This window comes from Manis javanica, chromosome 14 (genome assembly GCF_040802235.1).
Source record: "Manis javanica isolate MJ-LG chromosome 14, MJ_LKY, whole genome shotgun sequence".
Taxonomy (NCBI): domain Eukaryota; kingdom Metazoa; phylum Chordata; class Mammalia; order Pholidota; family Manidae; genus Manis; species Manis javanica.
The window spans coordinates 77644459-77716547 of NC_133169.1; the positions used below are offsets into that span (position 1 = coordinate 77644459).

Below are 72089 nucleotides of genomic sequence, written 5' to 3' on the forward strand. Positions count from 1 at the left end.
TAATAATAGACGAGGACTGACTTTGTTCGGCCGAGTTTGCTTTTCAAGAGAAGCAAAGATTGTCAGATATGAATGAAGCAGGGCGAAGGCTGAGAGACCATTACAGCGGCAGCCCCCTAGGGGAGCTGCTATTTTAAAAAGAAGTATAAAATGTGAGAAGCATGCCCTGCATGTCTAACTCAGTTAATGAAACGAATCATCATTGGGCAAATGAGTCAGCCGTAACTAAGGGTGAGCGTGTTTGTGCAGCAACCTTGCTGGAAGGAATGTTTTCTTTTCTTTTTTTTTTTTAACTAAGGGAAAGTTGAGTATCAAGAGGATACAGAGATACAATCGAACTCACGCGCTTAGGGTGTTTGGAATACAGTCCTAGTATTTGTTCTCATCACGAAGCGCTAGGCTTGGTCTTTGTTACCTATTGGATTTCAGGAAGGCGCCTCGAGATGCGGCGCTGCCATTTCCCGGGCCCCGCTGGCTTTCCGGCGCTGGCGGCCCCATCCTTTGTTGCCGCCTTGCCCGGGCTCCGCGCTCCGCCCTCGCACCCCGGCACAGGACGGCGGGGAACCTCCCCAGTGCTCGAGCCGAGGGCCCGGCGTCCGGGGCTGGTCTCGGCAGCCTGCGACCCCGCGGGGTGGGGCCTGGGCGGGCCGCCGCCGCCGTTTGTTCCCCTACGGCGCCCGGCCGCGCCGCTGCGCGGAGCCCTCCGTGCGACCACCACCCTCCGCGCTCTGTGCTCCCCCGCCCGCGCGCTCACTTGTCCTGGTTCACAGCAGCTGGAGCGGCGCTGGGCGAAACTCGGACTAAACAGCAGGAGAGGGGCGGGGGAAAGCAGGACAAATTCGAAGCACCCGCCCCGGGCCCCCGGAGTTTGTGGAAGGGCGTAACCATGTCCGAGTCGGGGGACGTCAGTGAATTTGGCTACATCATGGACTTGCTAGCCAGAGGCAAGGTAAGCGCAGGGGCGCGGGGCGCGGCCTGGGCCCCGCTCCGGGCGCTACCTGGCCTGGGCTGAGGGCGTCCGGGCTGGTCCAGCGCCCGGGACGCAGGGGCTGCAATCCCGGGGCCGCGCTCTCAGCCCCGGGGTCCCGGCCGCTGCAGAATGCAAAGCAGCCGTCTTTTCTGTTCTGCGTGGCGTGTCTGAAATGAGCCGTGGTGGATCGGCCAGCCAGGAGACGGCGGGGGCTCCGGGACGGCGAGGGCCAGCGCTCGGCGAGCGAACATGGGTTGGAGGGTCGGGCTCTGGCGGAGGGGCGCCCCTGCACCCACCCAGGGCTGCCCAAGCGTGGTGACTTCCAGCGGGCGACCTCGCTGCCCAGACCAGCGTGTGAATAGGGGTCGTGGGATCGCGATCTGAGCGCAGTCGGACCGTGTGGCGAGTAAACCGGGCAGCACCCGGTTTGCCGGCGCTGTTGTTTTCAGCCCTCCCCCCAGGTCGCTTAGCTTCGCCCCAGCCTGGGGACTTTTCAAGCAGCCGTCTTCGGTGGGAAGGGGCAGATGCTGAGGAACCGGATTTCAGCGCCGCACCTGTCCGGGAGCCCTTTGGAAACTCAGACTGGCGCTGTCGGTGGCGCCTGGCAACCACGCCCTTGGCCGGGCCCGTGGCTCTGCGCCCCGGCAGAAAGCCTGGCGGGGAGGCTGGCCTCCGCGCTGCATCCGAGAAACTGCCCGTTGAGGATCCCCAGTGGTTTGCAGGCGGAAGGTGCCGGGAATGCAAAGGGTGCGCGGTGCGCAGTGGGCCCGGATTTGCGAGCGGGTTCCGGCACCTGCATTTGCTCTCTGCACCTGGACTTCCGAGATAAGGCGTTGGCACCGCAGAGAAAATGACTTCCTGCGCGGGGCCGTCAGAAAGAAGGGTGGCTCTGCACCTGTATGCGAGACTTTGCACCTCGCATAATCCCGCGAATATGGAGCATGGCAAGGCTTTAGCTTCAGGCCAGGCAGTCCTACGGCTCCTGGCGCTGGGATGCGGGTCAGTGCTCTCCAGACTAAAGCTCCCCAAGCGAACCCTGCTCCACCCTGAATTCTCTCTCCTGTTCTGCGAACACGGAATACGCACATCCGAAACAGAATCTTTATGAACTTTTTGAAAGTAGGGGCTGGGCTTCCCATTATACCCCGGGACCAGAAATAACAACGGAGCTCCTTGTCGCCCCAAGCATCTTCCCCTCGGCCACTTCCGGGCTTAGGGAGCGCACCACAGCCCCTTCCACTCTCCAGAGGGCCGACCCTGGTGGGGGAAGTTCAGAAGGTTCTGGCCCAGGGAGGAGAGCAGGCTGGCTGCTCAAAGCACACAGCGGGGAGTCTGGCTGCCCGGGACCTCTGAGGGAGCGGGGAGGAGGAGGAAGGTTGGTTACAAACGAAATGGACCACTTCTGATGGGATCCAGAATTGGGGGATTGATTACCAGATGAGTTTAGGCCGGTGGCAAACATTCTTCAAAGTAAGCCACAAGTGTATTAGTTGGCCAGTAAGTACTTCCTTCAATAGCAGGCAAAAGTGAAATTGGAGAGAATGGCTCTGGGGTGGGCCCCAGGGATCTGCATGCTGACACCCCAGGCGATTATGAAGCAGACACCTGTATTTCCCATAAACCTACTTCCCACTAAGTGGTCAAGTAGGGGCAAACCCTTACTGAACCCTTAAAGCTTCTTATAATAAAGTCGGGTAAGCAAAACCGAAAACAAACCTGGCAGAATGAGCAATGTGTTGGCAATGTGCTCAACTGTAGTGAAACAGCAAAACCAAAATAACCTTATGGCTTTCTCCACTGAATTTCTCTGGACTAGGGAGACCTTTTTCACTAGGCTTCAGCCATGGATGGGCCTGCAGCCCACACGTGAGCATTCTCAGCTGACTTCCAAAGTAAGAGAGGCAGGTATGCCTATGAAATCTGGTTGGAAAGCAGGCTGTCCCAGTAAGAACTTAAAACAGTTCCTTCCTCTGCCATTTTATGATGGGGGTGGAGGGGTGGAGGTCAGGAGCAGCCTCCTAACCAGTTCAGCTCAAGCTTATTCCCTTCCTTCCCGCTCTCCTCCTTCCCCGTCCTAACTGCATTTAAACCCCTCCTTCTGCATGTGATTATACAGGATTTAAACACAGAAAAGCTCTCTGAGTTAGTCATGGACTAGCAGACCTTTGATACCCACTTGCTTTATTTTCCTTTGAGCAGTTAGGTTCCACTTTGCAGTCCAGGTTTGTAATGTAAAGAATAATGTGAAACTGGGTCTAATTATGCCACGTTTGCTGAGTGAAAGGGGAGCAGAGGCCCTTGGTTTCCCTGCCCCTGCCCTTCCTTCAGAGTTGAGACCAGTGGGTTGACCATCATCATAATTTCTTTCACTTTTCTCTGAGACTTCAAAATTTTACAAAATTAATATATGCTTCTTGCAAAATATTAAAATTTCACAGAAAGTTTTATAGAGTGAAAAGTGGAACTTCATCCTCTAAGCCACAGCTTCCCCATTTGCGCAGCAGTTTGTGGCATGGCATGTCTATTTCAAATTAAATTAGTTTATTGTGTGCTCTGAATGTGGAGATGAGCTTTCATCAGGGTAACTGAAAACCCACATGACAGACTTGATCAGCTTTTTTTGCTCTGTTGTGATGAGTACTTTCATATTTAAAGTGCACAGTGATCTCTACCACTGTGGTCTGTCTGTCCGTCAAACAATACCCTACAAGCATAGTTGATATCTATGATAATTCTTGAGAGGTTTCAAAATCCATGTAAAGGACTTCCACATATTTCACTCTGGAAGATGCTTTTTGCTTTTTTGTTTCTTTCATAACTTGTTTCTTTGGACTAAAAGACTTTTCCATATCTGTGGTCTATATCAGGGATTACTCAAAGCAGTATTTTCAAACTGTTTGGGTCTCTATAAGGATTTTCCCCATTATTATTATTATTATTTTTATCTTCTTTGTACACCTTTTCCCTTTACACTCTTCTGGAATCATATAATGAAGATCTGATGACAAGGAATACAGAAGAATTTAAATTTAGTACACCTCTTTATATTTAGACTGTTTGACATATTTATATTTTTGTATATATAGTAGCGAGAAAATATTACTTATTTCCCATAGTTCAATAATTACTGTTCATACACTTCTAAGGAGTACAATAATTTGAGCAAAATAAAAGAGTCTTCAGAGGGCTTACCATTTAAATTTAATAGAGAATAGGCAATGATTCTATTACCTGGCAAGTTATAACAGCTAACTTTGAACATCCTTTTTGAGGCACAAAAAATACAAGAACTTTAGTAAACACAAAATTTCCTTTAGAACAAGAAGATACTTATACTCTGAAAGAATTGAGTTCAGTATGTCCTCACATCTAGACATCTCCTGGAACCCAAACAAGAATACCACCCAACGATTTGTTTCAGAAGGCTCGATAGATAGTTGTTCACACAGCTGAGATCTAAACTGGGTGATACTATGAAGGTTGGGTCCACCATAAAGTATTCTTTGACATATTTTTTTTATGTCTTGGGGTTGGGTGAAGTGTGTGTGTTGGGGGTGGTAGAGAAAGGAATCAGAAGATTTAGATTAGCGATATCATTTGAAAATAGGTAATTTCATAAATATTATACTTTTCCTCTGATGTTTTACTACACTGTCCAAAAGTTATTTGGGGGAGAAAAAAGTATCTCCTACTACTTTTTGAAGACTGTTGAAATCATACTTTTTATGAAATAGTAAATTATACATTTTATACTTATGTGTGTTTGGTGCAGTAGGGACTCTGGATGAGACCCAGGTTTGAATTCTGGCTCCTTGGAGTCCAGCCATGTGGCCTGGAGGGTATTCCTAATCTCTGGGTGGAGGTGGGGAGCAGTTGTAATTGTTACATGTCCCTTCTGTAAAGAATTATAGCTATTTCACAGGATTATTAAAAGGATTAAATGAATATTTTATGCAATATTCCTAGTACTGTTACAGCACATAGTAGGCCCTCAGCAAATGCCAGCTATTACATCTAGCTACTGTGACACAGAGTTGAGTTTTGAAACACCGTCTTTCTAAATAATGATCATTAAGTGGAGGTAGAGTTGCCAGATCAAATACAGGATGTAGGGTTATATTTGAATCTCAGATAAACAACAAATACATTTTTTTAGTATAAACATGTCCCATGTAATATTTGGGACATACTTACACTAAAAAAATTTCACTGTGAATCTGAAATTCAAACTTAACAGGGTTTTTTAATTTGCTAAATTTAGTAACCCTACAAGTAGCATTGATAAGATGCAGTCAAAGGGAACCTGCTAACAACCTCTAGAAATTACCAATGTTGTTCACTTCGAGTTGGCCAAGAGACCTTTTGCCCACCAGTTATGCAGCCAGTATACTCTGCCGTTAGTGGGGAAATGTCTGCCAGAGCAGCCCTGTGTTCCTCTCATCAAATCTCAAGTTGTCAGTCTGGTGCCACCATTTAGTAGGTAAATGTCTACCATTTAGTAGGTAAATGTTTCTCTCCAAACAAACAAAAGCTTAAATGGTTGGGGAGATAAGGCTTATAAAACATCAAATGTTAGTGTGCAAAATTAGAGTGTGCAATTGTGTTAAACCGAGGGGCAAGACTCTAAGTGGTCAAGGAGTTGAGAGCCAGGTGACCTGATCAGTGAAGAGTAGGCCAGTGAGGAAGGAGGCCTTGGCTCCACAGCTTGAAAGACCGGCAGGCTCTGGTGAGGCAATGGAAATCTGACCTTCCTGGCTAGCTGGGCCCTTACCCCTGAGGATGCTCCCATAGAAACACTATAAGACAGGGAGGCCTGGCCTGTCAGAGGCTTGGGTCCACAACTGATATATGCTGCTCACTGCCCCGTCAGCTGGACTCTCTTGATATCCAGCAGCACGTACAGGGTGGTGCCCCTCCACGTGCAGCCCTGTGATTTACTGCATTGCCATTTTCTTTGTTTCGCCCGAGTCCAGGGGCTCTGTTTTGTCTCCAGATTGTTCAGTGACTAGGGATTCCCGACAAGGGGCAAAGGTTAGGAGTCTGTGGCCGTATCACCTTGTTGCTACTTCTTGTTCAGGACATACTGACAGAATTGTACCTGGTTCTTTGATCTCAGACCAGACAAAGAGCCAGTAGTGTCTCACAGCACTGGCTGAAATATGCACCGTGGTCATTAGTACCTGACTTGGCCAGGAATTTTACCTCTTGTCAGGTATTAGAAGTCAGCATGGGAACAGACCAGGTCATTTTAGTGAGTAGTGTACAGCCTAAAGGGTAACAAGTTTATATTTTAAATGTCATATAATAAACCTTTTTTGAACCTCTATTTTACGAAACCTGAATGGAGTGTGTTTGGGGAGTAGTGGTAAAGTGACATCCTTCCACGACCGTTCAGATTGCATGAAGTAGATTTGGATTCCAGGCAGCGTATGCCCCTGTGATAGAAGAGCAATTAAGCCACACTAACAAGTGCCCAACAAGATACCATAATGCGGGGAAAAGTGTGCAAGGCCTGTGGACCTTGGGGGGTAGGGTCAGGTAGAATAGGCTTCCTTGTATTGAATTTTGACCCATATTTTAAAAGAAACTATTGGATGTTATGGTTAAATTGTGTCCCCTCAAAAAAGATATGTTTAAAAATAAGGAGAGATGTTGAAGTTGTAAAGCAAAGAAAAAGAGAGAGAAACTACTGGAAAAGGAAGTGTTAGGATATTCCAAACTGAGGGGTGGTGGGCACCAAGGGGTAGCGTATGCAATGTAAATCAGGGGAAGGATGACTTAAAAACAAAACAGTATAGATCTTTCATGTCATCCCTACTTAAAAGCCTTAAGATCTTCCTTTCTATAGAAAGGAAACATGGTATTCCAGGCCCTCCATACTATACTAGACTAATTTTTTATGTTGTTGCACATTTACCACCCCTCCTATAAATGCTGCCCCCCCAACACAGCCGTGCAATACATTCCCGTGCACTTACACCCCTCCCCATTTACAGTCCCACACTGAGCTGCTTGGGGTCCAGGGACTGCAGCTCATTCTGCCTTTGTGCGGAACGAGTGTAAGGACGTGATCCACATATGGAAAGTCACCCGCAAGTACGTGTCAGGTGGTTGCTGTAATCCAGGCATGGGAGGAGCAGCTCAGGGTGGGCAGAGGAATTAGCAGTGAGACATGTAAGGACAGAATCTGAGAAGAAACTAGAGATTTTGAAGCTGACCAGAGAGGTACAGGGGCAGGGGTGAGAAGGATTAAAAAAATGAAAAAATCCCACAGGATTTTAACTTGAGGAATTGGGAAGGATCTTGGTATGTTTGATAAGTGGGAAGCTGGAATGTAATAGGGGTGGAGAGAAATTGATGAGATGACCCAAAGCTTGGCAGCCAAGTGCAGAGAAATGACTCAGGAAATGGGAGAATGAGGCTCAGAACAGGTGGTTTTCATATTTTCTGTCTTCTTACCAATGTTCCCCCTCCTCGTTTTTGCTTCTGAAAGCTTATGGGTTACATCATTTCAATGAATATGAATTAAAAAGTTTATGGGATAAATTACATAAAGTTTGTAGAAGTGAAACATGCACATACATGCACACACTATAAAGTGCAAACAATACAGTGAGTGAAAAGTGTCATCCACACCTTATTTTTCCATAACTGTTACCATTTTTGTACTCTATTTCAGAGACTTATTTTCATTTACTTATTTGCATATATGTCTGTCTTGTCATTTTTTGCCAAAATGGCAGTACACAGTATCTGTGGGGTTTTATACTTTAACAGTGTGTTTTAGAAATCCTTTCTAATCAGTACGTTCATTTTAACTGCTGCATAGTATTCCATGGCATGGATGTACATTATGGATGATGAATATTTAGTTTCTATAGATCAGACCCAAATAAGATCTTTGTACGTGTTAGTTTTTCAGTGTGCAAATAAGATCTTTGTACACATGCTAGTCTTTCAGTAGGAAAATGCTTAGGAGTTGCTTAGTTCACAGAATAAGCACTTAATTTCCCTTTAATTAAGCTATACTAATCTACACTGTCACAAAAACTTTGAAAGTGCCTAATTTCCCACATTGTTGCCAAGTGCATTAACATATCTTTTGAACTTTGAGAGTCAGGTGGAAAAATGTTATCTCATGGAAGTTTGATTTGCATAATGGAAGGACCTTTAAAATTTTCAGCCAAATAACAGCCAAAAATTTGTATAAGTTTTAGTTCATGTTAATGAAGGCTTCTATCTCTACTCTGTTAACTAATTTTTCATCAAAATGCTATTTACGTGTGCTGAGGTGAGATTACAGCCAGAAGGGAATTATTTAACACAAAGACCAGTATTGAAAACAGAAAGTAACTTAATAATGCTCTTTATTGGTTGAGTCCTTTAAAATCTATATGGGAGCATGGTGTCCTACATGATATAGGTAACTACATTACTGCAGGTGTTTGTTATTTTTACTTCCCTCCTGGTTAGGATGCATCAGAACCTGTAGGAAGGAAGCAGCCTCAACTCCAGCACGTGGGGCCACAGAACCGGCCTTAATCCGGATCAGAACAGTCCAGTTATTCCTAGGCCAGCTGTTCATGCTCTCCGCATCTCATCTGTAAACTAGGGGTGTTCCATTAAGCACAAAAGCTACGGTCCCTTGCTGTTAATGCCCCACTGCCCCACCGTGGCTTAATTGCTGGGTTGGAGAAGAAGCTACCACCTCTGACAGCGGAGTGGGAAGACGGCGGAACGTTCCACAGCAAGAGACTTCTACAAATAGGAAATAAAAGTGGGAAGGATTTCAAAACCTAACGGGGACACCTCGCTACAGCTCTGTGGTCTCTTTAGCCAGCTGTTGAGAACGCCTAATTTCTCAGTCTGACGTAAGGATGGATATTTAGCCAGCTGGGAAGGCAGAGGCGTGATCTAATAATACGGCTTCCAACGTCCCAGGTTAATTTGTTATCCGTTAGTCTTGAAATCAAGTTAGAAGAAACGTCCTCAAGTTGTGGCAGGTGCACTTTACACGGCTAGTCCCGAAGCTGGGGAAGCCACACCTCAACACCGGGCAGGCGTCCCGCGCCTCGGTGCGCGGGTGCCCCGGCAGCTCGGTCTCCGGCTGCGATGTCCCCGCGCCCGCCGTCCGCAGCGGGGGAGGGCGCTTCCCGGACCCCGTCTCTTGAATTCCATTCGCGGCCAGCCTCCAGGAGAGGGACCCCTGCTCCGCGCCACTGGGCAAGTGCTTGTCCTGCGTGACAGCGCCGCGCCGTGAGTGTGAAGGCAGAAGCAGAAAGCAGAAGGAGTGGCTGGAAGAAGCAGGGAAAAGCCAAGTTCCCCCCACCGGTTGGGCCGCTCGAGGAGGAAGAGCCAGGCACAGGGACCCACCGGGGGAACCCCCGGTCCCGGAAGGCGTGCGGCAGGCGGGGTCTCGCTCTGCCGCCTCCACGGCGGGCGGCTCTGCGGCGCCCAGCGCAGCTGCGCAGCGCAGGCGGCCCGGGCCCGCCCCGTCTAGGGCGCGGACACCCGGCTGGTCTGCGAGGTGCGCACCGCGCGTTCCCCGGGCGCAGAGAGACGGCACCGAAGGGCGGAGGAGCCGCGCCCCACTGCACTGCGGCGGCTGCACAGCGGACCTCTCGGAGGCTGCCCAGCCCGGCAGGGGGAGACGGCGGCGGGCGGGCAGACGGCTTTGTGCGGTGGGCGCTGTTGCCCGGGCGACGGTGCAGCCCCTCCCCGCCCGGCCCGGCTCCGCCCCTCGCGCCACCGCGCCCCGGTCTCCGCGCCGCCGCCCGCCCAGCCGCAGTTTGCAGGAGCCGCCGCCGCAGCCGGCCGCCGGGCGGCAGTGCGAGGCAGTCGCCGGCCGCGAAGCTCGGCCCTCCCCGCCGGTGCGCCTCGCCGCCTCGGTCCGGGGGCCGGGGCCCGCTGACCAGCCCGCCCTCCGGCTTCCAGCCGACGCTCCCCGGCCGCCGCAGGGACCCTCCCACCGGACGCGGCCGGGCCGCCCGTCCGCCTGTTCGACCGCTGCCGCTGATGCCAGCTGGCGGAAGGCTGGTATGGAAGGCGATGGCTCAGCCCCGCTGGTGAGGGCACGGCGGCGCCGCTCTAGCCGGCCGCGGTGTGTGCGTCCCCCTCGCAGCCGGGAGGGAAGCTCTCCGCGGAAGAGAGCCTCCCCGCCGGGGCTGGGTTCTGCAACCGGGAGCCCCCTTTCTGCCTCTCGGGGGCTCCAACTCCGGGTCCCCGTGCCCGGAAGAGGGCACCTCTCGAGCGTGGACGTAGCCCACCTGAGCACCCCCGGGAGGCCGCGCAGAGCTCTTTCCTGGGGTTTGGGCTGTGGCGTTGCTTCACTTTGGGGAATTGTGGCTAGTGCCCTGCGCGTGTCCAGCGCCCTTTGTCGGGGAGTCGGTGGGACCGGACCGGCGTCGCCAAGAGCAGAGGCCCCTCCGGCCTCGGTGCTCGCGGGAAGCGGGCTCGCTCAGGCAGCTGTCGGGGTGCAGATGTTTTTGTTGGAAGAGGAAGGCTGTGCAGTTCTTTCGAACTTAGTAGTATCCCACTGATCCCCATTTCTTTCAAAACAGCTTTATTGTGGGAGCCGCCGCATCCTGTTTCTCTTAATCAGATTGTTTCCCCTCGATGAATGTAAAGTGAACACTTGTTTTTCTTTTGGGTAATGGTTACTTTATATCCGTCATGATTAAAAAGCTCATGTACTGTTTTATGGAAAAGAAAAATGCAAATAATTTTAGATTTTCTAGTGGGAGGTAGACCTCTCACATAAAAGAAGGTGTGAGAACCTATTTTAGACGGACAACAGTTTCCTTTGAATTAGGTGTCAAATCCTTTGTGAAATGAGATAGAATATGAATATTCTGTATTTTTTGATGTGAATTTTGAGGCGTGGCTGTCTTCTAGACTTACTAAACTTGTGACATGTGGGCTTTCATAAAATATTTATTGAATGATGCAGCAAGAAACGCTGCAAAGACCCGTTGGTAAGCGGTAAAGCCAGTTGGCTGTAGGCCTCTGGTCAAACGTGCTTCGCGTCACTTTAGAGGGAATAGAACAGCATACATTTTTATTTAATTAAAATAAGTGAATTAATTTTAATGTGTATTTCCAGTGGTTGAAATGATTGTACAAGGTTATGAGCACTTTAAGATTGCAGGGATGCTGGATATAGATTCATAGCACCCGAAGTTTGGGATACATGAGGAAAAACTGCATAGGGAAAGGATGGGAAAACTGATTATGAGGTTATCAGACCTTTTAGTTGAGATAGAGTCTAAATGTTTCTCAATGAAAATAACCAAGCTTTAGTACCTGAGAGCACTTCACAATGCTTTCAAATCATCTACACGCTTTCCATACTCGTTTTGCTTCTAAGATGACTGCTTCGATAAGCAGCATGTGAACCTCCAGCATTTTAACCTCCAGCTACATTGCCAATGCAGCATCTGAGAAATGGCCACATTTAATGTAGAAAATTTCTGATAATAAAGCTGGTAAATAAATTTCAACTTGGCTTTATGCACATACTGGCTAACCCAATTTTTCACAGTCTTGTTGTTTGCCAGTCACAGACTTACTGTGCCAAATGGGAATACAGTCTCATTGTTAGGGCCGTCTTCTTATTGATGTAGTCTACTTTTAGGATTTCACTGAAGTAGATGATTTGACTAATTTCATAACTGGTGAAATTATGTCTCCCTGACATTTTATGCTAATTTTTGTTAATACTTAAGTTTTTACAGTGTCCTGTCCCTTCAATTGTAGGTTATGGATGTTGAGGGGGGATTGATGGTATAGAATGTCAAAGCCAAAAAGGATCTTCAGATTTAAAAAAATCTGTGTCTTAATTTTTTTCAGAAAGGAAAACTCATGTATTTATACAAACATGTTAATATATTTATGCACAAAGAGCCTTTGATCCTGGTTTCTTTTTCTCACTTTAAGGTTGCCATTAAGAATATCGAAAGAGAGCTCATTTGTCCTGCATGCAAGGAGCTGTTTACCCATCCGTTGATTCTCCCTTGTCAACATAGTATCTGTCATAAATGTGTAAAAGAACTCTTACTGACACTTGATGACTCATTCAATGACGTGGGATCAGACAACTCCAATCAGAGCAGTCCTCGACTTTGGCTGCCCTCCCCTAGCATGGATAAAATTGACAGAATTAACAGACCAGGTAGGTATGTGGTGGAACCTTGGGGTCAGGGTGTTGCAGTGCTTACTGGGGAAGGGAAGTTAGTTTTGTCATTTTGAGGGTTAATCTTTCCAGATGAATAGATTAAACTGTATTATAAAGGGATGCCTCACCTTTTTAAAATGTCAAAATTAGCTCTGTCTTTTGATATGTCCTTAGAGGCAGCTATTGAACACCAACTTTGTGTTAAACTCCTTAGTAGCTGCGTCTGTATTTTGGGATGTTCTGACCAGGTGATGTCATTTATATGAGGGATGAAATAATGGACTACTGAAGTACTTCCTAGGGGAACATCTATGTATGGTAGCATGTGAATAAATATGCAGAATTATTTATTAAATAATCCTATTCATAGTCATAGGACATACCGAATGACTAGTCCTAAGAAGCTTTTTGGATGAATTATTTGGCATCATTTTGTTCCACCTGAGGATTTTATTTTATCCACCCATTTTAAATCCATTTGCTAAAATAAGGACTTTGAACATTAAGTAAGTAGTAGTGGAATTCTATAGAAATGATAGAAATAGATCAAATTAGATGTATAGCACGTTCGTTTGTACTTTTCCTCTGTAGCCAATGTTTAAATTATTTTCTATTTGGGATAGTGTGACTTTCTTCTGGTTATCAATGCTTGATTAAAATGTTTCAATATTAATTTGAAATCACTGAGAACAGGGTCACTGGGAAATTAAGAGCCAAAAGTCAGCACTGAGGACTGAGTGTGGTCAGGTTTGGGTAGAAAAACCACAATATCATGTTAGGCACATTCTTCGTAAGTGGAGAGTGGCCCTTAGCACCAGCCCAGGGCTTCGCCTCTGCCCAGTGTGGGCTTTGAGGTTTTCAATTTAATCCTTTGGTCCACTTTGTCCATTTCTCCCTTTTGCTCTATAGGAATAACTTCTTAATCTTGTAAAAATACCTTTCTTATTAGGAAATAATCTATCTGCACTTTTGGGAACATGGTCCGTTTTGGTCCCCACTGTCATAGGGTGATGTTCCTGTCTTTCTGTGCCCCCTCAGGACGTGGAGGAGAGGATATTTGCTCTGAGAGTAGTGATGTGCCATTTAGAGACATGTAGTTTTCTTTAAATGGTAATCACTCCTTAAAAGTTATTTTGGACACATAAAAATTGTACATATATACAAAAAAGGAGCATTAGGTAACTGGGAGTGCAGGGGGCATGAGGTGGGAGGGGGTCATGCTCATTGTGAAGTCATCCCTTCAAGATTCCCTCTTTGCTAGGAAACTGGCTCAGTGAGCAGGAAGGAAAGACAGTGATAGCTAAAATCATCCTGCCGGATAAAACTGGAGATTTTGTTTGGAGACCCTCATTGGCTAAGTAGGAACCCCTGCTTTATTGACCCAGGAAAATATGCTTTTTGTGTATTAATGTTTAGCACAGACCATTGAAAGGAGTTTTTGTTATGTTCTAGGATTTCTACTTAAAATTAAATTGAGCTTTTATAAAGTCCTGCATTTTATGTAGGCTTCTAATCTTAAGATTTGGTTAGTTTTTATATGTGTATGTGCAGTATGAATGAAACATAGATGAAATATATTTAACTAGATACAGTTAACTGTTGCTGTTTGTAGGAACTTACTGAACACAGTACTTGGTAGATGTTTAATAAATATTTGCTGAGGAGATAATGAATGGCAGACCTTTGCTGCAAGATTTGTACAAAGCAGGCCACAATGGCTTATATTCAATAACAATGGCATTTTTTCCCCCAGAACAAGAGTTCCATTCCCCACCCTACTTGATGCTGTGCCAGTCAGAAAATAGAATTACTGAGATGTTCCTCCCTCTTTAGTGAGGAACCCCACTAAAGTTAGATTTTGTCTGAGGAGCAAAGTTAGAAAACCTTGCTGTGAAAAGGAAATAAGAATATTTAAGCTGGAGAAGGGACGGTTGCAGAACGTGCTGCCTGTCTTGTGGGAGAAAGAACACACTGGGTGTCTTCTTGACAGAGGTTCCAGATCAATGAGTAGATGAAACAGGAAGTCAGATTTCAATTTAGTATGAGAGAAGATCACCTGTCCAGAAATGAAATGTGCTACGAAATTTGTCCGATTCTTGTCATTAGAAGTAGTTAAATTAGGGGTCAAATTTAGATGCTATAGGGGCCAAATAGGTACATTAATGAAACAGGTCCTGGGCATCACAAATAAAGGACCCTCTTTTCATTTTACTTCTTTGATATAAAGACAGTAAATATTTCATTTTCCCTTTAATGCAACTGCTATAAAAAGACCAGCAGTCCAAGAGTCAGCAGCCAGCTGACTCCGGGCCTCTGCTGTTGGAGACAGTGGGGCATGATTTGGGACTGGACACTAGAATGAACGCCTTGTGTAAAGGGGCTACTGCCACTTGGCACTAGGGCATTATTATGTGGCTTTGGGTGTACTACATTGTCGGACTTACCGTTTTGCACCCCCTCCACCCAAAACCTGATAGTGGTTTTGAGTTTTTTAAACGTTAGCAGTTACTTCCATTTGAATTTAAAAAGACCATGCTAGCTCAGCATAGGGCACGGCAGCCCAAATACATCTTTGACTCTGACCTAACCTGAGTTTGGACTGTCAGTGTTCGGAGTCTTTGTTTTAAACAATGGATAAGTGACCATGGTTTACAGATATTGTGGAGGGGATTTCAGTCTTGGGTGGTATGTTGGGCTGGTTGATATGTGAGTTGCTGTTATCTTCTCCAGCCCTGAAGTTCTGTGCCTTTTTGAGAACTATTTGCATTCGTTCTTTCAAAAAATTACTGAAGTTACCAAACATGACTGAAGAGTACTTAACAAGATAGACCCACCCCTCCTCTTTTTAAGAGGCGTTTAGTCTCCCATTGTTCAGAGCTTCATAAAAGATGAACACACACAGTCCTTCATCTAGAAGAACACACAGAGCAAGATAACAAATAAGGTAAAACAGTGAGAGGGTAAGAATGCTGCTTGTAGGGCAATCACTCCTGCAGGTTTTTACCAAATGCATTTAACTTTTAGTGGGGATCTCCTTCTCCTGACAATTTTCAAGTAGTAGAATTCATTGTATTACAAATACAATGCTACTTACCCTCCATTCATGGGTCACTTGCCTATAATTTTCCTTTGGGTAGATTCAGAAATAAATTTATAGAGAAGTAATGTTTGCTTTTCTTTCTGGCAGACTTTTTTATTTTTGTTTTTCTTCATTTAGACATACTTGAGCAGGAAGCCAGAAACTATTCTGAGCCTTTGGTGTGGGAGGAATAGGATTCTAAAAATTAGTCTTGCCGGTGGTTTAATAAAGGGACTAATTAGACCTGGACTGTCCAGTACAGTAGCCACTAGCCACGTGGCTACTGAGGGCTTGAAATGTGCCAGTGTTGAGATGTGCTGTACATGTAAAATACACATTGGATTTTGAACACTTAGATTGAAGAAGATAGCTCTTTAATAATTCTTACACTGATTACATTTTGAAGTGATAGTATTTTGAATATATTGTTTTAAATAACATGTATTACTAAAATTTCACTTGTTTTTTTTTTGTTTTAATCTGGCCGCTGGAAAATTTTAAACGGCATATGTGGCTTACACTTTCTGGCTCACATGTTCCTTTTGGATGGTATGACATTGACCATTTGACAGATTTTTAAAAATGAGAGGGTGCCTTGAAAGAATAGGGTTTGTCTGTATAACACAGTAGCATTTAAATTATGTAAAAATAAAGAGCTCTATTGTGCATTTTTGTTCACTATATGCAAGCTTTGCTCCTATTTTGTATTTCCTTTTGTCAGGAAGATGGTTTTAGTAATGTTTGTATACAGTGTTGGTTTACATCAGTAAAAAAAATGAAAAGATGCTTTCCTGTGTTTTTTCAAGTCACCAATAATTTGATGTTTAAAGATACAAACCTATAAGGTATAGTGTAGGTCTCATAAGTGCTACACCAACAGTGATTAATTCTCAGTGCCAAGCTTGATGAGTGTTTCACAGTGATGGCTTCATAAATACCGTGTGTACCAGGACAACCCCTTTTTTTACTGTTAATTCAATAATTGTGTTATGTGCAAGACACAGTTACAGCTTTATCTTTTGTTAACAAGTTGTGAATCTTCTCTTTGAAATGAAATTCTAAATCCAACTTTCTGTTCATTGTTCACAGCATCCCAGCGGAGGTCTTTGGGGTGGAGAGGTAGAAAATGCTTTATTGCTTGTGTGGCTGCAGGCAGTGCAGTGTTAGATGTAAACAACCCTGTCTAAATGAGGTTTTTAAAACATCAGTGGTCAAGTCTTCACAATTTTGTACAAAGTGAACAAATTGGGCTGAAATGACTTAAAGGTCAACAGGATTAAATTACCGAGGAAGTTCTGAGACTTTTAAAGGGAACACTGATTATTAGTGCTTGTATTTTGTCAATTATGATACACAATGTATAATACAATATACAGTGTGATACACAGTATGCAATATGACAAACTATTTTTGAAGAAAATGACATATCCCAATTGTTAGCTCTTGTATGTAAGTATCCTTAAAAGTCCTTTACATTTACTTAATGGAACAAAGCTCACGTTACAGCCATATCGCTACTTTGAGAGGGTTAAATAAGCCAGTACTTTCTTCTGGATTTAAAATTTTGCTTAAAGGTATTGATAATTTTTGTAGTTAATAATTTTGTTTTATGCTCTATGGTGTCTTGTCTTTGTTACTGGTTTTCAAGTATTTGAGTTTTAACATCGAGGTCCTTCCCATTTGTGGGTAAATAATGTGCACTGCTCTTTTAGGCTTTCTGAAATATTTGATTCTGTGTGAAAGATGGGCCAACCTATCATACTAATTTATTTATTTTTTTACTCCAGTTGACCTTTAAAGTAAAATTGGCTACTTGTTTTTGTGGAATGCTGGTGGTACCTTATACTTTATTGGAGGAAATGAATGCCAGAAATGTTATCCCTTTTCTGTCTTCCTCACCTTTCTCTGCATGCTCCCTTATACAAACCTTAAGAGTCACTTCTAGAAGCCACCTGTAGTCCTTTGTCTTACAGGCTTTAGTGAGTCTGAGAATTTCAAGTGTTGAAACTTAGGAGGAAAGGTAGGAGTAGTTTGCTTAAAAAAGTGAATTGCATATCACCTGGTTTTGATTCAGATAGTAGTTGAGGAAAAGATTTTTCAGGTTTTATAGTAATACTCAAAGGGTAAATTTAACTCAGGGGCATTAGGAGGTTAGAATGTGCTGAAGGAAACTCAAAGGTGGCCATATGCATCAGCCCATCGCCAAACACCTAGAAGCCCCAGTGTGAGTGCCCAGCATGGGGAGAGGTGGTGCACTAACTGGCCAGGTGGGGTGGGGACAGGAGAGAAGTTGTTTGCAGAATATGGGAACGGATGCAAGTAGCAGAGGTTTTGAACCTGTTATGAATTGACTGACTTCTACTTATTTTTAAGGTTTTCTCTTTGATGTTTATTTTACAATACTTGATCTTTTTGATATTTAAATGGTAAAACATATGACTGAAAGCTGACTTTTTTGGGAGGATTTGCTCTAAACCAATATGAAGATTATTTGGAGTCTTCATTTTAAAATTGTGTCATGATTTATACTTGTTTAACTTGTCTTTGGTTTATGGAGAGTAAAGCAAATAAAGGTATATGGGGAAAAGAATGGATTCTGCAAGGTGACTGTATTCAAATAATTTGCACATATTATTGGCTCCACAAATGCAGCTCCACATATAATATCGCATTGCTTGGCTTACATTGCTTCCTTCCCTTTCTGAGCCATCATTACTTTCTGTTTCTTAGTGCCATGTTGAGCACTGTTTTCCGAAGGAACTTTCTCTGGTCATGGACATGTTTGACCCTGTGCTGTACGGTATGTTAGCTGCTAGCCACATGTGGCTCTTGAGAATTTGAAATGGAGCTGGTACAACCAAGGAACTGACTTTTAAATTTAATTTTAATTAAATTTCAGTAGTCAAATTTGGCTGGTGGTTATTGTGTCAGCCAGCACGGCTATAGAGAATATGAAGTTGACTGTTTTATTCTTAGTTCTGGTATCTTGACTTTTTTCCATTATATTTACCTCCCGAGAATATCCTTAGATCTGGCCTACTTTATTGTCTTGAACATGTATTCTCGTTTGCTTTTATGAAAACAGTTGTTGAGTATAAGACACATGAAATAAAATGTAAATTCTTTAGCACTCTGTTTAGAAAAACAGCTAAGTTGTATTGACACCTTTTTTAGTGTGATGTTTTACCCCTTATTTTTGTTGTAAAAATAAGGTAAGCAAGGTTTACAGAAAAGGGATGAAACAGCTTAAGATTTCTAAACATGAAGACCAAAATTTGGGTTTCACCAGCATACATGTTGAAGTGTGATTTTGTTGTCATGGTTTAATTTTGCTTTGTCCTATTACTTAATTGGCCACACCTTTCAATTCATAAATACATTTTTAAAAACATTGACTGTTGACATCAGTTATCCATTTTAATTTCTATCACGTAGGTCACGTGTGGAAGCATGCAATTAAATGTGAATTTCCATTTGTTTAAACTTGACCACTGCACTTTAGCACTTCCAGAATTACCTAACTTGGTTTTTCCCTAAACAACGTTTTCATTTGCATGTGTTCTGGAAGTAGCTTTGCTGCTGATTCATTATATGCCTGCTGTGTTGTGGAATTGTGGAACATCTTGGACTGTGTTGCATGTTTTTTGAAATATAAGAATCTGTCTTATGCAAGATTTTCAAATTTTTATGGGGCTTTTTTTGGTATGCATTTTCTGTATGTTGAAAAATATAAGAGTTAAAAATATCATTAAATGAAGATACTGAAAATATTCTGCATGTATGTTGATAAGGAGCTTTCAGGACCTAATGCTGTTTAGCATGCTGTGAAGTCACTTCAAGTAAATAATGTTGGGGGCTGCTGTAGTGATATCATGCCAGGTATCTTAAAATAGTCTTTTCACTGATGATGGTAATGTGCCAGGGCAATATTAGTACAGCTGCTTGAAGACCTTTTCTAAATATGCTATCCTGAATTTAACCATTTGTTTTTGGTACTGGATACATGGCAGTCTGAAAGAAGGCCATAGGTTAAGAAGTTTATGATGATATATAGCTGATTCTTCTGTGTGCAACCAAAACTAAATAGGTTTATAAATGAAGGGAGGGAAGATGGTATGCATGCCCTTGTGTTAAACGGACACCCGGGATTCTTGTAAGCCTGTGGGTAAGGGCTGCCATGGTTTGATTTTTTGATTGGTTGATGTATAAACCAAGGAAGATGCTGAACAAAAGTGTAGTGTTCAAGGTCATTTATTGTATTATGTATATATTGTAAAATTATTTGTAATGCTTTGTAGCTTTTGGCTTATTGAATTAAATAACCTTAATGATTCTTTTTTCCAGGTCATAAGAAGATACTAAATGGTTGATTCCTCTTTAAAGTCACTAGGTTCTAGGTCTTTGAATGAGTTTTTCACTCTTATAGATTACACTCCACTAACTAATGATTTTGCTTACTGTATTTTCCAGATAAAACAATACTACATTGGGAAGCCTTCTATACAGTAGTTCTTAACAAGTTTGTGGTCACATATTCCTTTGACAATCTCATAAAACCTGTGGATTGTTTAACCTGAATGTATACAGATGTAAAATTTTGCATATGATTTCAAATATTTAGCAAAACTGTTTGGATCTTTCTGGAGCCTATCCATGGAGTCTGGGTTAAGGGCTCTTGTGCTTTTTATGTATGAACTCATTTCCTATCAGTCAGCCAAAGCTGTGTTCATTTAAATGGAAGCCACATTCCTTTGGATATTATATATATATAACTATAAGTGTTAATTATATAATTTCAAAAGATCCTGACCCTGTGTAGTCTTGTACTGTATGTTTTGTCCATATATCTGTTTGATTTAATATGGTTTAAATGGGATTCCCTTTAGAATAATTTTCCTTTCCTCTTTGATTTGTTTAATAACTTGGGTTTGTCTTTTTTATACCATGGAAAAGCAGTTTTTAAAAAAGCATTTTCAGAATACAAATTGATTCAAATGGAATCACTTTGAGTATTACATTTTTGGAATATACTTTTAGATACATATCTTTCCAAAGCATCATTCCTTTTTCCTTCATCCTATTCATTTTCCTACTGATGTAACTAACAAGGGCTTATTGATTACACAGGCTGGAAACGCAATTCCTTGACCCCTAGAACAACTGTTTTTCCTTGCCCTGGCTGTGAGCACGGTGTGGATCTTGGAGAGCGAGGAATCAATGGCCTATTCCGAAATTTCACTTTGGAAACTATCGTTGAAAGATATCGGCAGGCAGCCAGGGCAGCCACGGCCATTATGTGTGATCTTTGTAAACCGCCACCTCAAGAATCCACAAAAAGTTGCATGGACTGTAGTGCAAGCTATTGCAATGAGTGCTTCAAAATTTATCATCCCTGGGGAACTATAAAAGCTCAGCATGAGTATGTGGGCCCAACCACTAATTTTAGACCCAAGGTAAGTGAAGTTTTAAGTTAGAGTATTAAACTTAATATTGTAAAAGGAATTATTACAAGTCTTGAACTTGATGGTGGTGTGGCAGGAAATAGCTTCAGAAGCCTGTATAAGATATTAAGGACCAGTAGTTGGAGCGATTTAGTATGTTGCTAGAGCTCCCCACAGCTTAGGAGGCAGCAGTATGGTTCACTCGTTACAGCACAAGTACATAGCACATGAATGTTTGTAATGATAACCGAGTAACAAGAAAGGTTGGATTATGGCAGACAGAACTCTCTGAGATTGAAATAGTTACAGTTATAAAGTTTTTATGCTTTAGTGTGATGAACCCATAATTGTCTAAAAGATTTGATTGGGAAACATTTCTCTGACATGTGTGATTCTAGAATTCTATTATGAATAAGTAAGAGTAATGGCAGCCTAATACTTTGAAGCTTGTGATATACTGTTACATAATATCTGAAGTAAAACTTGCATTTCTTAAATATTCTGGGTAATTTATATAATTGTGCTCAAAAGAACCTTATATATTGTTTTTGATGTGACCAAAAAGCTGAGTGGTTTTTGGATGTCTTCACTTAGACTACTTTCTGATTAATAGAGGTTTTTAAAAACTAATTCTTTTAATTAAATAAGATTATAACTTAGTAACTTGTGTATGAAAATCTATTTTTAGCATAAAACCTCCAATTTTTAATAGAAAAATGGAAAAAAATGTCCCAAAGTTACCTTGAAACTATGAACTATTTCTTGTATCATATTAAATAGTGTAAGACGAGTAGATTAAAACAAAAACAATCTACACCTCCACATTTTGAATGACTCTTTCTTTAAATTATGCAGTGTGGCAGCAAATAGTCTGTAATCCGTTTTTATGGTTCCTGTCTCCTTTTAAATGTTCAAGGTCACAGATTTTTTAAAATTTATAACTTCAACCTGGTTGCTTTAATGTTTCTTTTAAAAGATTAATCAAATTGACTAATAGTGTTCCATCATGAAAGAATCTATTATTAAATGAATATGTTAGGCTTGGGTTTTTGTGAGTTAAGAATTCATGAAATTGTGCGTAAAACTTCTGAGTGTTTAGCAGTCCCATTATTTTTATTTACAATACAATTAAAAAGATGGATAAAGGAGAACCAAAAAAATGGGACTAAGTTACGCTGAGAAAAAAACATGTTTTTCCTTCAGTTCATTAGTGTTATTCAATATAGTAAAATCCTGAAAGGGTGTCCCTTATCCTTTAGAACATTTGCCTCTAATTTTGAGTTCTTGTGATCATTACATGCAGAGAACTAAACTTTGTATTTTATTTTATGTCATGGCTTTGAGAATCTAGGAACTTGGGCATGCTGAAAAAAATTGAAATCTTTTCCACTTGTTTTACTCTGGACCTGCACACTGGTATTAGAACTTTTCATACCAGACTTCTTTACTTATTTATTTACTTGTTTATTGATTGACTGTCTCTAAATTACCAGACCAGTTATACTTGCTTAAAATCTAAACTGTTGAAATCATGGATAACTTCTTGATTTCATTAACACCTAGTCTAAAAGAATCTCCCTTTTCTTCCAAATGAAAAGGGTTATTTTACACAAAATATCAAATGTACTTATGATAGTCTAGAGAGTTAAATAAAAAGGTACAAACTTAAATCAGCAAAATAGTTCTAAATACGGTCAGTCTGTGTGCAGTTAATATGTAAAAGCAAACATCTGGAATCTTTTGTCATAAAGTGTACCAAGATTCTCTTAACAGCAATTTTTTTGTGAGGATAATGAGGCCATGGGTGCTCATAAGTTATTGTTATCTGGTGTCTTATAAGAATATTCATCAGGATCATTAAGAACTGCCTAGTCCATGTGAGCAGGAGGCCTTTCTAGGCTTAGGTAAGCATTCCCCTTAAGTCTGCTAGGAATGAGGTTTTCACCTTCTTATCACCAAGTTTAGGAAAATTAATATTGACATACTTTAATTAATCATTTGAACCCTCAAACTGAAAAATAGTAATTTTACTATAGAGAATTTTCATATGCTAGGCCAAATGCTTTTATTTCTTTTTATACTCATATTCATTTAAGTGGCTTTAATGCTTTTATAAAGGGAATTTTTGTATTTTGGGACCTTGAATACTCAGCAGCCATGGTAATTCTTAATCACACTTTTATTTTTCACTCAATAGGTTTTAATGTGCCCAGAACATGAGACAGAGAGAATAAACATGTACTGTGAATTATGTAGGAGACCGGTTTGTCATCTCTGTAAGTTGGGTGGTAATCATGCCAATCACCGTGTGACCACTATGAGCAGTGCCTACAAAACCTTAAAGGTAGGACTTGTTCATTTTTGGAGGTAAATTTTGATTCTCTCTACCTTTATTTTACTTTATGCCTTTAACTTTATAAAATTGTGGCTTGTTGTTGTATTGAGATGAGTTAACAATGTAAAGTGTCAGTCTGATCTACAAATACTGGGTTGCCAGTATTTCTGACCAGGCACTGCTTTGTCATACTGATGTGCTAGTCAGAGATGCGAGGAAAGAGGGATGAAGGACACTTCCTTACGGTCCCTGAGTGAGCCCAATGCCTGTGATGTTGCTTGTGTGTTTGGGAGTGACCCACTTTGAAGGACAGTGGCTATTTTAAAACACTTGATTCTTGTTGCTCACCTGTGGAATTAGATCAACTTTTTAGTGTATTCTGGTGGGACTCTTACCAAATACAATGAGTTGTTTCCTTTTAAAACTTTCAAACTTGATTGATAATCTGCAAAGTAGGCAGTGGTATAATGGCATTTTTTTGCTTTTAAAAGTTATTTAAAAAATGAATTAATTCATCCATAAATCTACCACCCATTTTATATTTGTTTCTGTCTTTAACAATTTACTTCAATTTTTTGTTCTGTATCTAATTTTCATTTATATATGCAGTTTTACATTTTACATTTTGCGTGTCTGTCATGCTTAGTTTTCCATCTATGTTGAATGCGTGGATTACAGGGTTAATCGTTCTGTTCCTGTTTACTAATTCTGTCATCTGTCATTCCTAGGTCAGTTCTGACTGATGTTTCTTTTCATCATGATTTGTATTCCCCTGCTCCTTTGCATACCTGGCAAGCTTTGATCGGTTGCCAGGTATTAAAATTTTACCTTTGTGGGCACTGGATTTTTTATATGCTGCAGATAGATATTCTTGAGTTTCTTCTGGTATGTGATTGTTACTTGCAAACAGTTCCTTTTTGGTTCTACTTTTAAGCTTTGTTAGGCAGGACAGAGCAGCATTTAGTTCTAAGGCTAATTTTTCTGGACTATTGAAGTGAAACCTTTTGTTTACTCTTCCTGGAGCCCTATGAATTTTGAGGGTTTTTTTCCCCCTCTCTCTCTGTCTGAGTGGTGGGGAACAGGGATTATTACCAGCCTCACGTCAGCTTCTAGAGTGATTCCCCTCTCATCCTTTCTGGTGGTTCTTTCCTTGGCCTCTGGCAGTTTGCTCACACATGTGAATTGATCAGTACTCTGCTGAGTCATCTCTGGAGTTCTTTCCATAGCTGTCTGTTAGTTATTATGCTTTACAGACTCTAGCCTCCCTGGGCTCAGCTTCATCACCCCTACTCATGGGGGACCCCGGCTCCTTCTGAGCTGCCCACTATCCCAGCTGCGGAAAACTTCTCCAGACAGGAAGCAGGAGGCAGGCAGATGCTCATCTCATTTCTCATCTCTCGGGGTTTTCTGTTTCTTGATGTCCAGTACCCTGAAAACTATTTCTTATATTTTATTAGGTTTCTCAATTTTTTCCAAACGGGAGAGTTAATACTGTCTTTCTTACTCATTTATGCTCTCCAGTGGCAGTTCCACTGTTTGTTAATTAAATTGAACTCTGATAGCCTTTCTGTTGCCTACTGGTTTGATACGACACAAGCTGCCCAACATTTTTTTCTGTTACCTGGAGTAAATCTTTGAACAATAGTAAACACTTAAGTTTACCTAAGTTATCTTTTACATCTGTTGTTAACTTCTTTCGTTTATGTGTCAAACTTTTCTTTTTAATAGACTCTATAATGGATTTTTCTATTTTTTTCATTTTCTAGTAATGACGATTATTTAGATGTGCCTGTTTGCCAAAAGTAGCCAACAGATCTCCTTCGATCTCCTTTTCTTTGGGTTTTACGTTTTAAGCTGAAGCACTGCGTGGTACAGGTTTATATTACCAGTTTGTCTCCACTGCTGAGTGTTGCAGGGAGCAGGGAAGTGGGCCTCACAGAGGTTCTGCCTGCTGCTTGCGGGACAGCTGGGGCAGGGGCTGGGTTCCCGTCGGCCTCGTTTGCATCTGGCTGCTAACAGGAAAGCCGTGCTGTTCTCATTGGCACTCCTACCAGGTTGTTGAGTGGAGGGCTCCCTTTCAATTCTGGAAGGTGCGAGCACTTTGGGGTGAACTGCTAAGAGAATTGTCCTGCTGCTGGCAGTCTCTGTTAGGGGCTCAGTGGAGTCCTGCCCACCTGCCTCCATAGCAAACCCCAGTGTACTCTCCCCCTTGACCAGCTGGTACTGGTAAGGCTTTGGAATTCTGTTTTATCCCGAAAGGGGGCTGCAGTTGGGTATTTGCTAGCTCCCCTCAGACCAGCTATACCTCAAGACACTCTGCCTCTCCACTTTTGGGTGTTGGTGGGTTTTCTAGAAGAATGCTTTCGAGCTATTTGGGGTCCTTGAGCAGTTAGCCTCTGAGCCATTCCCAGAGAACTGGGGCTCTAACAGATCTGAAGGATTAAAACTGCGTGCCCTGGTAGGTGAGCCTTGTGAAGGTGGGAGCCTTGGCGTTTTACATTTTACTTTTACCCTCAGTGCCTGGTATCTGGTGCTCATGCATTTTGGAGGGGTGTGCGTATATGGACACACCGATTCTTGGTTAAAGCACATCTAGTCTTGACACAGGCTGTTAGGTCCGAGGGGGGCAGGAAGCCTGGAGCCGGCTCAGGTTGAGGCGGCGGCTGGTCAGAGACTTTGGCTGAGCATTACAGCTCGCTGGGGGTGGACCTGCTCTTAGACTCTGGACCTTGTGTCTCAATTCCTCCTCCCGCTCTTCTCTAGCCTGTTTTGCACTTATAATTTCAGATGTTTTAGAACCTGCTGGGAGCCATGCTGCTCAAGCTGTGTAGCGAAGCTCAGGCTGGAGGAAGACTCCCTACAAAGCAGGGGCCTTCGCAGCTGGCTCCCCCTGTTACCCACCTGGATTTGGTTTTTCTCCATTATACTATTGGCTTCGCTTTTGCTTGCTTTTTTGCCAAAGACTAAGCTAACCTTTGATAAACAGCATGGGAAGGAGGAGAACATAAACTTCCCAGAAGCTTTTCAGGCCAGTGCTCCTGAAGGATGGAACACGCAGGGGCCAGATCGCGATCTTGGCGTGGAATACAAAACCTGCAGGTTGCTAGTCAGACACTGACCGCCCCATCTCCACCAAGTGGGAATGCCCCCCTTGTGTGCAATGCTAGTGAAATTAGTGATGAAGAGTTTTATAGGAAAATTAGAGAAATAGAGTTATGAGGGAATATTGAATAGAATAACCCTGTCTGATACTTAATCTTCTCATGTTTTCTTCTATTTGCTACTTCTATAGCTTTTCTTCTTCCTTCCTAATTACAGCGCTTTACTAGAATTCATGCCTCATACGTGAAATTACCAAGTATCATAATTCTTCCAAGTGGTAAAGATACCTCAAGACAAGTGCTGGGCATAGAAGCCACAGGGCATAAATCTGCAAAGAAGTAAAAAGCTAACCTTTTCAAACAATATTGCTTCTCTCTCACTTACCAGCTTTACATTTCCCTGTATGGCCCCGGAAGATGACTGGTTAGCCAGAGACGGGTAAGATTCCTGAAGGGAGGAACAACCTAAGACAGGCACAGTCGCAGGGGGGTCATCAGGTGAGAAATTGGGGATCAACAGAGGTGAGGCTTAGAACCTCACCCCCCCTGTTTTGAGAGAAATCTTCTACACCTGTGGATGTTTTGTTGCCCTTGTCTAGCTTGGATTAATACTTAGTCTACAGGCACACACCTGATCATCTACACTTGCCTTCTTACAGCACTAAATCATGCTTTCTATCTTTATCTTGCATCTACCTACGATAGAATAAATATTATGAGGAGATAAAATGTACCCATTGCATTAAAAATATAGATGATGATACCTGCCTAGCTAACTGTAGTAGTGAGTGGCCTGTATTTCACCCTGAGCTGATAGACTCCATAGTCACTGCTACATGCTGCACGTTTCTGTGGTCACATGCATTACTTAGAAACCGCTTTGCATAGAAACAAGAAACACAATAGAGTACATGTTGCTCAGAAAAGTTTAGGTCAAGGAACAGAAAAAAAATCACCTAACACTTGGCTAACCATATATAGATTAGAAAGAAACAGAAAGAAAAAAGCTTGCCTATGCTTGTTAATCAAAAGAACAAATAAAAAATGATCATATCCTTGTGCAAAATGGTATAAATAAAGCTGTCATTGGCACTTTGTCGAGAGACCACCTCCATCTGACTCTGTGTCCTGTCTCTTTGGGCACCGACTCCATCTCATCTTTTGGGGCGTCACACTCCCCCGCTGGAGCTGGACTCCGGCAAGAACCAAAGCCCACCTCAATTTAAATGGGCAAATTCTTTTTTCTACTGTAGCTAAAAAGAGTACCACCACCTGCACCCCATATTTCCGGTCCCAGCAGGGGCCTACCAGGGACAGTACTGGGGAACGTCCCCCTCTTGCAGCTTGGTACTGAGGAAGTACCTCCCAGCCTGTGGAGTAGTGTGAGTGCACTCTGCACCGAGGAGGGCTCTAGTTCAGCTACGGGCTCTGTGATATTTGTTCTCGGTGAATTTTGGTTTCCTCATCTGTAAAGTGCTAGGTTAAGAGATGAGATTTTGTCTCTTCCCATCCTTAACATCTGACAGTTTCTTTCTGGTCCTGTTGTGTTTTTAGTACTCAGAAATCTTGTTTTCTCTATGTAATGGGTCCTTCCTGTGTCCCTTCAGTGAGCCATCAAGGAAATGTGCTGTGTTTCTACACTGATGGCTGTGTGTCCAAAGACTTAGAGATGCGTCCTGCCAGAGACCGTCACTTTGGTTTCTGCATAGGTTTTCTTACCCTGTAACATGGTCTAAGTTAACGAAGAGAAAGATGCTAGAGGTGGGAAACTTACTCTTCAATTCCTAAAGTTGGATCTCTGCTGCTGCTCATTTCTTACCCACCCTTTTCTTTCAGATCATCAGCAGGTGACCAAGAAATGCTGAGATCCTCCTATTAGGGCTGTGGCATAGGAGATGTTTTCTGGAGGTTCTTATTTTATTTTAGACTTGTAATCAATTTGTCTGTTATAACTTTGTATCCCACAGTGCATCAGGGGTTTTTGTTTTTTAAAACACTTCAGGCATATTACATACTATTTATTCTGAGCTAGACTAGGGGTTGCATCAAAATTTATGACATCTCTGTGGTAAACTACACTAATTTCAAAATGCCTACTTGAGAAACAAGTTATTCAGTAAGTTCTGGAAGCTTAATGAGCTCCATTTTTATAAATGTGTATTTTCATTATCATGTGTTGTATAATTGTTTAATGCATATCTAGGCTGCGTTGGGCTCTGAAGATTATTTGGGAAGAGCCTGTCTTTGATGCTGTTCATTTTGTGTGTGTGTCTGTCTGTGTGTGTGTGTGTGTGTGTGTGTGTGTGAGAGAGTGGCTCTGAAGCTTATTTGGGAAGAGCCTGTCTTTGATGCTGTTTGTTTTGTGTGTGTGTGTGTGTGTGTGTGAGAGTGGCTCTGAAGATTATTTGGGAAGAGCCTGTCTTTGATGCTGTTCGTTTTGTGTGTGTGTGTGTGTGTGTGTGTGTGTGTGTGTGTGTGTGTGTAAGAGTGAATTTTAAAAAAGCTAATGGAAGACAAGACTGAATGCTGCCCTTCTCAATTCCTTTTTGGAGTGATGATGAGACAACAGAAACATGCCATTTGTGTGGTCAGGATTCGTGACTCATCTGAGCATCACTGCCTTGTTCTTCTTCCCATCCTGCTTCTAATTGCTCCTCTGCCCTTGGGCCTCTATGCTCAAGGCCATTCACCCCAGGGTAATGACAACCAATGAGGTTGATTTTACAGTCTGTTCATCTTAGGCTGCACTGTGTACAGAAAACCCTAACCCTGAAAGGCCTTTGTTTAACTTCTGTTTCTGCTTACTTGTGTTATTAACATGTTCCAACAGGAAAAGCTTTCAAAGGATATTGATTACCTTATTGGCAAGGAGAGCCAGGTGAAGAGTCAAATTTCTGAACTAAATTTGTTAATGAAAGAAACGGAGGTAAGTGTTAATAAACTGGTTTGTGTGTTTTTCATTTGTTGCCTAGATATTTGTTGATTCATCAAATCCTGTGTATTATATGAGCTGGAATCCACAGTTGTGTTAGATTTCACCTGTTTTTGTGGGAGGAAAACCAGGGTAAAAATACAAAGCTGTGTGAAGAGTGCTGTGGTACAGGTAGAGCCGAGATGGGCCTGGAGCACAGAATGGAGAATGACTCTACGTGGCAGTTAAGGTCTCAAAATTAGAAATGTAGGGGAAATGATAGCTTTTGCAATTACCTATATTTTACAGAAATTGACATCACATCTGAAAAATGTACTATCTGTAGATGGGACCCTGTTTATTTAAAATTCCAGATATTCCTAAGTACATACCTGACATACACTTGCCAAAAGACATGATGAGAATGTTCATCTCTCCATTATCCTAATAGCTGCAAAGTGGAAATGACAAATATGTCCATCAACAGGAATGTAAATAGCAGTAAGAATGAGTATCTCCAACTCTGTGCAACAGTGTAGAAAAAATTTTTCAGTAACATTGAAAGAAAGATGCCAGATACAAAGGAGTACATCCCGTGAGATTCCATTTATTTAAGTATCAGAAAAGGTGACAGTGGATTGTGTTAGAATTCAGGACCAGAATGTGCTTAAGAGGGGGCAGATTAGTGCATGGAAAGGTTGTAAGGGTGGCTTCTGGGACTGGTAAAGCTTTTAATTAATCTGCATGCTGGTTACATGGGTATGTTCACAAAGATTCATCAATTTCTACACTTACATGTATGTTTCTGTTTATATATTATGCTTCAGTAAAAAATAGAAAAATTGGCAACATTTAAAATATATAATAAAAGAGGATAGGACTGGGTTATTATAATTCCAAATACCTTTCACTGGCTTTTGATGCCTGTTTCTTTTCTCTATTTGAAATTGACCAAAGAACCATTATTCCTGATAGTTTTAAAAGTTTCAATTCAATATGAAAGTATCCTGGCTAGTCTGAGATTGCTATTTTGTGAACTTTTTCTTTTCCAAAAATGGGTTCAAATTATTGAGAATCTATGCGAATTTGCTGTTGTTTTTACTATTGCTTTTTTGTTTTTACTGTTCTCTTTCTAATATTCACTGATTGCATTCACTTGCCTAATGAAGTTGTGTTTCCCTGTAATTTACAAGTGGGATCTTGTTTTTCATACTTTTGTCTGATTTATGGGCTTTGTCCGTTTGGTGTAATCCCCCCGCACAGCAAACTGCCCCCAAGGGAGCAGCTGGCAGGGGTTGATTCTCGTTCATTTTAGGCTTGTTTCACTCTGTTGCTTCTCTCAGTGCTGTGGAAATACAGGGAACCCACTACCTATTTCTGAGTTTGTCGCTCAGGAGGCTGAAAATAGAGCAACCGAGGCGTCACGTGTTCATGTGGACAATGATTCCTTGGGATCCTGGAGAAATGGTTTCACTGCTTTGTGTACCTTTGACCTATGCTGCATTTATGGGCTAATCAGTAAGAAACTAGAGAATTGTCTCCATTCTTAACTCTTACTCAGTGATGATTGTGAAACTGTCTTTTTAATCTATAATACACTTAGCTGGGGAAAAAATCTCCTTTTTTACCTATGTATAATGATATTTCTGAATCATTTCATTGAAATACTACCAAAATGTCACCAACCTCTGTGATGCTACCACACACCCACCCCAACTCTTAAAAAAAAATTGGCTCTTGGGACTTAGGAAACCAAGAAGGGAATCTGGAAAAAATTTCCTTTCATTATAAATGTCGGCTGGAAGCCATTGGAAAATGCACAGTGCACTTCAGCCATATGTTTATCAGCTTTGAAGAATATTCTTGAAGACGTTTTTTCCGTTGGCTGCTGCTTATGGTCTGTAATGATGAAATGTTTTGCTGGTCTTATTTGCAAATCAAGTTGATCTCTGATATTGTAGATACTCAAAATGTTTAATAAGCACTACGGATAGGATCATTTTAGACTAGAGGAATAGCTGTGTGTGTATGAAAATAGTGTGTATCAAGAATATATGACATTGTGGTGGGCATTTTATGTAAATAATCTTTTTTTTGCTCTTTGACAAAAACCTAAATGGTTTCTCTTAAACCCAGTTTTCAGAAGAAAAAACTTAGGCATAAAGATATTAAGTAATTTACATAAAGCCACATAGGATTTAATTATAATTAAATTGTATTCAAAGAGAAGAATTACATTTCTAAATATCTTAGTAAAAGGGGGCATCATTTTACTAAGTTTCATGGCTATGGTTTAATTTCTAAAATAGGGTGGAAAAGGTCAAATATTTCCTTACTTAGAAATGAATTAAAAACTCCAAAATTCTATTTTCCTGTCTTTGATTAAATTAATTTCTGCTTCAAGTTTCTTTGTACACAAGGAGGTTGTTTTGTATTTCACTGAATGAATTGTTTATTGCTGGACTTTGGAGATTGAAAGCTTAAGGAAAATATGATATTATAAGATTACAAAGTTTATCCAAATGAAAGTTGACAATCATTCCTTGGTAAGTGCATCTGATGCCAAATTATTGTTCCAAAAATTTCAGAGTGAAACAAAATCTATCTTCTTTACAACAGTTGGGGTTGTTTTGCTGAATTGTGGTTATTTTATGGAAAGATTGGGATTTATTAGGCAGGTGAGGTAACGCTTTGCTTGTTTCATAGCGTAATGGAGAGAGGGCTAAAGAAGAGGCAGTTACACATTTTGAAGAGCTCTTTGAAATTCTGGAAGAGAAAAAATCATCTGTTTTGAAAGCAATCGATGCATCTAAGAAACTAAGATTAGACAAATTTCAGATTCAAATGGAAGAATATCAGGGGCTTCTAGAGAACAATGGACTTGTGGGATACGCTCAGGAAGTGCTTAAGGAGACGGACCAGCCCTGCTTTGTACAGACTGCAAAACAGCTCCACTCCAGGTATTGTGCTGTTTACCTGGAGCCTCCGCAGCGATGTCATTAAAACTGCTGACGCTTCAGTCTGAGCGGTTCCCAGTGCTGTGTTGTGCGCAGCGCCTCTCGGCGCCCTGTTAACTTGGACGTTGAGTGAGGTTGTCTTTTGTTAATCATACTGCAGATATTTAGTCTGATGTGCCTTTTTAAATAATCATGTTTATATAAAACATGTCTGTCTGCAGAATACAGAAAGCGACGGAATCCTTGAAGAGCTTTAGACCTGCGGCCCAGACTTCTTTTGAAGACTATGTTGTTAATACGGCTAAGCAAACAGAACTTCTGGGAGAATTGTCCTTTTTCTCCAGCGGTAAGTGTTAGGAGTGGCAAAACCTCATTCTCTAGTCTGAATTTGTATTGTGTAGAAAAACCACAGCGCCCCTTAGTTTGACATTATGAAGCAGCATCTTAGTTGTCCAGAACCATGATGTCCTAAAAATCACATCTCATTTATGTTTTTTTGTTTTTGTTTTTTTGAGAGGGCATCTCTCATGTTTATTGATCAAACGGTTGTTAACAACAGTAAAATTCTGTATAGGGGAGTCAATGCTCAATGCACAATCATTAATCCACCCCCAGCCTAATTCTCGTCAGTCTCCAATCTTCTGATGCATAACAAACAAGTTCTTACATGGTGACCAAATTCTTACATAGTGAATAAGTTACATGGTGAACAGTACAAGGGCATTCATCACAGAAACTTTCGGTTTTGATCACGCATTATGAACTATAAACAATCAGGTCAAATATGAATATTCATTTGATTTTTATACTTGATTTATATGTGAATCCCACATTTCTCCCTTTATTAATATTATTATTATTTTTTAAAATAAAATGCTGAAGTGGTAGGTAGATGCAAGATAAAGGTAGAAAACATAGTTTAGTGTTGTAAGAGAGCAAATGTAGATGATCAGGTGTGTGCCTGTAGACTAAGTGTTAATCCAAGCTAGACAAGGGCATTTAAACATCCACGGATGCAGAAGATTTCTCTCAAAACAGGGGGGGTGAGGTTCTAAGCCTCACCCCTGTTGATCCCCAATTTCTCACCTGATGGCCCCCCTGTGACTGTGCCTGTCTTAGGTTGTTCCTCCCTTGAGGAATCTTACCCATCTCTGGCTAACCAGTCATCTTCCGGGGCAATACAGGGCTTATTTATGTTTTTATGTTTCGATGCACACAGACTATAATATTTTGGTTTGGGTGTATTTAAACATTGTGTAAATGGTATCACATTTATGTATTGGTATTGCTTTTTAACAGAATTTAAGTTTAAATGTTAATACACAAAATTCTGGTTGAAGCTGTATTTTACATGTAAATCATTTCCCTCCTGAGAGATGATTTGTTTCTACTTTTTCTCTATTGTCAGTGGCTCTGGACATCTTCATCAGTGTTTCTCTGTGCACATGTATGTGAGTTTCTCTAGGCAGAGACCTAGATATGGTGTCTGCAGGCTAACGCTGACTCCTAAGATGTTTAAGTGTTTGCCTTGCTGTATTATTAGTTAGCTAGGGCTGCCAAAGCAAAATGACGCCAGTCATATTAGACAGACTGGATGAGGGTCCACCCTAAGGACCTCACTTCAATGTAAAGACCGTCTCTGAATACAGTCATTCTGAGGTACCAGGGGGTTGGAACTTAACATAGGAATTTGGCGGACCTAGTCCCCCCACCACAGCACACGTTTTCCTGCTGCTCCAATGGGGAGTCCTTCCTGTCTCTGTCTGTTCTCCTCATCTGGTTGACTCTCAGATTTCTCTTCTAGTGTTGGCGATCAGTTACAGTTTTTAGAAAGGCATACTTACAGTCTCATTACAACGTGGTTTGAACTGTGAGGACCCACTTAGATGTGAGTTTTTATCAATAGTGGACAGTTTTTTGGAGATCTGTGACAATTTGAAAAAAGTTTTCCCTTGCTTGGTTTATTATAAGAATACAATATGTAATACATAAACATACAAAATGTGTTATAATAGACTGCTATGTTATCAGCAAGGCTTCCAGTCAACAGTAGCTATTAGTATAAGTTTCTGGGGAGTCCAAAGTTTTCAGTTACACAGGGTTCTGCACCCCAATCCCCAAATTAGATGTTTGGATTTGTGCATTCAAAGGAAATTTGTTCTGGGAAAAGCTCTGAAGGATTATTACTATGACCTTCTTCATTTTCAAATCTACACTGGAATCTCCTTTTAGGTATATACTTGTTTATTGTGGTAATCTTATTTTTTGAAATGTATTTTTCTTTCAAATGCTGATTTTACTTCCTATACTCACTCCCCTTTTTGTAAAAGATGTACTTGAATTGTTTTTCATATACATCTAGTTGTCTTAGGAGCAATAGGTCCCTTTGTTTGGGAAGATGAATTTGAGGGTGGGTAACCTTGGGTTATCCCAGCAAGTAACAAAGCCAGTAAAACAGTTGGGTGAGAATGGAAAGAAGTCACCCAGCTTGCGGCTGATGGATGGTCTCATTTTCCCTGCATGCATATTTTTTCAGTAACTTGTGTTTCAAGAAGAGAAAGAAAGGGGTTGGGGATGGGGCATTATACTAGTCATGCTATTTTGTAACTAGCTTTTTAAACTTTTAAGTTGTTTTTTTTTTTCACTTTAAAATGTATTTCGAATGACTTTCCAGATCTCACTGTGGCTGGATAACATCTAGTTGCATAAATGTACGTACATGTTGTGCTTACATGTTGCTTACATACAGCTGAGGGATGGGAAAAGAGGGAGACTAACTTCGTATTTTCTGTGATTCGGTGCAAATGTGTGTTTGTTTACAATCTGAGCAGCTAAGCTTTTTGGACTTATTCTAGGGAAAGGATTATGGATGTGCACAAAAATTTAGCTGTGATATTTTAATTATTGTATGTCTAGGAAAAATTAGAAACACGTTTCTGAAAGCAATTAAATGTTGATACATCCATGCTCTGGAATGTTACTGGGAAAAAACTAACAGGCAAGATCTGCGCAAAGTTACTGTAGTGATTACCTTTGAATTCTTAAGATTTTTGTGTGTGTTTTACTTAGTTTTCTGATTTTCTTAACAAAAAAGTTATGTTTAGATGAGAAGTATTCGTTTTAAAGTGCTTTGCAACTCTGGAAGAAAATGTGAAAGAAAATTGTGTAATGTTTCATTGAAGTTTATTTGTTATATTCACCACACTTAGATTTTAAATTTTTTATTAAAATATTTTTTTAAATAAATTAAAAAGGACATAGATTTTAAAAATCTCAAGGTCCAGGGTTATTATTCAGTAGGTGGACATTGAAGGCATAAAGAATTTAATTTTATGGTGTTTCAGATTTAATACAACCTAAAGTAAAATAGGGTCTTTTAATTTTTGAATGCCTTATTTTTTTGTTCTTTCCCCTTTTGTAAACACAGATAAACCTTTTAAAATCTGTTTTATTGTCTATTATCTCTCTCTTTTTTTTTTTAGTTTTGTGGCAGGAACACTTGCCATGAGACCTATCCTTGTAACAAATTCCAAGTATATGAGACGGTATTGTTGACTGTAGATGTCTGCTGTACTGCAGATCTCTAGCACTTATTTGAGTGTCTTGCTTAACTGAAGCCTTATGCCTGCTGATTAGTAACTGCTAATTTCTCTAGGCTTTGATTTTATGAATCTGACTACCTTAGACACCTCACATGAGGGGAACCATGCAATGAGTATGTGCCGTTCTGTGTCTGGCTCATTTCACTTACCATGTCCCCAAGGTCCATCCATGGTGTTGCAAATCGCAGGAGTTTCTCCTTTTCTTAGGCATAGTATTGTGTGTTCAGAAAATTCTTGGACAGTACAGAAAACACTGCAGTACTGTCAGTACATCATTTTTATTGAGGAAAAAAGTCCTGAAATAACAATATTTTAACATTGTTTTCTATTTCATAATTCTTTTAGGAATAGATGTGCCAGAGATCAATGAGGAACAGAGCAAAGTCTATAACAGTGCTTTGATAAACTGGCACCATCCAGAGAAGGATAAAGCTGATAGCTATGTCCTTGAATATCGGAAGATTAACAGAGATGATGAAATGCTGTCTTGGAATGAGGTAGAAGTGTGTGGGACAAGTAAAGTTATTTCAGATCTCGAGAGCAACTGTAACTATGCTTTCAGAGTAAGAGCCTACAAGGGCTCAATCTGTAGTCCTTCCAGCAAGGAATTGATTCTTCATACGCCTCCAGCTCCAGGTATTATGAATGTTGGGAATAAGAAAAGCATAGAGTTGGAAGAGACTTTGATAAAAGCTAGTGTGTCCATGAGACCTTAAAGGCAGCTCTCATTTGTAAAAGTTCCTAGAAAAGACAATTCCATACCTATGATTTAGAAATATACTGCATACTTGAATTTCACCATGTAGGCTGAGAACAGGATTAGTCAGATATAGAAGAACATGAAAGAAGACATTTGAGGGAGCAGGGCTTTTAAATTGGGGTTAAGGTCACATACATGCTACCTTACAGGTCATAAATAGTGTAATTCTACATTGTTTGATCAGTTGATAGAAATCTCTATAACATAGGACCTAGGTAAGCATTTAAAAAATTGTTGGTATAATTTGAAATATAACTTTGATTAATCTAATTCTGACTTGTCTGGATTTGCTTTTTCATTTGGCAACTTCCAGCACTTGGGGATGGAAGGTGTGTATTAGAACTCCGTCGGTGGGTGGCTTTTCCTCCGTACTATAAAGCAGCTCTTGCGCAGCCACCCGCCTTCCCTCTTCCAACTTAAAAACCACTGACACTACACAGAGTGCCTGTAAATTTTTATAAATTGCGAGTGACTTACAGGTTAGTTGATGTTCACTCCAGTGTCTCCATGAACAAGGGACAACAGGATCAAAGTCGTGCTCAGTCTGATTGGCAGGAAAACATTGTGCCCATCCATTTTGCCCTCTTGGTCACCACTGTAGAGATTCCTTCCATCGGTTTCAGATACCATTGTGCCCATCCATTTTTAGCAGCTTATGTACCCATGTTTTGTGCACTCTGCTCTTCCTTCCCCTTTTGTCCTGTTTACTATCCATTATTTGTTTTTCATGTCCATTGTGTCTAATTAAAACAAGCAAACAAATAAGGCTGGCTAAAATTACTTTATTTGAATTGGATTTACAAGTCTTATGTAAATAGTTCGTGCACTTTCCGCTTTCTTTTCTGGCCTGGCTGACTGAACGTGGAACAAACAAGAAGTGTGGAGGCGGCTACTGTTTGCAGTAACATAGCCGAGGGGGAGGGAGGACAGGACGCCTTAAATGGTCTTCCTTTCGGTTAGAGAAGCCATTTGAATAGGGTGACTGTTTAAATTGCACATTGGGAGACTTTTGAGATTAAAAGCAAGCAGGAATTATCCTGTCAGGACAATAAGCTTTACCAGGAAAAATGGTCAGCTTGCAAACGGAGAATGATTTTAGCTTGCTAGCAGACATTTTCAAAAAACTGTGGTATGATATAGTAAAAAATGTAAATTATAACCATTTTTAAACGTACAGTTTAGTGGCATCAAGTGCATTCACAGTGTCGTGCAACCATCATCATATCTAGGACTTCTTCTTTTTTCCCAAAATTGAAACCCTGTGCCCATTAAACACTAACTGCGTTCTCCCTGTCCACAGAGCCTGGTCATTTCTACTTGTTTCTTAGATGAATTTGCCTATTCTAGATACCTGATATAAGTGGATTTGTGTAATCATTTTATGACTGGCATATTTCAAGGTCCATCCATGTTGTACCATGTATCAGAATTTTTTTCTTCACTTCTTAGGCTGAATAATGCTCCATTGTGTGTATACATCACATTTTCTTTATTCATTCATCTGTTGATGGACATTTGGATTGTTCTCACTTTTTGGGCTAGCAGCCAGTGGTATGTGTAATGGATTTGAGTTGATAGAGACTTAATGGTGTTACCTACATTTTGTAGATGAGGAAATTAAGGTTCAGGGTAAACTCTAGTTTAAATGCTTGAATCGGGTTCAAAATCAGGTCTCTCTTAACCCAAAGCCTGTCTTTTTTTTTTGGAAACACTGCACTTGCTCATGTCTTTCATGTCAACTGATAAGGAAGACATTAAAGTTGCTAATTGTTTGCAAGCTTAAAAAATTTGAAATAAAATATTTAGATAATTATGAAAATGTACAACCCACTATTTCAGGGACTAAAAGGGCAGATCCATTAGTACACAATATTTGGGATGGATTTTCTGTGTCCCAAGAAACTGCATTCATATTTTGTCATACAATTAAAATATTTTCTTCTGCCTTTGACATTTCTGAAGGTTTTCAGGTCTAGAGAATTTACTGGAAGTTATTTCTAATCATTTGTCACAGTCTGTCTAGGATAATATATGTGTCATTTCAGTCACTTCTATTTGAAAAACCCATCATATTTAGCCATAAATTATAAAAATGCTTATTGTTTTCAGACTAATTTTTAGCTCTATTTACAGTTTTCAGTTTCCTCTTTGATGAGAAATGTGGATATAATAATGAACACCTCTTGCTGAACTTGAAGAGAGACCGTGTGGAGAGTAGGGCTGGATTCAGTCTTCTGCTCGCGGCCGAACGTATCCAAGTGGGTTATTACACCAGCTTAGACTACATCGTTGGAGATGTTGGGATCACAAAAGGGAAACATTTTTGGGCATTCCAAGTAGAACCGTATTCTTACCTGGTAAAAGCAGGAGTTGCTTCCAGTGATAAACTGCAAGAATGGCTCCGTTCTCCCCGGGATGCAGTGAGTCCAAGGTAGATTGTCTTATTGATCTAGAACTTGGTAATTCTTTTAAAAGTAAACATCCTTGTTAAGCAGGGTACTTATTTCATGCAGAATACATTTCTTAGATTTGGGTGTTTGGCTGTGCTTATGTGGCTAGCTAAGAAAGGAGTCAGTCTTGTCTTCACAGCGAATCATAAGAGTTAGCAGTTAATTTCTGATGCTATGAGAAAATGGATGATTTCTTTGATTATGGTATAGCTTTTGTAGTTTTAAATTTTGTCTCTCACATTAGTTACCTTAATTGTGTGAAAAAGTTGCTCACATGTATAACTCAGTGCCTCTAACTGCCATACTACACCACTGATGGTAAGTAGTTCTTTTGTTACGGGACAGTTTCTGTGAACTCCCCCTAATTACTTTACAAAATTGGATCCTGACAAACATGTTTCCACAGCAAAGAATTCCATTTCTGAAGAGACTGATTATAGATGTTGTGAGGACGAGCTAGTCCAAACAATTTTTGACCACTTACGTGAAGCACATTAATCCATGCTAATCTGAGTGATAGGAAAACTTTTTGCATAAAGAAGAGAAATTGACCTAACAATGAAAATTGTAATAGGGAAATGATTACTTAAACATAGGGGCATTTCCACTTGATAAAATATTGGTGTTAATAATGTTTGAAAAATTTGTAATGTGAGAAATATTAGAATTGAGAAAACCTGATTGAAATTGTTGATGTAGTATGATCACAAATATGTAAAATACGTAGGAAGAAAAATGGAAGGAACTTTGTATCAACATTTTCTATAAGCTGTTACTGTTTGATACTAGAGGGGAAAAAGTCTTCATAATACTTGCTTCTTACATCATTGTTGCATGTAGGAATCCCGGTCAGCAAATAAAGTTCTTAGGAGGAACATGGAACATGATTTTTTACTCCTGCATTATTTTACTGTATCCATTTATTTTACTTAGTTTGATAATTCCTCGGATTAGGGTGCACATCTTGGTTTTGTATTTTCTTAAGTATGATTGTATAAATTTTAGATATTAAATCTTTGATAAGTCCCTTCAGTCCTCCTTCCCCCACTTTATTTTTGATAGACCGGAGTTGTTAGTTTTTAGATTCTCATTATCTGTGTATTTATCTAGGTACAAGTGGATGATTTATGACAGGATTTGGGTCTGGGTCTGTGGCATAATTCTAAATGGCAGTGTGTTCTTATGCTTTTAACTGATTGTTTTAATAGAAGGTTTTGATGTACAAGTTAATGTTAAGTCACTGTACTTGAAGGCCTCTGTCTGTGTTGTGTTTTAGGTATGAGCAAGACAGCGGGCATGACAGCGGAAGTGAAGATGCCGGTTTTGATTCTTCACAGCCCTTTACGTTAGTTACCATAGGCATGAAGAAATTTTTTATACCCAAGTCACCTAATTCTTCTAAAGAACCAGAAAATAGAGTTCTTCCTATGCCAACAAGTATAGGGGTTTTCCTTGACTGTGATAAAGGCAAAGTGAGTTTCTATGACACGGATCACATGACATGCCTCTATGAGCGCCAGGTGGACTGCTCGCACACAATGTATCCCGCTTTCGCCTTAATGGGCAGTGGGGGAATTCAACTTGAAGAGCCCATCACAGCAAAATACCTACAATACCAAGAGAACCTGTAGTTTAAGCATCTGATGTGATTTAGGATGAAAAATGTGAGCAAGGTTAATGCCTTCATGTTAACTTTCGTAACTAATTACATACCATCTACATATCGTGTCGCTGGGCTTGTTTTTTGTGTATGTGTCTTCTTAAAACAGAACTTAAAACAGTCGTGTTGCCCCCATGTCATTGTTCTGCCTTTGAAACTGTAGGAGTAAAGACTCTCCTAAGCAACTCTGAAATGGTTAACTTTACAACTGGATTGTCTTTCTCTTTTTAGGAACAGGAAGTCTAATTTCTCTATGTCGGCTGGTATTGCTGCTACTTAAATTCCTTTTCTTCAAGTGCGGAGGGGATACAAAAATATTTATTATGCTGCTTTTGTGTTTGATTTTTCATTTTGATATCATGGTTATGTCCTAAGAGAAGATAAAAAGGCCAGTATATTTACGTGGAAAATTATCTATTTTAAGGTGTATAATTAATATGAAGAGTGAATCGCCTGGAAAATAAATACTGTTTTTTTTTTTTTTCCCAAGACCACAAATTGTATTCTTGAGGACATTTTTAAGAGTTCCCTCAGGTATAATGTCTACATGCATGTGTAGCAAACATGGTTTCTTGCAGGAAACAAAAAGTTCTTGGCTAACACATGATGAAACTTTCCATTCTATGTAATTTTTTGCAGAAAAATTATCTTCAATTTTTCTTACTCTATGAAAATATTTATGCTTATATCAAGTAACTATTTTTCACAAATATTAGTGAAGATACACTGATATTTGATATGTTTGTTCTTTTTGCCCTCTTATTTATTGTGTCTTATGATTTTCATTTTTTGGCACAAATATTACATATCAGATTATCTTGGTTACGTTTACATGTTTGAAAAGTTGATATATTTTTAGTGTCGTTAAATATATCAAACTGTGAAGTAACTGATTGTATGACATTTTCTATGGTGCATTGTTTAATAATAATCATTGTAATATAAACAAGTAAAAATACTATTTTAATTGTTCAGGAATGATAGTAAAACCATAATGACTGTTTACCCCTTTAAAAGTTAAAAATTCTTTAAGAATTACATTTCATTGAAATTTTACATTCACTTCTGAAAGATGTTCTTTCTTGGTTTTTAACTGCTTATTGTTTTGAAGTTAAAATGCTCAGAAACTACAGTTATTACACTTTATAACCAATCATTTTGAAATGCTTTTTCATATTTTAATAGATTAATCAAAACTGTTAGGTTTGTTTCCATTGTTTTTTGTTATTTATTTTTTAATGGAAATTTGTTTTCAGGCTAATAGCCCTTAACTAGCCCTCCCCTCTTCCCTCCCCTAACCCAGTAGGACTGTCATGGAAGATTTCAGTGGTAGGTAGGCTTTGTTACTCTCCCACCTATGAATAGCACTTTTTGACTTAGGCTGAACCCAATATGCAGTGTTATGTGGATCATTGTGCAATAAAGTTGCTGATGTCACATATGTGGTTAAAATTTGAGATTCTCAATCCTGTGTAAGCACATATCATGTAGACAGTTTAAATGTAAAGCTTTAATAGGAATAGGAAAGCTGTTTAAAACATTGTACAGTTGTCTATAAAGTGTTCCCCTGGATTTCTTTAATTTTTAATAAAAATTAAAATGACAAGTGTAATTATTGAAATCTGCATTCCAGGAATTTTCAATATGTTTATGTGGAAAGTGGAAATAAAGTGTTTATGAAAAGATATTTATTTAGTTAGAGTATATTCACTTAGAGCTGCAGTTTTATATAAAATTATTTGGGGCCATTTGTTATCTTTAATTCCTATGGAAGTGATCATTAGAAAAGTGGAACATGAAACTGACTAACTTCAATTAATTGATCAGTTTGCTGCTTTTCTGATCCATAATAGGTCAGAGTTGATCTGATGAATGGTCCTTTGTTCACATTCACACTCTTGTACTATGGAGCTCTGTAGTTGTGGGTCACTACGAAAAGTCTTAAAATACAGATTCAGTGCCATCCTGTGATATTTTTGGGGAGGAAGGAATTTCCTCAGCCCCTCAAGGTTCTTCTAGCTGGTCTAAGAATCAAATTGACATGAGACATATTAACAGGAGGAAAAAAACCAAGTTTACCTATTGTATGGGGAAGCCTTAGACATGGATTCAAAGACAGGGAGACTGAGGTATATATGTCTTCCTGAACCAAGGAGAAGTGGGTAGCAGTCTGAGATTTCAAAGGAAAAGGGAAGCAATGCACAAGAATATGACAGAGTAAATGTTTGACAAACAGATGTTTGATGGTGAAAGGAAAAGGGGGGATGCGAACTCAACAGTCCAGGCAGGTTTATTGCTAAACCTGAGAGGGACCCCCTGTCCTGGCCAGCAGAGCCAAGAAGGCATCTCTTACAGGCTCAGAGGCTTTCTGTGGCCAGGTTTTTCGGCCGGCCTTTTGAGGGGAGGGGGTCGGAAAAGGTGGGTTTGTGGCTTGCGGACGTGTCCTGGAGGATGCTTGTAGCCTAGGTAAGATGACACGTAGGTCTCTGAGATGGTGGGTGGGCTTATTTGAAAGGTGTTACTCCTGTCCGGATTCTATCACTGCTGCTCTCAAAGGGTATAAGGAGAGGGATTGCTGTTCTTTTCTTGGCTACTTCCTGCTGAGAGGGGGCGGGTTTTCTGGTATTTTGGAGCAGGAAGGCCGTTTGGAGGTGTTCTTGAGAAGTTGCCCAGGAGATGGATGCCATTTGATCCTGTAAAAATCTTTGGAATAGGTTAGTTAAGCAGGGGAGGAAGAGGAGCCGGGCGATAAAGGCGAAAAGGGCCAGGAGAGGCAGAAGGCGGCCGAGGCTTGTAGAAGCTGAGAGTGGAACACTTGGACTCCGGCCAGGGAGAGAAGCGTCAAAACCCGGTGGCTGGGAAGGTCGGAGAGGTTCTGTGAGGTGTGTGCCTGTCGGGGCTGATGGAGGGCAATTTTTACTGTTTGCGGGGGCGCTTCAGGGATAAGGAGCGCAGCTGACACCAGGACCTGTAAGCAGAACGGCCAGCCTTTTATCACAGCGTCAGGTTGCTTGGACAGATAGGCAGCAGGTGGAGGGAGTCCCCAGCTGATTGTGCGAGTAGTCCTAACGCTTGTCCCTTTTTGCTGGTTAAGAAAAGAAGGTGTTGTTGGGGTTAGGTAGTCTTGCCCCTAGCCGCCTTGAGCGGGTGCCTTGAGGAGCGCTCGCTTTAGGGCCCAGAAAGAAGCAGGAACTAAGTCTCGGGCACCCTTTCTTGGGGATCCCCGTGGGAGGCCTTGGTGTGTAAATTGCAGTATTTCCAGAATATCTCTCCTGGCTTTAGTGCATCTCCTTATCAACAGGCATTCCTAAGGGGTGGAGAGAAGTAGTCCATCTCCATATCAGTGGGTAATTACCCGGGCGACCAAAGGCTTATCTGAACCTGAGAGGTTGAGGGGAGGATTCACTGCTGCTGCTGTGGCAGGAGAGAGGGAGAGATGCCGGACAGCTTTTTTGTAAGCAATAAACAGGTTTTAAACTTTATTTCTCCCTTTGACTGATTTCACTTTCAGCTAATTATTTGCCCTGGGATTTACTCTCCCTGGAGTTACATCTGGTGGACCTCTGAACCCAAAATCTGTCTAAATGGGTGTGATCTTTGGCTGGGCTGCCCTTAGAGACGGTGGGGAGATGCCTGGAACCCCCCTGTGGATAGTGGGGAGCAGCAGAGGGTGCAGCTTCACCTGGGAGCCCCCTACCTGAGGGGCTTCCAATTTTCGAGCACCTAGTGGAAACTGGTTCTAGACTAAGCACCTCCTACAGGGATGGGGGGGCGTGGAGACACAGGAAGCTGCAGAATTAGCCCTCCTGTGAGATGAAAGGCTGCTTTGAGGCCATGAGGGGCCTGAGACACAGTATCTCTTTTTCCCCAGGAATCTAAGGAGGGAGGTAGTGTGGGATACAGAATCATTTTTTGAAGGCTGCAAAGCAAGAGGTCGACATACTGGAGCAGGCGGCTAGGGGCAAGGCTGAGAGATTGGAGGCCCTTTTGTAGAGCTTGGCCAGAGAAGTGGGGACATACCAGCTAAGACTGCCTGCTCTGCCTTAAGACAGGCCGTTGGGCTATTGTCTGACTACCAGAGAATGTGCTAGGAATCTTACCTCTCAAGTCTCTGCTTTTTAAAATGGAATCTTAGCCTTAAGATCAAGTCCCTCTCCTGTTCTTACTATGCTGTTTGTATCTCAGCATTTTTCATCATAGGCAGGAAAAGTTCATCATGTGCTTGTCCCATGTCTCTGCCTCACCTCATTCACCCCTCAAGGAATGTGGGCCCCTGAAATCTTTCAAGGAAAAATGGGTGCTGGTCACTCTTCTATATCTGCTTCCTGCTGAGTAGGGGCGTTGTCCCTGCCTGTGGGTCCAGCAGTTCCTTGCTGTCTGTCAGGGAGAGGAGGGGTCATGGAGCCATAGTAGCAGAAACAGACATGGACAAGGGCACATGAAAGGAGGTGCAACTAAGTTGCGGGGCTGCTGATGTGCGTCTTCATCAGCATTAGAGTGGACTGAAATCCTCGTCTGTGCAACATCTGGAGTTGGAATTTTTGTTCTGGAGGAAACAAACCTGACAAGGAGATTAAGAATGATCTTAATCTCCAGTTAGGATGGCCAGCAACGAAAAGACTAAGAACAACAAATGCTGACAAGGATGCGGAGAAAGGGGAACCCTCCTACACTGCTGGTGGGAATGTAAGCTAGTTCAACCATTGTGGAAAGCAATATGAAGGTTCCTCAAAAAACTCAATATAGAAATATCATTTGACCCAGGAATTCCACTCCTAGGAATTATCCAAAGAATACAAGTTCTCAGATTCAAAAAGACATACGCTCCCCTATGTTTATGGCAGTACTGTTTACAATAGCCAAGATATGGAAGCAACCTAAGTGTCCATCAGTAGATGAATGGATAAAGAAAAGGTGGTACATATACACAATGGAATACTATTCAGTCATAAGAAAGAAACAAATCCTACCATTTGCAACAACATGGATGGAGCTGGAGGATATTATGCTCAGTGAAATAAGTCAGGCAGAGAAAGACAAGCACCAAATGATTTCCCTCATTTGTGGAGTATAACAACGAAGCAAAACTGAAGGAACAAAACAGCAGCAGACTCACAGACTCCAAGAAGGGACCTGTGGTTACCAAAGGGCTGGGGTGGGGAAGGGTGGCTGGGAAAGGAGGGAGAAGGAGATTAAGGGGTATTATGATTGGCACACAGGGTGTGTGTGGGATCACGGGGAAGACAGTGTAGCACAGGGAAGGCAAATAGTGACTCTGTGACATCTTAGTACACTGATGGCCAGTGACTGCAATGGGGTATGGGGGGGACTCAATAATGTGGGTGAATGTAGTAACCACATTGTTTTTCATGTGAAACCTTCATAAGAGTATATATTAATAATACCTTCATAATAAAAAAAAAGCTAAGTGCAGTGCATGCTAGGTAAGGGTGAAGAAGCACAGAGAGGTTTTGAGATAGTTCAGAAGTAGAACTCACCTTAAGTTCTACTGGAAAGTTCATGGAAGGGTGGTTTAGTGGTTGGGGCACCCTGAAGAAGCGAGCTGGCCTCAGCCTGAAGCCGTTCTTGCCTCTCCAGCATGGACGAGGGGAAAAAGTGTAGCCAGAGCTTGGGGAGAGCCTTCGGCAGCCTTGCATGGTGGGAGCTTGGTGGCCACGAAGGCAGCCAATCCCAGAGGTGTGGTGCCACCGCACGGAGTGGCAGAAAGATCGTCCACTGGGCCTGCTGTGGCTGCCTATTGACCAAACCCCATTGGAAGCCAGCCTGAAAGTTGGAAATACTGAGGAATTACCAAAACATGCTGCAGAGACACAAAGGGAGCAAATGCTGTTGCCACAAACCTTACATTTGTGAAAAACTCAGTACCTGTGAAGCACAATAAAACAAGGAATGCCTGTATTTAACCCCATAAGATACCTTTTATGAATGAGGGGAATACATTTGAATACAAAATTGCATCTGGGGAGTCATAAGTAGTATATTCACTGCTTTTATTTGCTAGTAGTACCCAAAGCCAAACCGGGGAGGTTTATAAATAACTGACTTGAAGTGTAATTCAGCCAGTCAGATAAAAATTAAATCCAGTTTTGTGTGAAGTCCAGGTAAGGTGGCCCAGCAGGGCTTCTGTGTTATTCATAACAACAAGCTCATAAAATGAAAATGAAAATGACTTCAGGAGTCTGTGTCCAGGTCAAGCACACTTCTTTCCCATAGTTTCTCTGTGTCTCCTGGACCTGCTGCTGGGCTTGTTAATGAAAAAGCCCACGTGCTCTGGAGCAGTACTTTTTGGGTGTTAAAGGCACATGGAACACCTGGGACATCTCCTTAGTAGGCAGATTTTGATTCAATAGGGCTGAGTTGAAGCTTAAGTATTGTCTTTTCCAACCAGCAGCAGGTAAAGTCAATGGCGCTGATCCCTGGACCTCAGGCTGAGTAGTCAGCTTCAGAGAACAGAGCTGGGCATACAGTATTTTGCAGTGAAAATACAGCAGGCTTAACTGGGTTGGGAACCATGTTTTGAGGTGGCCCTCCTGAGATTTACAGGTGTCTTGCCAATGGGTTTCAGCACTGGGCAAGTTCACTATGGACTCAATGTGAGCAAAGAAATGAGAGTAGAACGTTCTTGAGGTGAAAGGGTTATACCCAACTTTATTGCCACGGCGGGAAGTCAATCACTGGAATCCTGTCCACTCAGAGCGAGTCTGCATGCAGCAAGCCGGTTTCTGCCTCTGGGCCTCTCTGTCCCTGCAGCTGTCTCAGGCTCTGTCCTCGGTGCTGCCACCACTCCAGCCTCTGCTCTCCTAAAGCCATACAGCCCAGAGAACTGGGCAGAGCTCTTTATATAGAGTCAATAACAACGTATGGCCCACATGTATGTAGTGAGCTAGCCAACCAGGGCCAGGTGAGAATCCTGGCCACAGGAACCTTCACTTTATCCACAACAGGTAAGGCCAAAATTATCTTTTAAAGGACCTTTGAATCAGCATGGGCCCTGTAACGTGGGGAGAGGAAATCCTGGGGCAAAATAGCTGAAACTGAAATCAGTTAAAGAGAGAAATAAAGTTTAAAACCTGTTTATTGCTACAAACAGCAATCCAGGGGCTGTCTTTCTCATCTGCTCCAGCAGAAGCAAGTGAATCTTCCCCACAACCTCTCAGGTTCAGATAAGCCCTCCGTAGCCCAGGTAATTACCCAGTGATATGGAGATGGACCACTACTCTCCACCCCTTAGGAATGCCTGTTGATAAAGACGTGTACTAAAGCCAGGTGAGAAATTCTGGAAATATTGCAATTTTACCCACAGCCCTTGGGCTTATACATTTAATGGAAACTCCTAAGATACTGTGGCATATGATAAGAGAGAGAGAGTTTGGGTGTCCCAAGTTATGTGCAGGAGTTTTTGGGTACCTCAACCATTTAAAACCAAGCATTCTCAGTATGTATCTTGCAAAATGTGTCAGAGTATAATTTGCTTGATTCTGACCCTTGATCCTTGATGACAGTGGAATGAGTGAATTGCAAAATACTTCCACAATTAGCTGAAAGACTTGTTAGATAGCACTTATTTTTTTCCAATAGCTTACCATTTGTTGACTGCTGTATTTCAGGAACTACACAGCTTTATGTAGATCTTATTTTAATACAACATTCCCAAGTGGAGTGTGTCATTTTACCTCTTTTGCAGGTGAGGAGACTTGAGGATCAATGAGATTAAATAACCTGCTCAGGGACTCAAAGTTCATCATCAGCAGAGCTGGGATTTGAGCTCAAAATTTATCTGAAATTTAAATGTTGAACTATCATTTACTTTTCCATTTAAATCCATTTAAACATTGAGGAATGTTTGCCATATACAATGACAGCAATTGAAAATACTGTTTATATCATAGTTCTTAGTAAACAAGCTTTTAATGGCTACACAAAATTTCATTGTTGGACAGTTAGGTTTTCTTATCTTTGCTCTTACAAAGAATGCTTCAAAAAGTGTCCTTGGAATAACAGTTTAAAAGTGGCCACCCTGGGAGGAATGTGCCTGTGTATGTTCTGTTTCCTCATCTGTAAATGAGAAAAATACCCATCTTATAAAAGCACAGCCCCTCCCAAAACTTGAACGCCTTTCTGCTTTGGGGCAGTATGCCCTTTTCTGTTTCTGGGTCACTTCATACTTTGCTATTTGTCCTGCTTCTAAAAGCATTTTGAGTTTTTCAGGCTCACACAGAGTTTTGGAGAGATGTATTATGAATTGGGAAATTGAGAAATTCTCTATTATCAGTACCTATCATGCTGGGTGTAACTCTGCGGGAAAGTCCCAGGGCAAAATACCTCAAAAACCGAAATCAGTCAAACGGAGAAATAGAGATAAGAAACCCATTTATTTCTTACAAGCAGTTGTTTCATCTCTTTCTTGCCCAGACTGCAGCAGAAGAGAGCTCCACCAACCTCTTGGGTCTGGATAAAGTCTCCCACGCCCTTGTAATTACCTGTTGATATGTAGATGGCTACCTATCTCCACCCCTTGGAAACACCTATTGATATGCAGGTGTGCTAAAACCAGGCAAGATATTCTGGAAATATTGCAATTTTACCCACACCCAGGTTCTTATTCCCAGAGTAGAAGAATGAACCTAGCAAACACTCAAGGTAGAAGAGCCAGGGAGAGACTTTTATTTAGAGATAAGTGAGAGGACAGAGCTCCTGATTCCTGCCAGGAGGGGACAAGAAAGTCCATAGCTGTGCATTATCTAGGGGATTTATAGGTGATTGAGGATTTTTAGGAATGTAATAAAGGGCTAGGAGTGTGTACCTGTTAAGTGGTCCTAGAATGTTCATCCTGAATGAGACATTAAGTCTCTTTTCTCATCAGTCTTCAAAAAATTAACATAAGAAATTTACTGCAGATTTCTTTCCCAGAAGAGCAGCTTCTTGGTCTGGGAGCATATGAATCATCAATCAAGACTGCCTGCCCTGCCCTCAAGGTGAACTGAGTTATTGTCTGTTTGCTAAAGAGTTTAAAAGGTAATCTAAGATGGAATCTTTCTTGCTTTTACTATGTTGTCTATGGCTGGGCTTGCTTGCCATTTTTAATAGCCCAGGTTGCAAATCACCTGATCAGGCTTGAAGGAGGAAAAACAGCACATAGGCCTGGGCCTTTTGGCATGCTAAAGTGAATCGTACACATGATCACAAATGATTAGCATAATAAAAACATGGGCTGTGCTGAGATACTTTCCTTTATCTGGGAAATATTAACTGATCTCACTGAAGAATGACTCTAGAGCTTAATGTTTAACACAGAGTTCTGGTAGGGGGTTTCCTTGTGTATTGTTACATTGCTCTGACTGTAATTATCTTGCCTTGCTTTTTCCGGAGTCCCTCACTCTACTCTGTCTAAACCCACAGTCATTGTCTCACCTACTGGACTCAGCTTTTAAGTATTTTCAGTGGAAAGTATAAACTCTAAAGTTGGTAATGCAAATGGTTTGACAAGGATTTGGTAGTAAGAACATGTTCATAAGCAATTTTCAGATCTAGGTGATGGATTCTAAAATGGATGGAATTATCAGATTTCAGGTATGGAAAATCCCATTGCCTAGAATTATTCTGGGTAGCACCTTGTCCAGTTAGGAGTAAAGATGTGTGTCCTTTGGGGACAGTGCCCCCATATCTGTCCTTATTTATAATCCATAGAACCCTTCACCTTTATCCTTTACCCTCAAATATAAGTTGCTTCAGAATGCATTTTAGATGTGTGAATCATCTCAGTTGAGTTCCATGTGAGATACTTCACCTTATTCCCCCCAGCGTTTTTTTTTTCTTCATTAGTTTTAATTCACCCAAGAGGCACTACAATCTCTCTAGTTTTTCAACCCATCTACAGCTCACTTGTATATAGTTTGAGAACTAATATTACTTTGTCTTTAAAAGGTTATTTGTGGAACTAGAAAGATTTCCAGGCTCTACTGACCTCCTCTTCCCCGTATCTCAGCATTCCACTGACATACAGCTTGACTTAGGGACAATGGAAGCAAAAGCACTGATTTAAAGGAATTCACGTTAAATATGGTTGTAAATATTTTGTTGAAGGAGGTAAATGAAATAGTGTAATTATCTGAATCAATATGTGAATTCCTAATTAATCTAGGAATTGACCTCAATTTCATTTTTGGACTTCAGTGTTCTTAGATTGTGGTGATCTATGAGTTTGACCCCTTTTCCCAACTGGCCACATTTAAAGGGATATAAGTCTTTCAATCTAGGTTCCATGTGAAAAAGGATATTAGATAACCTTTGGCATTTGGATGACTTGATTTGTATCTAAACATCTGAGGAATCTATACCTGTTTCAATAGAACAGACAGGTGCAGTATGACTAGTCAGACTAAAGGATTAGGTAGCCCCTTTCCCCATATGTGGCCCTAGGCATCTCTTCCATCTGGCTGTTCCTTAGTTATATCCTTTTAAAATAAACCAGTGATCCACTAAGTAGAATGTTTCTTTGAGCTCTCTGGAGTTGTTCCACCAAACTAATCAAACCAAGGAACATCTGATTAAGAGCCAGCCAGTCAGAAGCACACATGATAATCTGGACTTGCCTTGGCCTCTGAAATGGGGAGGGGGCAGTCTTGTAGGACTAAGCCTTAAACTGTGGAATCTGATGCTCTCTGGGTAGACAGTGTCCAAATTGAGTCAAGCTGTAAGACACCCACCCAGCTGGTAACTGGAGAATTGTTTGGATGTAGGAAAAACCCCTCCCTGCACATTGGTACTGGGCACAGAACCCTTACACGGACACTTGGGTGCTGTGAAACTAAACTGTAATTTCCCAGGGCACTCAACCCTTGCTCTTCCAGATAGGCAGTTAAAATGAGCTACTGCAAATGTTTTGAAACATAAAATAGAGGGTCTGAGATAATTTAGATGGTGGATCCTTTTGGTATACTCCATGACTCATCAAAGTGCACCAGAAAAACCAGCAACTCTCCACACCCCTTATGAAAGCCTTATAAATCACAAAGAATAAGGGCTTCAATGGTAAATTCTCCCCACCTCCCTCGCTCCTGTTAATGTCACTTAAATTTTGGCTCAGGCACCCTCCCGGGATTTGCTGGCAAGGTGTGCGTCTGGCGTGCTCTTACGGATCCACGGCCTGGGGACTGTGGTACATTGTGAAGAACTCTGGAGTGAGGGAGACTGGAGTTCAAATTAAAATGGCTCCTAAACTGTAGATTGGCTGTCCCCAGAGGTGTCAGACGCACACTGAGGATCAGGGTGGCTTGCGTGCTTCCACTAATGCCCCTAAGCGATCCATTGTCAGCAACAGACTTGGAGAGACACACGTTACAAAAGAGGAGATGCAAAGGATCAGTACAGGTTTCGACACCGCAAACTAATCACATTGGGATGTCACGAACCCATCAGATGGTCAAACATTTTAAAGTCTGACACTAAAGTATTTGCAAGGCTATATATATCAATGAGAAGTCATACATTGCTGGCAAAAGGGTAGCTTGGTACACCCATTTTTGGATAATAGTGTATTTTGTAGTAAATTTGAAGATTTGCAAACCCAATGATCTAGCAATTCTGCAGGTATATGTCTTAGAGATCTGCTCCTATCCATGTGAACTATGAAAATGCTCATAGTCTCAATCTGGAAACAACCCAGAGGTCCATCGTTAATAGAAGGGAGAAATAAGGGATGAAATGTTTGTACGGTGGGGCACTATAGAGAGTGCTACAGGTTACAACATACAGCAAAGTGAATGAATCTTACAATGTGGCAAAGAAGAAGTAGGGTGCTGTGATCTGTATGATAGTATATCAAATTCAAAAACAGACACAAATTTACAACAACAGTAAGCCCATGAGGGGAAGGATCATTATTACTATTATTTCAAATGCCTAGAACAAAGCCTGCCACATTTTAGATGCTCAGTGGATCCTGAGGGACCTTAACCATACTGTTGAGGGCTGTATGCCTGGGTGTCACAATATAAAGACAAGCCATTATTATCAAAGTCAGGATAAAGTTACCTCTAGGGATGAGGAAGGAAGTTATGACTGGGAAGCAACTAACAGGGAGGTGTCTTCTGAAGTGCTGGTGATTCCTTGACCCGGGCAGTGATTGGTTATAGGGGGTGTTCCTTTTATTTCTGACAGTATATGTCTGTGTGCCTTCTTGTACACAATACCTCCCAGTGAAATAGCAAATGCAACAGCCTTCTAGTTTGTTTTCATTTTTATGTACTTAATTGGGAGCTTAGGTGAGAGAAAAGTGCAGATGGGGGCTTTGGGACCATCCCATGCAGCTGTTCTAATGGGGACTGTGAGTACGGTGGGGTGACCATAGAGCTCTTCATTTGTTTGCACCAGGACGTCTTGGTAGCGGCTTAGGCACCAGAGACCTGTGTTCAGCTCCTCCTTTACCACCTACAGGTTGTGTGACCTGGGAGATCTAGGAGGATCTAGTTTTCTCAGCTGTGAAAAGGGCATGATTGGAGCCGCCTCAGAGTGTTGCAGTGGCTGCAGGAGGATTACACAAGATAAACCAAAGTAAACCATGTAGGCATTTTCAGTGCCTGGGGTGCTTTTGTGTGAATTAGAAAAGGCACCCTCTGCCAGTCCCTTGGGGTGGGGGGAGCCGGGGAGAGGGGGTGCAGTTTGGTGAGCAGATGATGCTATTGTGTCAGCTAGAAAAAGGGACCCCAGGGATGGGTGTGGATGAAATAATAGGGGAAGGGGATTAAATGTTAACAAGCTTCCAGTTACAAAATAACAGGTTGGGGATGCAATGTGCTGAATAGGAAATGTGGTTTGACATTGTAACAACTTCACATGGGGACAGGTGGGAAGTCTGCTTAGAATGCTAATCACTTGGTAATGTATACAAATGATGAATTGCTCTGTTGGACACCTAAGACCAGAGTAATACTGTCAACTTCACTTCAGTGGTGGGGTTTTGGCCTCCACCCCCAAGCTGAGAACTGGGCAGTGAATAAACTACAGAAACCTATGCAGCAGCCTTGGTGGTTGGCCATGGAAATGTTTACCTGCCTGATACCAGCTCAAATTCTTATTTACTCATAAGGCAAGCTGTGTGCTAGGAATCTGCTGGACTTCTGTGGTGGAAATGGGTCTGCAGTGCTTCCTGTTGGATTTTTTTTAATATCACCAAGAGGAATCACTTTCTTCTGATCCTACCATGTTTTTAAAATACAGCTTCTCTGGGAAGAGCCATGTTCTGGGACCCTTCAGACCCCTGGCTCTGGTCTCCAGCTGGATCTAGATCTGATGAGTAATTTTCCACATTTCAGTTTCCTCTTCTTCAAAATGGGAGCTGCCCTGGAACTGCTTCATGTCCACTGTTGGGGGGAATTCAGGGTGCTCTAAGGTGAGCAGAGAAGGATGGATTTAGGGTGGGGGGTGCTGAATGGGGTGCTCTCTCTTACCCCAGCCAACTAAAGACAATACCCTTTAATTGTTTCTAAAATTTGAAATTCTGCAGAAGAATAATTTGAAGACAAGGTTTCATTGGGCTGGATGATAACATCCTCTGACTCTTCAGGTACCTGGAGGGCAGCACTACATAAAGGTCACAGGCGCACTGGGGCGTCAGACAGCGCTACACACTTCTCTGCTCCAACTGAATGACTTGAGCAAGTTACTACCTCCTGGAATTTAGTGTTGCTGTGAAGGTAAAATATGTAATAGGTTTAGCAGGAAAAGAAATGTGCAGGAAAGGTTAATTTTAATGGAGCATTGTATAGATCCTTGCATCAAAATTCTTGACCTTTCCATAAACCTCGTACTTATTCTCCCAAGATGGAGGTTTCCTAAAGAGCAATCTGGTCTCATTCAGTGATGTGCCAGGTGACCTGTACCTTAGGCCGTTTTCGACAGAGAACGGCCAGCTACCCTTGAAAAATGGCAGTATGTTCTTAATCATTGGGAAACTGGAAGACTTTTCCTGTGATTCCTGTAATGGTTAATTAACATTAACGAATTAATTAACAAACTCCCTGACCTCCAGCTTCCGTTCCACAGGGTGGTTCTGGGAGAATCATTTGTGGGAGAAATTTCACTTCACTTGTTAGGAAAAGCGTAACACCTAAATGTGCTTTATTCCCACCAGGGGTTTTAAATGTTCAAACAATAAGGTATTGACAAAAAGCCCACATGGTGAAGTACATGCCTGGAAGTCTCAGGCTGGAAGGGGGAAGGAAATTGAAGAGGAATAGGCTGTGCGGTGGGGTGGGGGAGAAAGAAGAAGTTTTAAGCCAGCCAATAAAATTAAGACAAATGTAAAGAAAGCCTAATATGGATATAACCTGCTTAGGCAACGTCTGGGAAGGAATGTGAACCCCATAGTACTCAGCCAGTGAGAAACCAGGGGCAGGACTCACGTGCTAAGGAATAAATAGCTTGTTGTAGCCCCCGAGTGCACCTGCTCCCCAGACACGAGGTCCTGCAAGACCATCATTAAAGCCCCACTCCACTGTTCTCTTGGTCTCCGTGTCCACATAAGAGTTCGGACCAGTGAGAGTGTTCCTCGCACTTTACCTCTGCTTTTAAATTCACACTGAGTGAAATTTGCTCTTGAAACAACATTTTGTTTTGATGGCTGGTTGATATGCAGATAAGGGTGACGGGGGGCTTGGGTTTTGCTTACGGTCACACACACCAGAAATCCCATTTAAATGAAGTTCTAGTGGCCCAAGTAAAAATCAGATTTAAGGGACTACTTCTTTTGGGGGTTTTCAAAATAGTTTGAGAGCAAGTTTCTAACTCCCAAGTGAATTCTGGGTAGCTTTTCCTTTTATGTACCCTTTTGATTCTTCCCTTTAATTGGACAAATCCCCTAGTTGGGAAGAATAAACAATTTGTCAGGTGTGTGCAAGTAGATTCTAAAGAAGGATATTGTCCCCCTGTGTGAAATGGTGGCCCCACTAGGGGCACCACCACTTCACAGTACCGCTAAGCCCTTCAGCTTTTCATGTGTGCCCAAAAGACCCCAATTATTGCCCTGAGTTGTGATTTATTTGTGGGTGCTTGAGAAATTAATGGTAGTTGCACAGTGTCAGAGAAACCTGCAATTACCAGCAACAATTGCCCTTTGGGGTACTGCTTGGGAAAGAAATGTGGACATTTCCAGGGATGGAGATCTGTAAGTGTCAGGCCCAGGTGTGGCAGCAGCTCGTTTCAGTGGTGTTTTGGCTTGTTAGTTTTCTTTTGCATTTGTGGTCAGGGGTGTCTTGCTTTGCTGTATGAATCTTGCCACTAGGATAGGGAACACTGCCCTTCCTGGAAGATAATCTTCTGACACTTCTTATGTACTTTGTGTTAAATATTGCTGCTGTTAAATTCTGTATACAATGTCAGTTTATTGGATTCAGTTCTTTAATTCAACAAGCATGCCAGACAAAAGGTTTATCTGGATTTTGTTATCAGTGGGAGTAATTGTGTTAAAATGGCTCCTCCCTCTGATCATCTGTATTGGTCAGGGTCCAACCAGGAGACAAGACCACACAGCAATTTGAAGAGGAAAAGTTAAGCATAAATATTAACTATTACCAGGAATTGAGGTAACGGGACTGGCCAGCGAGGAGTAAAGAGACTGGCTTCTACTCAGGAGCAGTAAGCAGGCCTGGCAACTGTAGAGAAGCTATTGCCCCCAGGGCTGAGAAAGAGCCCCCTCCGGCAAACGTACCCCCCTTGTCGGGTCTCTGGGCCGAGAGGCCGCCCTCGCTGGAGTGTGTGCAGCCATGACCCACTCCCAGGTGGAGACCGGGGGACTTGAGGGAAGCCGTTCAGAGGAGGTGCCCTGTCTTGGGGCCCAAGGGGGTATCAGTGGAAGCCGGCAGCTGCTGTAGGCTGCTGGCTGGGTGAGCCAAGTGTCTGGGAGGCTGCACATACTCGAGGTTGCAAAGAGCAGCAGAACTGAAGCAGGAAGGAAACTCCCCCGCCTCCTGTGTTCCTCCCGCGCCATCTAGTGCGGAAGCTGCACATTGCGCCAGCGGGCAAAGGACAGGTGCAGGTTCCTTCTGTCTTCTCATGGAGCAGGCATTGAAGCGTGGCTGTGCACCTCAGAGCCAATACACTGGTAAGTGGCATTTCCTACACTGCCCCGTGTTAGAAAGCATTCGGAGGGATCCCTGTCCTTGCAGTATCATCACACTCCCCCTTTGCCCCATTGCCCAGCTATAGCACTGGGGTGGGGCGCTCAGTCTTCAACAAGAATAAAGCATTCCCTGACTTGGGCCTCAGGTGCCTCGGGGAGAACAGCCCCTCAGTGAGTAACTAACCTGGGCCTTGGCATGTCCACCGGCAGGAATGAGGTCTGGGAAACCTGGCCAGTGGGAGCGACACGTGAAAGTGAGGAGCTTAAAATGACCAGGAGAATGACCAGTACTTCACTCAGGCTGGAAGGCATGACGCCTGCAAGGGATGTTCTGTGAACGTCTGTGTCCACTCCCCACCCCCATCCATACGTTGAAATCCTAACCCCCAAAGAGGATGGTCTCAAAAGAGGTAGGGCCTTTGAGAAGTGACCAGGCTATGAGGACAGAGCCCCCACGAATGGGATCAGTGACCTTATGAGAGACGCCCGGAGCGCTCCCGCGGCCCCCCCACCAAGCGAGGACACAGCACCAGGATGGCCGCCCAGGCCCGGCGCTCAACCTGCAGCCCCCTGATCCGCGTGTTTCCATCTCTGGTATCCAGTGGGTTTGCCTATAAGATTTTGATTGAACCGGCTCGTCTACTTAAACAAATGCTAGTTAACGTTTAATGGCTAAGAAACCATTACAATTTGTGCCATGAGTGATTAAAATGCAACCCCTGGTGACCCTTCCTTTTGGTCTGGTGCCCACATGAGGTCAGGGTACAACTAGCACCAGGAGAGACTCTTAAGGGAAGGTACAGGCTCTTCTGTGGGGCTCCATTACATTTGGTGTATTTTGCAACCTCCCCATCCCCTTATTATCCACCACTGAAAATTCTAGAAGACATGATAGCCAAGGGTCTCTAGATAACTGGTATGAAACATTCTATCGGTATCATTTTCTATTTGCCCTCTTTGAAATTTTCTTTAATCTCCCTCCTCCGTTTCCCCACTCTGATTCCTAGCATATATACTGCTAAAGAGCTTTGTACTTCTCTCTTTACTTTTTTCTTTCCATTACTTCTGGAACATTCTCCATTCTGGCTTTCATCACCGCGTTTGTAGATGGATGCAGGTTTTGTGGATGTGAAGTTTATAAAATCTGTTGGTGGGAAGCCTCTGTAAAAGAAGAGCATCAAATTATGAATACAACACTAGGCGTGAAATAAATATATAGACCGAGAAAATAAGTCACAACAAATTACACATTTTAAAAAGCTGATAAATATCCACAAGCATTACAGAATCCAGAAAAATAACAGTATTTAATACTCAAGGAACTTGGTAGGCCCCACCTATTGAGGCAGTGACTCTGGGTGGAGTAACCTGTTCTCTCATCCTCTGGGTGATTCTGAGACAGGCTCCATGGTCTGTACGGGTGGCCCTTGGCTGGTTCTCTGGCCTCGTCTCCTGGCACTGTCCCTGCTTGCCTCCTGTCTCACCGGCTTGGCTGCTCATGGAACAGGACACATGAGATCCTTTGAGATTTGGCATTGCATTCCCTCAGCCTACACCCTCTTCCCCCGGCTACGTGGATGGCTCAGTGCTTACTTCAGACCTCTGCTTAGATGTCATCCTGTTGTTGGGCGGTCCCACCTGGGGAGGTCTCCCTGCATGCTAGGTTTGACCTCAGCCCAGGACACGACTCTTGACTCTGATAGATAATGAATTCACAAGCAGGGTGAAAAGTGCAAGCAAGGAAATATTCATTAAAGCAAAAATACACACTCAAGGTGGGGGGTGCAGGCAATCTCAGAGGTTGAAAACCCTGCCCTTTTTCAAGAGAGGTTGGTAGAAGCCCTTAAAAAATACACCAACATAAAAACTAAGTCTTCTGTGTTGTTGGGAACATACTTCCTCAGTCAGTCAGCTCGAGATGCCATGCAGATTACAAAACTAGCTGTGGGTCCGCAGACCCCCATGAATGAATTGAATGAGGTTTTTAAGGTCTTTAACAATAGGGATCAGACTGAGGAAGATAAAAGGACCCAGCATGGTAGGCGAATAATAGGGAACAGGCTCCAGTGATAGCTGTCACTGTCAGTAATGCCCTACGGCCTCAGGGTTACCCAAAGAGGCAATATCCCAGGCTGTCAGTCAAGTCCTGCTTTAACTGGGAGGAGCAAATGCCCACATCCCCATAGGAATAGCCTCTGTTTGCACCACCCGGGCCATGTCCTAACTGCAAGCATGAAGGGCACTGGAGGAGGGACTGTCCCCTGTTCTGAAGGGAATGGTGCAAACCCTTGACTAGTGAAGGAGCCCGGGGTGTCTGACAGCCCCCATAGGACAGTACTCATCACCTCGGAGGAGCTGTGGGTAGTCCTAGATGTTGCAGGTAGACATCGATTTTTTTGACTATACAAGAGTCACTTTGTCCTCCTCAGCCAAGCTGAGCCCTTATCTCCACAGTCCTATATGGTAACTGGAATAGATGGAATACCGGCTACTGGATTTTTTTATACTCCCTCTTAATTGTCAGTTTTTAGACCAAATTTTTACCCATCAGTTCCTTATCACACCTCAGTGCCCCACTCCCTCACTGGGACAAGTCTGCCCAGCCTCTTTGGGCAAACTTACACCTTCAAGGGCCCCCCCGAACACTTACTGCTGACATTGGCCACCAGGAGTGAGTGAAGACCACCCCCTCAGACTCTGGCCAGCGTCTCGGCTCAGGTTAACCTGAGGTCTGGGATCAAGGCATTCCTAGAAGGGCCAAGTAATGCTAGCTTTGGTTGTTTTTCTTAAAGACCCCACCCAGTTTCCCCACAAGACGCAATGACCATTAGAGCCAAAGGCTGTAGCCCCTCATTATGTCCTTGCAGCACACTTAAAGCCTGTTTTCCTCTGAGTCTCTACAGGACCGAGAAGCTCATCTATCTGAGGTCAACACTGCTGCCCTCAGCAGCCTACTCCTGAGACCCACCGGAGGGACTCAAATTCTTAAGGAAATTCTTGCTCAGGAGCCAGAGAATACTAAGCCCATAAATACTAGGCTAGGGATGGAGGGATAATGCTTTGGTTAGAGTAACTCAGATCTCGGCCTCTAGTAGCAATGTCACTGATTGCTGGGGATGTCACCCCAAACTACCATCTGTGTCAGACCACTCACATCTGCTGGTAATGCTCATTCAGAATTTTTCTGGAGTTCTGAGATGTCAGATGCTATGATAGAAAGCCTCCACAAGTGATATACCAGGTCCAACTTCTTTGTAGACCTAGTGTTCCTTGATTTGTTCTTTTCTTAGTCTACTATTTTTTTTATTAAGGTATCATTGATATACATTCCTATGAAGGTTTCACATGATAAACAATGTAGTTATTACATTCACCCATATTATCATCTTCCCTCTTACCCCATTGTAGTCACTGCCCATCAGTGTAGTAAGATGCCACAGAGTCACTATTTGCCTTCTGTGTGCTACACTGTCTTCCCTGTGACCCCCACACCATCTTTACTAATCATAATACCCCTCAATCCCCTTCTCCCTCCCTCCCCATGCACCTTCACCACCCCTCCCCTTTGGTAACCACTAGTCTCTTCCTGGAGTCTGTGAGTTTGCTGCTGTTTTGTTCCTTCAGTTTTGCTTCGTTGTTATACACTACAAATGAGGGAAATCATTTAGTACTTGTCTTTCTCTGCCTGGCTTATTTCACTGGGCATAATACCCTCTAGCTCCATCCATGTTGTTGCAAATGGTAGGATTTGTTTCTTTCTTATGGCTGAATAACATTCCATTGTGTATATGTACCATCTCTTCTTTATCCATCATCTATTGATGGACACTTAGGTTGCTTCCATATCTTGGCTATTGTAAATAGTATTGCAATAAACATAGGGGTGCATATGTCTTTTTATTTTATTTTATTTATTATTTTATTTTGGTATCATTAATCTACAATTACAGAAAGAACATTATGTTCACTAGGCTTCCCCCCTCACCAAGTCCCCCCCGACATACCTGTTCACAGTCACTGTCCATCAGCTTAGTAAGATGCTGTAAAATCAGCACTTGTCTTCTCTGTGTTGCACAGCCCTCCCTGTGCCAAATGTCTTTTTGAATCTGAGAACTTGTTTTCTTTGGATAAATTCCTAGGAGTGGAATTCCTGGGTCAAATTGTATTTCTATTTTGAGATTATTGAGGGACCTCCATATTGCTTTCTACAATGGTTGAACTAGTTTACATTCCCACCAGCAGTGTAGGAGGGTTCCCCTTTCTCTGCATCCTTGCCAGCATTTCTTGTTCTCAGTCTTTTCAATGCTGGCCATCCTAACTGGTGTGAGGTGATATCTCATTGTAGTTTTAATTTGCATTTCCCTGATAATTAGTGATGTGGAGCATCTTTTTATGTGTCTGTTGGCCATCTGAATTTCTTCTTGGTAGAATTGTCTGTTCATACCCTCTGCCCATTTTTTAAATCTGGTTATTTGCTTTTTTGTTGTTGAGGCATGTGAGTTGTTCATATATTTTGGATGTTAATCCCTTGCCGGATATGTCATTTACAAATATATTCTCCCACACTGTAGGATGCCCTTTTGTTCTGCTGATAGTGTCCTTTGCTGTACAGAAGCTTCTTATCTTGATGTAGTCCCATTTGTTCATTTTTTATTTTGTTCCCCTTGCCTGAGGAGACACATTCAGGAAAAAGTTCCTCATGTTTATATTCAGGAGATTTTTGCCTGTGTTTTCTTCTAAGAGTTTTATGGTTTCATGACTTACATTCAGGCCGTTGATCCATTTTGAGTTTACTTTTGTGTATGGGGTGAGACAATAATCCAGTATCATTCTCTTGCATGTAGCTGTCCAGTTTTGCCAACAGCAGTTGTTGAAGAGGCTGTCATTTTCCTATTGTATGTCTATGGCTCCTTTATCATATATTAATTGACCATATATGCTTGGGTTTATATCTAGGCTCTCTAGTCTGTTCCATTGGTCTATGGGTCTGTTCTTGTGCCAGTACCAAACTGTCTTGGTTACTGTGGCTTTGTAGTAGAGCTTGAAGTCAGGGAGCATAATCCCCCAGCTTTGTTCTTCCTTCTTAGGATTGCTTTGGCTATTCAGGGTCTCATGTGATTCCATATGAATTTTAGAACTATTTTCTCTAGTTCGTTGAAGAATGATGTTGGTGTTTTGATAGGGATGCATTGAATCTGTAGATTGCTTTAGGTAGGATAGCCATTTTGACAATATCAGTTCTTCCTATCCATGAGCATGGTATGTGTTTCCATTTAGTGGTATCTTCTTTAATTTCTCTCATGAGTGTCTTGTAGTTTTCAGGGTATTGGTTTTTCACTTCCTTCAGTAGGTTTACTCCTAGGTATTTTATTCTCTTTGATGCAATTGTGAATGTAATTGTTTTCCTGATTTCTCTTTCTGCTAGTTCATTGTTAGTGTATGGGAGTGCAACAGATTTCTGTGTATTAATTTTGTATCCTGTAATTTTTCTGAATTCAGATATTAGATCTAGTAGTTTTAGGGTAGATTCTTTAGGGTTTTTTATGTACAATATCATGTCATCTGTAAACAGTGACAGTTTAACTTGTTCTTTACCAATCTGGATGCCTTTTATTTCTTTGTGTTGTCTGATTGCTCTGGCTAGAACCTCCAGAACCATGTTGAATAAAAGTGAGGAGAGTGGGCATCCTTGTCTTTCAACTTCTTCCTGTTAAGTATGATGTCGGCTGTGGGTTTGTCATATATGGCCTTTATTATGTTGAGGTACTTTCCCTCTATACCCATTTTGTTGAGAGTTTTTATCATGAATGGATGCTGAATTTTATCGAACGCTTTTTCAGCATCTGCGGAGATGATCATGTGGTTTTTGTCCTTCTTTTTGTTGATGTGGTGGATGATGTTGATGGATTTTCTAATATTGTACCATCCTTGCATCCCTGGAATAAATCCTGCTTGATCATGATGGATGATCTTTTTGATGTATTTTTGAATTTGATTTGCTGACATTTTGTTGAATATTTTTGCATCTAGGTTCATCAGGGATATTGGTCTGTAATTTTCTTTTTTTGTGGTGTCTTTGCTTGGTTTTGGTATTAGAATGATGCTGGCCTCATAGAATTAGTTTGGAAGTATTCCCTTCTCTTCTACTGTTTGGAAAACTTTAAGGAGGATGGGTATTAGGTCTTCACTAAATGTTTGATAAAATTCAGTGGTGAAGCCATCTAGTCCAGGCATTTTGTTCTTAGGTAGTTTTTTGATTACCAATTCAACTTCATTGCTATTAATTGGTCTGTTCAGATATTCTGTTTCTTCCTGTTTGAGCCTTGGGATGTTGTATTTTTCTAGAAAGTTGTCCATTTCTTTTGTGTTATCCAGTTTGTTACCATATAATTTTTCATAGTATTCTTTAATAATTCTTTGTATTCCTGTGGTGTCCGAGGTGATTTTTCCTTTCTCATTTCTGATTCTGTTTATGTGTGTAGACTCTGTCTTTGTTTTATTCTTCTTGATTTTATTTATTTCTGCTCTAATCTTTATTATGTTCTTCCTTCTACTGACTTTGAGTCTGATTTGTTCCTCTTTTTCTAGTTTCATTAATTGTTATGTTAGACTGTTCATATGGGATTGTTCTTTTTTTCTGAGGTAGGGCTATATTGCAGTATACTTCCCTCTTACCATGGCCTTTGTTATGTCCTACAGATTTTGTGGTGTTGATATATTGTTGTCATTTGTCTCCATATATTCCTTGATCTCTGTTTTTATTTGGTCATTGATCCATTCATTTTTTAGTAGCATGTTGTTAAGCCTCCATGAGTTTGTGGGCTTTTTTGTTTCCTTTGTGTAATTTATTTCTAGTTTCATACCTTTGTGGTCTGAGAAGCTGGTTGGTACAATTTCAACCTTTTTGAATTTACTGAGGCTCTAGTACATGATCTATTCTTGAAAATGTTCCATGTGCACTTGGGAAGAATGTGTATCCTGCTGCTTTTGGGTGGAGTGTTCTGCAGATGTCTGTTAGGTCCATCTGTTCTAATGTATTGTTCAGTGCCTTATCTCCTTACTTATTTTCTGTCTGGTTGATCTGTCCTTTGCAGTGAGTGGTGTGTTGAAGTCTCCTAAAATGAATACATTACATTCTATTTCCCCCTTTAATTCTGTTAGTATTTGTTTCACATATGTATGTGCTCCTCTGTTGGGTGCATAGATTTTTATAATGGTTATATCCTCTTGATGGACTGACCCCTTTGTCATTATGTAATGTCCTTCTTTGTCTCTTGTGCCTTTCTTTGTTTTGAAGTCTATTTTGTCTGATACAAGTACTGCAACTCCTGCTTTTTACTCCCTTTTAGTTGCATGAAGTATATTTTTCCATCCCTTCACTTTTAGTCTGTGTATATCTTTACGTTTGAAGTGAGTGTCTTGTAAGCAGCATATAGATTATCCATTCAGTGACTCTATATATTTTGATTGTTGCATTCAGACCATTTACACTTAGGGTGATTATCGATGTGTATATACCTATTGCCATTGCAGGCTTTAGATTTGTGGTTACCAAAGGTTCCTTACTATCTAACAGTCTAACTTAATTCAGTATGCTATTACAAACACAAGCTAAAAGTTCTTTTTTTCCCCTCCTTTTTCTTCCTCCTCCATTCTTTATATATTAGCTATCATATTCTGTACTCTTTGTCTATCCCTTGACTGACTTTGGGGGTAGTTGATTTAATTTTGCATCTGCTTAGTAATTAATTGTTCTACTTTCTTTCCTGTGGTTTTATTTCCTCTGGTGACAGCTATTTAGCCTTAGGAGCACTTCCATCTGAAGCAGTCCCTCCAAAATAAACTGTAGAGATGGTTTGTGGGAGGTAAGTTCTCTCCGCTTTTGCTTATCTGAAAATTGTTTAATCCCTCCTTCAAATTTAAATGATAATCTTGCCAGGTAGAGTATCCTTAGTTTGAGGCCCTTCTGCTTCATTGCATTAAATATATCGTGCTTCTCCCTTCTGGCCTGTAAGATTTCTGTTGAGAAGTCTGATGATAGCCTGATGGGTTTTCCTTTGTATGTGATCTATTTTCCTTCTCTAGCTGCTTTAAAAAGTCTGTCCTTATCCTTGATCTTTGCCATTTTAATTACTATATGTCTTGGTGTTGTCTTCCTTGGGTCCCTTGTGTTGGGAGATCTGTGCACCTCTATGGCCTGAGAGACTATCTCTTTCCCCAGATTGGGGAAGTTTTCAGCAATTACTTCTGCAAAGACACTTTCTATCCCTTTTTCTCTCTTCTTCTTCTTCTGGTACCACTATAATGTGAATATTGTTCCATTTGGATTGGTCACACAGTTCTCTCAGTATTCTTTCATTCCTAGAGATCCTTTTTCCTCTCTGTGCCTTAGCTTCTTTGTATTCCTCTTCTCTAATTTCTATTCCATTTACCATGTCCTCCACTATATCTAATCTGCTTTTAAATCTCTCCATTGTATGTTTTCTTTCTGATACTGTGTTCTGTAATGATTGAATCCCTATCTGGAGTTCTTCCCTGAGTTATTGAATATTTTTCTGTACCTCCATGAGTGTGTTTATGATTTTTATTTTGAAATCTCTTTCTGGAAGATTCATGAGTTCAGTTTCACTTGATACTTTTTCTGGTGTTTGTGGAATTTTGGTTTGAACCAGGTTCCTCTGATGTTTCATATTTGTATGTGGTGCCCTCTAGTGCCCAGAAGCTCTACTTTCTTGAGCTGCTCAGCCCCTGGATCATGTCGGGGATTGCAGGGGAGTGGCACTGGTGCCTCGGGGGAGGAAAGAGTTGTTTCCTGCTTCCTGGCTAGTATGTCTGTCTCCACTGCCAGAACAAGTGGGCCGAGCACAGAGTTGTAAGCCTGTATGCTTTGTATTTGTAGCTGCTGTGGGTGGGGCTTCCCTCTGTCTGGCCTGACACAAGGGCAGGGGATACAAGTTTGCGAGCTGGTGTGGGGGTGGCCAGGAGGCAGGCACAGCAGGCTGTGTATCACAGTGGGGGGCCTTGGAGTTGTGTAGCCAGCCAGGGGACTGGAGTGCCTGAAGCTCCTGAGAGTTCCCATCTTGCTGGACAAAGTGTGCCTGGACAATTTTGTCCACCTGTTCTGTCTCTTGAGCATTAAGCTCTGTGCAATCTCTGCTCCTTTAGCAGCCTCACACTGTTAGAAGTCTCTCAGACTGCCCACCTTTCTTTTGTCCCAGGGTGGCCAAATGTGGATTTCTGTTTTCCACAATCAGCTAGAGTCTCAGTCTCTTCACATATTCCGCCTGTCCAACCCCACTAGTCTGCAGAGCACCATGCAATGTAGGTCCATGCTCCCAGAGCAGATCTCCAGGGCTGGGTGTTCAGCAGTCGTAGGCCTCCACTCCCTCCCTGCTCTGTTTCTCTTCCTTCTGCTGGTGAGCTGGGGTGCAGGAAGGGCTTGGGTCCTGCTGGATCACTGCTTTGTTACGTTACCCTGTTCCATGAGGTCTGTTCTTTTCTCCAGGTGTATGCAGTCTGGCGCAGCCTTCTTTCCTGTTACTCTTTCAGGATTAGTTGTATTAATTATATTTTCATATTATATGTGGTTTTGGGAGGAGGCCTCTGTCTCATGTCTCACACTACCATCTTTAATCCTCTGTGTTCCTTGTTTTTTTATAAGCCCACCAACAATCAAAATCATGGTCAATTCTTATCCATGGGGGCAATTGCTCCCATCCTGTTACTGGAACTGTAGCTCTTGTCTTAACAGGACTGCCCACGTACTTTAATCCTAATGACTTATGGTGTGCAAAAATGCTTTTCTAGTATAAGGGCCCATTGGCTTGGGAATATATCTCCCTCCACTTGTGTTGAGATCCAAATACCAATCCTCCCATATGCCAAATGTTCACTTACATCATGACAAAAAGCTCTCATAACCCATTTGCTTCAGCTCTTAAAATATGTTCTGTAAATGACACCATTACTTCTTTTTATTTAGAACCTCAACAAATTGAGCTACTTCTTAAGTCTGTCCCAAGACCACGGGTTACTGTCCCATGTACACCTCCCACTCCCATATCCCCCATATCATGTGAATTATGGAAACAATTACAAGGACAGGCCGACCAGATATTAAAATCACCCATTATTCCAAAACCATGGCAAACAGCCTATTCAGACCCATGGTATGAAACAGCCTTGCTTAGTCTGCCTCTAGGCACTGATATAAACCTACATACTGCTGGTGGAGTATTATGTGCCCCATCAGGAGAATCAACACCACTATTCAAACGCACGACTTATCCCTGGGCTTCCTGGATCAGATGGTCAGATTTTTGTTTGTGGAGGCAGCCAGGGAACTTCCTGGGCCTATGAATGCATGGGCAGTTGGTGTATAAGTGGTATATGCCTCTTAGGACAATTGGTCATACCTGTGTCTATTCATCGTAAGCCTGAAACTTACCTCTGAGTTAGTTCACCGCAGCTTTTCCCCAGACTTCCCGGAGATCTTCTAGGGGGCTTTCCAGCTGGTGATGAGTATTTTTACTCTGGTTACACCCTACCACCCTGGTGGGAACACGAGTGTGTTGCTGAGAAATTTATCACACTCTTACCATCATAGCCTATGAAACTGCTCAAGGCATGGCAACTTTACAAAGGTCTCTGGATTCTCTCACCAAAGTGGTGTTGAATAACCAAATGGCCTTAGACTACCTCCTGGCTGAACAGGGTGGAGTCTGTATCATTGCTGTGCTTATAGCAACATCTCTTCACTAGTGGAAACCAATGTCAGTAAAATCTGCCAACAGGCCACTTGGCTTCAGTAAACCCTTGAGCATCACACCTCTCTTTTTGGACAGGAAGGTTGGGATTGGTTCACTAACTTCTTTGTGTGGATTCCTTTGGGAATTTTAACAGGATTAACAGGATTATTAAAGATGGGACTGACAATGTTATTAACAATACTAGGACTGTGTTTCATTATTAAATTAATATGCCTTTGCTGTTCTTGCTGCACTTCTAAAATAAAACTTCATCCTTATGCTAGTAGGAGAATCAACACCACTATTCAAATGCATGACTTATCCCTGGGCTTCCTGGATCAGATGGCCAGAGATTTCTATTCCCATAGTGGTGTAGGAGATCAATGACCCCTCCACAGCTAGAAGAAGCTGCAGAAGACTGACCATGTCCCTTCAGCATCCCTGAAGAACTGGGAGTGGGAATCTGTTAGGGAGTGACGGGGTAGAGTAGGGACATGGGATAAGCATCATGCCATTATAAAATATGTTTAGCTTCTAAACAAAGGCCAGGTCTTTCTTAAACGTAACCTTTAACTTTATTTTTCTCTCATGTTCCTTCCATTAAATAATGTCTGTGTCCAAGACAAGGAACAGGCCTCCAGAGCATTTCCTGACAACATGAAATTGTCAACTTTGATAGATAAACATCAACATGGTTACCTGGACAACCCTGTTCTTAAGATAAAGACCTAAATATGTCATGCCTTATACTCACACTTACCCAAAAGACTCCATGAAAACTCAAACCCTAAACCCTGTAAGCACACCTCTTCTCTCTCCAAGGTTGCCTGCACTCCTGTGTACTGTTCCTTTAAATAAAACCTTACTTTCCCTTTAAAACCTACTTGGCACTTTTTCTGTGAGGTGCCTGCTCCACACCTACCTCACCTTCATTGTGTACTATCTACTTTAAAATCCATCTTGCTGCACTTGTTAGACCTGCTCACGAGTTCTTTTTCTTTTTCTTTTTCTTTTTTTTGGGGGAGTGAAAAGGGTATATCCAACTATATTTCCATGGTGGCAGGTCAATCACTAACATTCCGTTCACTCAGAGCAAGTCTGCATGCAGCAAGCCAGGCTCTGCTTCTGGGCCCCTCTGCCCACACAGCCGTCCTTTGGGCCTCTGTCCTCAGCGCTGCCACCACCCCAGCCTCTGCTCTGCTCTCCTCCAGCTCTCTAACCATGCCACCGTGTCACTCTCAGAGTACAGGGTGGAGCTCTTTATATAGAGTCAATAGCAACATATTGCCCGTACGTGTGTAATGAGCTAGCCAACCAGGGCCAGGTGAGAATCCTGGCCACAGGAACCTTCATTTTATCCACACACTCCTTAGCTCAGAGCCCTCTCCTCCTCCGTCACAGACAGTGGGGTGGCATCTCCAGACCTCTCTCTCTTTCTCACGAGTAATTTTTCAATCAGAATCAAGAACTCTGTCCTGGGTTGAGGTCTCACCTAGTGCCTGGGGAACCTCCTCACATGGGACTGCCTGGCATCAGTCAGAGGGCTTTCCTGGCCACCCTTTCCCAAATCCCTCTCTCTCTCCCCCTTCCCTAGCATTGTTTATTTTATTCATAGCCCTTGTCACCTGTCATGATATATTTTATATATTTACTCTCTCCCCTAGTAAAATACAAGCTTTATGAGGGTAGGGATTTTGTCTTTCCTTACCTGGGCTATCCCAGCACCCAGATTATTTGTAGTAGGAGCTTGGTGAATACCTGTTGAATGCATGCATGTACTGATCATATTGAATTAGTGGAGGAACCACTTCTCAAGTCTCTCTCTCTCACACATACACCTAGTTCTTCTACTAAACTGATCTTTGTGGACCTTTTCCCAGTTATGAGCATTTTGTTTTAACCATCTATGAACCTAAGAGTAGACTGATAAAGTGGACAAGGCCCCAGCTTTAATGTATTAGCTTTTTTTTTTCTCTTTACTCTCTGGCTCTGCCCCAGTTGCTAACTTTGGGCAGAAGTTTGACCAGATGAGTACCAGTTCCTTTTCTGGTGAAATGGGCAGTTATACCTACTCCCCAAAAAGAGGGAAATTGAAGACTAAATGCTTGTAAGTTCCTGTGCCTGACCCTGGCAGATGTGAAAGAATGTCTTCTTTCAAATTTTGTGTCATTGTTTTCCTGAGCACTGGCGATATCCCCAGAAGGCCCAGGGCTGGGGGAAGGTGGCTTAGATGAGGCAGGTTCTTATCTGAGAATGCGCACTTCAAAACAGGTGTTCAATAGCTGGAGGGCCACAAGCTGTCTCTTTTTCTTAGAAAAGCTTTCTTGCCTTTCCTGAAGTGTTAACTCATTTGTGACCGACTGTTTTGCTGTTAAAACCTAGGAAAGTATGGTGCAGAGAAGGGCATGGCTCTGGTGAGGATGGAAACCCACCCTGGGGAAGTTTATTCATCTTCCTTAAAAGGGTGGGTTTGAGAAATTCTGGAGAGGCCCCAAATGCTGAGAGGGTGAGGGACAAGGACTATGAAGACATTTTTTCCATTACGTGGCCTTCATCCAAGCCAGCGAGTCACAGACTGGCAACCAGCTTTATTGGGACGCTTCCTGGCTGTATGCCTCTGTGTGCATGTCCCCAGCAGGAATGCCCACTGGCGCCCTGGGCCAGCCTTCCCTTTTTAGGGGTCTCACCTCCCCCTCCAGTCTCAATTTTCCTTCCCTTGGGGCCTGACTCTAAGAAGAACACCCTCCTCAAAAAGGTGGTGGTTGGGAATGACTTGGACTGATAGCTTTGCTGCTATTTGCATAAGAAACCGAAGGCCTTTGCCAGCTCAGTGAATTCAGTTTCAAAGGTTGAATTTCAGTGGAGGAAACTGGGGAGATGATCTCTGCTGGAACCTTTCAAAGGCCCCTCAAAGGACAGTTTGAGTAATCTGATTCTGTGTGGGTCCCTGAGCAATGCAAGATCATTGATTTCCTTTGTTCCATGTGGAATTTTGGGTTTTATTGTTCTTATTTTTACTTCTTAAATTTTTTTAAATTGAATAACTGGCATTCAACATAGTATTTGTTTCAGGTATACAACACAGTGATTCAATATGTATGTACATTATGAAATAGTTACCATAGTAAGTCTAGCTACCATATGTCATCAGTATTTTATTTGTATCAGAATAATGGTATCATATTTTATTTGGTGATTATTTATTTCCAAGCTTGCCAAAACAAACAAGCAAACCTATAGAATTGTCAAAACAAATTAGCTCATTAAAAACAGAGCTGCTGTTGAATGATTCCCTCATTATTTGTTTTCTCCCTAGCTTGCTAGGTCCATGTGACCTCATAGGAAGCCCTAGATCACAGGGTATGCATTGTTCTGGAGTTAAATATGCTACTTCAGGCTCAACATAATAATTCCCTTTCCTTATTTTGCTCAGTGGAAAGCCATGGAAATGAACGTATGCTTTTCCCGGATTCCTCCACAATTTCTAGCAATTCCACTGCCATTGATAAATACTGACTTCTTTTTTATCCGTAAAACATTAAAATTTTTCTCTTAAGTCAGCATACAATTCCAAATTGCTGCTGCGAGCTGACAATCTCTTTGGGGCAAATATGCTAATGAAGCTTATGAATAAAGATTATTCACCATCTGTCTCCTATTTTTCTTTATTAAGGATATTAACCCTTTGCCATCTATAGTAAAGTTTTTTACAGTTTAGTGTCTAGCTTTTGACTTTCTTGTTATGATGTAGTTTGTTCCCCAAATGACTTACATTTTTATATGGTAAATCTCTTATTAATCTTTTTCATTTATGGTCTGGCCTATGGGACATCTGCTAATCTGTGTGTAAAGGAAAATTTGTAATGACAGAAAATTTGGAATGTCATTCTTTTGATTCAGGCCTGTTCAGCCCGTGAGACGCAGAAGGGGGGTGGGACTTGCTTGAGGCCCACGGGGTAATGAATTTTGTTACTGAATATCTCTACACAGAAGTTAAGATTTTCTTCCAAGCTGGGTCAGTTGAAATGAAAGGCAGGCCCAGAGTGGTATCACTGCTGGGCCCAGTCACCAAACGGGCTTCCTGTCTAACCTGACTGCAGCCTCTCCCAGCAATGCAGCCAGTCAGCATCAGTGAGATGATGTCACACGTGGCCTCTCCATCCCCAGAGGAAGGTGAGCCGATCCACCTGATGAGACCCTATGGTCTCCTCCTTTCTCATACGGTGTCGGAATGTACAGGGCCTGATCCAAGACACTAGCTAGATGCATCCATGCCACACAGCTTGATGTGTCCATAAGTGGAACCTCTTCCCTGCATGTGTCCCCTGCTGTGGAGGGGATTTAAGGAGTCTCCAAATGAAGGATCTTCAGAGCAGTTCACCAGAGCCAAGATAGGTTGTTCTTGGGCTGGGGCCTCAGGAAGACTGAAGAAACTCTTCAACACACCAGTCACACTGATTTTGGTGTGCAGAGGGCTACGTTGTGTGACCTCTCCCATCTAGGCTTTCTACCACCCCAGCAGAATCAGCTGAGCTCTGCCGGCCTTTGCGAGCAAATGAGCAGCTCTGGGGAAAAGGACTGGTGGTAAGTACCCTGGGGGGTGGCGACCTCGCCACCCATGTGTGCTTTGTGACGGGTGCCATGCTGTGTGTGCACATCAGGATACCTGGGTGGACGTCAGCCTCATCTCTCTAGGATGCTTAGCACTTGGATGCTGTTGTTCTCCTTTCTTTCTTCCTTCATAAGCACCTGCGCTCACTTGCT

The 72089-nt window shown here is 41.9% G+C and overlaps 1 protein-coding gene across 5 annotated transcripts; it reads left to right on the forward strand.

Moving 5' to 3' along the window:
- The first annotated feature begins 358 nt into the window (after positions 1-358).
- On the forward strand, positions 359-42060 carry TRIM36 (tripartite motif containing 36). 5 transcript variants are annotated; one of them, XM_073222188.1, is made up of 11 exons: positions 359-949; positions 11906-12140; positions 16312-16341; positions 20350-20675; positions 22861-23007; positions 28930-29025; positions 31717-31970; positions 32189-32313; positions 35915-36205; positions 38463-38760; positions 40056-42060. In XM_073222188.1, exons 1-11 carry the CDS (start codon positions 887-889, stop codon positions 40408-40410), a joined length of 2220 nt encoding a protein of 739 aa, XP_073078289.1. In that variant the 5' UTR covers positions 359-886; the 3' UTR covers positions 40411-42060. The 5 variants fall into 5 exon arrangements, with proteins under 5 accessions (XP_073078289.1, XP_073078290.1, XP_036875956.2 ...); XM_037020061.2 differs by lacking the exon at positions 359-949 and adding an exon at positions 9904-10035; XM_037020063.2 differs by lacking the exon at positions 359-949 and adding an exon at positions 9913-10006.
- The last annotated feature ends 30029 nt before the right edge of the window (positions 42061-72089 follow it).

What these genes read in the sequence shown, in the direction of transcription:
- TRIM36 (XM_073222188.1), top strand. Translation starts at nt 887, where the DNA reads ATGTCCGAGTCGGGGGACGTCAGTGAATTTGGCTACATCATGGACTTG. An exon ending in ATTGTCCTTTTTCTCCAGCG is followed by an intron (nt 32,314 to 35,914) that starts GTAAGTGTTAGG and finishes TAATTCTTTTAG; the next exon opens with GAATAGATGTGCCAGAGATC. An exon ending in CGGGATGCAGTGAGTCCAAG is followed by an intron (nt 38,761 to 40,055) that starts GTAGATTGTCTT and finishes GTTGTGTTTTAG; the next exon opens with GTATGAGCAAGACAGCGGGC.